General features: G+C 29.2%; 4 protein-coding genes across 20 annotated transcripts in view; 2 read left to right on the top strand and 2 right to left on the bottom strand.

Annotated features, from left to right (window-relative positions):
• Positions 1–28,537: 28,537 nt before the first annotated feature.
• On the bottom strand, positions 28,538–30,896 carry LOC123197745 (BAG family molecular chaperone regulator 1). The gene is made up of 4 exons (XM_044612117.1): positions 30,009–30,896; positions 29,653–29,909; positions 29,417–29,563; positions 28,538–29,323 (listed from the first exon to the last, which is right to left on the bottom strand). Exons 1-4 carry the CDS (start codon positions 30,247–30,249, stop codon positions 28,910–28,912), a joined length of 1,059 nt encoding a protein of 352 aa, XP_044468052.1. The 5' UTR covers positions 30,250–30,896; the 3' UTR covers positions 28,538–28,909.
• Positions 30,897–38,399: 7,503 nt separating this feature from the next.
• On the top strand, positions 38,400–41,580 carry LOC123197742 (dihydrodipicolinate reductase-like protein CRR1, chloroplastic). Of its 5 annotated transcripts, none has more exons than XR_006497919.1 (10): positions 38,400–38,713; positions 38,811–38,933; positions 39,081–39,155; positions 39,242–39,307; positions 39,445–39,551; positions 39,654–39,787; positions 40,493–40,585; positions 40,844–40,945; positions 41,018–41,121; positions 41,221–41,580. XR_006497919.1 is itself a non-coding variant. In XM_044612105.1 (10 exons), the coding sequence occupies exons 1-10, from the start codon at positions 38,603–38,605 to the stop codon at positions 41,251–41,253; spliced, it is 903 nt and encodes a 300-aa protein (XP_044468040.1). In that variant the 5' UTR covers positions 38,410–38,602; the 3' UTR covers positions 41,254–41,580. The 5 variants fall into 5 exon arrangements, 2 of the variants coding, with proteins under 2 accessions (XP_044468040.1, XP_044468042.1); XR_006497917.1 differs by having other exon boundaries at positions 38,402–38,713; positions 39,445–39,540; positions 39,671–39,787; XR_006497918.1 differs by having other exon boundaries at positions 38,403–38,713; positions 41,035–41,121.
• On the bottom strand, positions 39,183–45,125 carry LOC123197743 (protein COFACTOR ASSEMBLY OF COMPLEX C SUBUNIT B CCB2, chloroplastic). 9 transcript variants are annotated; one of them, XM_044612109.1, is made up of 10 exons: positions 44,914–45,125; positions 44,717–44,829; positions 44,560–44,631; positions 43,973–44,116; positions 43,725–43,878; positions 42,667–42,858; positions 41,205–42,469; positions 40,449–40,551; positions 39,482–39,744; positions 39,183–39,278 (listed from the first exon to the last, which is right to left on the bottom strand). In XM_044612109.1, exons 1-7 carry the CDS (start codon positions 45,068–45,070, stop codon positions 42,399–42,401), a joined length of 903 nt encoding a protein of 300 aa, XP_044468044.1. In that variant the 5' UTR covers positions 45,071–45,125; the 3' UTR covers positions 39,183–39,278; positions 39,482–39,744; positions 40,449–40,551; positions 41,205–42,398. The 9 variants fall into 9 exon arrangements, with proteins under 9 accessions (XP_044468044.1, XP_044468046.1, XP_044468051.1 ...); XM_044612111.1 differs by lacking the exon at positions 39,183–39,278 and having other exon boundaries at positions 39,288–39,744; positions 41,205–41,274; positions 41,412–42,469; XM_044612116.1 differs by lacking the exon at positions 39,183–39,278 and having other exon boundaries at positions 39,288–39,744; positions 41,205–41,274; positions 41,412–41,445.
• A 6,764-nt stretch (positions 45,126–51,889) lies between these two features.
• Positions 51,890–53,374, top strand: part of LOC123197181 (probable transcriptional regulator SLK2) — a 23,691-nt gene continuing 22,206 nt past the window's right edge. For 2 of the 5 annotated variants that reach the window (XM_044611346.1, XM_044611349.1), the window contains exons 1-2: positions 51,890–52,046; positions 52,675–53,374. The exon at positions 52,675–53,374 is cut by the window's right edge and continues 547 nt beyond it. In XM_044611346.1, coding sequence (XP_044467281.1) covers positions 53,022–53,374 — 353 coding nt within the window. In that variant the 5' untranslated portion in view covers positions 51,890–52,046; positions 52,675–53,021. The remainder of the gene's footprint in view (positions 52,047–52,674) is intronic. The other 3 variants (XM_044611350.1, XM_044611347.1, XM_044611348.1) reach the window with 3 other exon arrangements.

Genomic DNA, 53,374 nt, shown 5'->3' with positions numbered 1-53,374 from the left:
TATATAAAAATTAATGGAATTTACTCTGTCAAAGTCTAAAACTTCTTGATTTGTTATTTGACTAAGAGACATTGGAAGATTTTATTTGCTGTGGTATTTGAGTGAAGTTGAAGTGTCAAATTCCATAAAATCTTTCAACAGTCTGGAGAAGCGTTAACTCCACTCAATAATCCTTGTTTTCTGCTGTTATCATCTACTACAAAATTCCTACACCTCTCGATTTCACTGATAATTAGAGGATACAGTCTAATTAATTAACAAAGGAATCCAAATTCTAAACCAGGTTTATTATAATATGAGAACATTTGGGAATATGCTCATTTGTATATTGCATTGGTCTTTGTAAATAGATCAAAATTAAGATTTTATTACATTTAAAATACAAATGAACACAAATTGATCAGATTAACAAAACTGATAGAACATTAAAATTTTCAGAGAGAAGGTTTGGGTTTGAATAAATGTCACGCTTGTGAAAACTTAATTTGTCTGATACAATTATTGTACGTCTAATCATTATATCTTAACTTTACTCATCTAGCCAATATGAACAGGGCCTCCAGGTACTAAAAAAAATACAAATGATCACCACATCCTCCTTTTCTTTGGTCGAAATTATGTGTCTTGTAACCCTAGAGTTAGTGAATATTACAATAGTAGGCAAGTCCACAAGTAGGAAATCTCTTGCAAGCCAATTTGTGAGGCTTGCATGAGATTTTTGTAATTTTTTTCTTTCAAATGAAAAGTAAACCACAATAAATCTTGTGTTTGTGTGTGTGATTATCTCTAGTCCTTTGTTTGCTTTATTTTTTACTTTCATAGGGATTTAGGATATTTTAGCATCCGATTAAATCCTTATAACAATTGGTGTCAAAGGTTAGGATTGAGGAAGAAAGCTATGATTGGAGAAGAAGTATATGCTTTAGGGATCAACAAGTTCGATGGAACAAATTGCACTTCTTGGAAGATGCAGATTAAAGATCATTTGAATGGAGAAAATTACAACTACCTCTATTAATTAGGAAAGCAACCTGAAAAGATGTTAAATGAAGAATAGGAAATCCTCAAAAAACAAGTATTAAGAGTCATTCAATCAACATTGACCAAGAATGTTGCAAGTAATTAGGTGGAAACAACCACAAAAGGATTGATGCAGATCTTGTCTAATATGTATAAGAAACCATCTACGAATAACAAGGTACATCCTAAAAGATTATTTAATCCGAAAGTATATGAATAATTTTAATATGATCATGCATGAATCAATTGTTGTCTTTAAAAATCTATTTTGATGATGAAGTTATACCCTAATTCTTTTGGCAATCCCACCAAACAATTTGGAGCTCATGAGGGCAACAATTAGTAACTCAACTAGTATTGTGGAATTAAAATTTATTGTGGTCAAGGATAATCCTCTTGCTAAGAAGGTTCATTAGAAAGATTTGGGTGAAATGACAATAAATACTTTGAATATTGAAACAAGAGGTATCGGCACGCTACGACAAAAATTCAAACAGAGTCAAATTGAGAGAATCAAAGTCAAAGTCAATGATCGAAAGAAGCAATGGAAAAAAGATATAGTTGTGGAATTTTGATAAATACATACTCTATGCAAAGGAATTACAAAGCATCAAGAAAGAGGAGAACAACATTAATGATCCCACCAAACAATTTGGAGCTCATGAGGGCAACAATTAGTAATTCAACTAGTATTGTGGAATTAAAATTTATTGAGGTCAAGGATAATCCTCTTGCTAAGAAGGTTCATTAGAAAGATTTGGGTGAAATGATAATAAATACTTTGAATATTGAAACAAGAGGTATCGGCACGCTACGACAAAAATTCAAACAGAGTCTAATAGAGAGAATCAAAGTCAAAGTCAATGATCGAAAGAAGCAATTCTTGCTTTGGAAAAAAGATATAGTTGTGGAATTTTGATAAATACATACTATATGCAAAGGAATTACAAAGCATCAAGAAAGAGGAGAACAACATTAATGATATTACCAATATCGTAAGTGAATAAAGATAAGATTACCTAGAAAATTATTGAGTATAAAGTATTACTATATTTGATAAAAACTAGTAAGTATAAATAGTTATTGTTTTTTGTTAAATGTAATAAAATATTATTAAGATATTATTTTATTTAAATATCATTTGATATAATTATTCTAAAATATTTTTTTATATTATTTATTATATTAAATAAAGATATTTTTGTCCTAAAAAATTAATAAATAAAGATAAAAATATAACAAAATAAAGAAAATTTTGATAATCTTTTAATATTTAAAGTAGAGTTGATAATTAGATTACCTCTTATATTACATGTCACATCGTCAGTGGTAATAGAATATTATCGGAATCTTTCATTACTTACAACCAAATAAAGTAACATAAGTAATAAAAGATATATTATCAAAGTAATTTTTTTGTCCCTTAAACCAAACCTACCCTTATGTTTTAGATTCACGAGCTACATTCCATGCCACTGCACATTGTGAAATTCCACAGAGAAATCATGGAAAGGTATAACTAACAGAAGGAGAACCTTTTTACATTATAGGTATGGTGATTCTTGGTTGAAGGTAATGAACAAATCTATGTCAAAAATTCAAAAAGTAAGACATGGTTAAATGGGCACAATGCATCCTTTATGTGTGTTTCATGGAAAGTCACTAAAAGAGCCATGGTTGTTGTATGTGGAAATAGAAATGAAACTCTCTGCATGACTTCTAGGAATAGAGATCAATTCTAGTCATAAACGCAAATTTTACTTTGAGTACGTGGCATTATAGACTTGGGCATATGACATGAAAGAAATGAAAAAGCTTCAACCAAAGGAAAAACCACCAAACTTGAAGTCAATTGATCTTAGTTCGTGTGAAAGTTGCTTCTTTGGCAAATAGAAAAAAGTGAGTTTTTCCAAAGTAGTAAAGGCACACAGAGAAGTTGGAGTTGGCTCGTGTAGATGTGTGCGGACCAACCCATGTGTTATCCTATGAAATCTTAAAATACTAGGTGACATTTATTGATGGTACAAGCAAAATTGTATGGGTTTATTTAAAAAAAAAAAAACAATTATGATTTTTTCTTTTTTACACCCAAAAAGGTGGAAAGTCATGGTTGAGAATGAGAGAAACCTAAGGGTGAAGTGCTTACAATCCAATAATAGGAAAGAGTAAATTGATGAAATGTACAAAGAATATTGTACCAACAAAGGGATCGAGAAGAAGAAGACTATTTTTTTAACTATTTATAAGAATAGTATTGTTGAGAGGATGAATAAAACATTAAATAAAGGTGCAAGAAACATGTGATTGTATGTTGGAATACTACAAACATTTTGTATTGATATAATTAATATTATAGTGAAGACCTTTTTTAATACTAAATTGCAATATCCTAAAAGTTTGAAATAACAAGGAGCTAAATTATTCTTTCTTAAAAGTATTTGATTATTTAACCTATATTCACATTAGCTTTACTCTTAGAACTAAACTTGATAATAAATAATCTAAGAAATTTTTTTTACCTGTTATGCTAACGTTTGAGTTTTGATTAATGTTTTTGGGATGAGCAAAATTGTTAGATCATAAAGAATAAATATGTTATCATAAATGAAGATGTGATGTACAATAACAAATATACATAAATTTAAAAATTCAAACTTCGACATGAAAAAACAAGAGGTAGTTTGTTGAAAGATTTCGGAATGAATGAAATAATAGAAAATAACGAGAAAGATCAAGAGAATATAACTTACCAAAAAAAAAAGATAAAGAGAATATAACTATAGAAGTTGAACCACAAGCACTCATGTTCAAACCTAGAAAATTTTCATTACATTATATTTCACTAACTAGTATAGTGATCAAATAGATGCTTGTAATAACGTGGTGGAATTGCACTAATAATGAAAATGCATGCTTTAGACTAATGCACTTAATATGCTATCATTTCAATATAAGCGTATTGAACGGTGTATTTAAAAACTTAATAATGTAAATATTCAAAATTTAAGCAAATTTTAATTTTCAACTGGTTTATTATTAATTCAAATTCCATTGAAATAACAAAAGTTGACCCTCTTATTAAACTGCTAAGCAAACAAGGTTCCTGGATCAAAAAGTACAAGGAAATCACATGTACAACCTAACTTTAAAAAAGTCAAAGGTAAACAACAAGATTCCAAAATTAAGCATTCTTAATTATGCTAATTATTAATTGAAATTTCCCTAATAAAAGTGAGTGCCTATAGCCTACACACAAACAACAAAGTCTTTATATCACCTCAAATTTTGCATTGTACGAAACAAATGAACAAATTTGTCATAAAGCTAAAGCCCCTACGTAAAAGGATCTACAAGAGGACAGAGATTTGTTAATTAAATGTATTTAACTAATAATTTTAATTTGTATGTAGGTTGTTGAGGCCCTAATCAAGATGAAGTTTCGTCAATGCCGACCGCCGGCCAGGTAAAATGACCTAGTCTCCTTCTCTTTATTTCACTTTCATTAGCTCCTTAATTTAATTAATTAGTTTGAAACATGATTAATTATCCATTAATTATTAAATCAACTAATTAAGCACATAATAAAATGGGAATCGATGTGGCTATAACCAAAAGAACCTATGCAGATGCGCTTTGTCACCAAATAAATTGCAAGTGGAAACACAAGTTGCAAAGTCCATTAATGGAGGTCAAATAAATTAAAATGGTGTAATTTTGAAGACTTCTCATCTTGGAATATGAGATTTTTATCATATTCGATTCAAAGTTTTAGCGAGTTTTTATGCGATTATACCTTAAATTTTATTGGGAGAAGAATAAGAGTTGACCAAGGTTGATTTTGTTTAATGTAAAAAATTACTCATCAGTCAACCCTAGCTGGGTTTTGCTTTAAACAATTCACCTTTTGTCCTTTTTCATTTTTGTTTCTTATGTAACCATGAACAATCCCTCTACAATTTTATATAATTAACATAGGGAAGAGAGGATTAATCAATCAATGGAGCGATTTGGTTGAACTAAATATTTTTTTTATGTTTTTTTTTTATTGCAAATACGGTCGAATTATAATCCAACAACTACTATAAACAAATTTATTTTAGATATGTGCCAAAATAATAGTTTGACCTTAGGTTGAATGGAAAAGAAAAAGATGGAAACTTTTGGTTGAATCAATATATTTTGTCGTTTCCTAAAATTAATTCTATTTCTTAAAAAAATGGCCAGAGGGTAAAGACATAAAATGAGTTAAATATAAAAAGTAATGTTATATTATGTAATAAATAATGATATATCATTATATAATTAAATAATTAAAAATTAAAAATAAAATAATATCAAATCAAGTGATAACATATATTATTATTTATATATATAAATTATATATATAATTTGACTGAAATGTAAATGTGCCATTTTGAGTGCTAGAATTTGAAGAGTTCTAGTAAATTATAAAAGGCCCTGAAATTTTGACAAAGCGGGCTTTCTGTAAAACTATTTTCATCAAGGTTTGCTAAAATCATAATTTTTTATCCACCGGCTTCTTAAACTACAAACATTTAAGGCCAAAAGACTTATTCTCATCTAAGATTTAATTTATTGATAAAAATTTTCTTGGTAATTTTCAAAAATTCAAGTACTTATTGATTAGCTATTATCATTAGAAAATTTGTTAGTTATAAAAGTAATAATATCATTTAATAAATAATATTAAAAACATAAAATTTTATCTTTTCTTCTTTAATTTAGTTTTGAAAACTGACAATTATCTCTCAACTTAATGTTGAAAACTTACATTTTTCCTCTTTGCTAGGGTTTTATTTTTTTACTCATTATAGCTATCCCTTTATATTTTAGAACATTATAGTTATATCCGTACAACTACATTTTTTTTTTTTTAACGATCATTCTTTTTAGCAATTCACTTTTACATGTCATCAACCATCTTGTCAGCACCCTTTCCCTCCTCCCTGATATTTCCAACGCGTCTATCATACTCATGGATGCTTGTCACATCGGCTTTGTTCCTTCCCTCTATCGTATCTCATTCCAACCATCCTCTTTTCTAATTGGCACACAAGGACATCGGCTTGGTTCCTATATTTTTTTGTCAACTCAGTTAAACAGTTTTTTGTCCACAATATCAATTTTCTTAGTCGTTAAGATATTTTCCTTGGTTTTCTTCGTCGGCTAGAGATAAATGAAGAAATTCATCGAAGTTGGTTGTGAAAATCATGGAAGACAAGGATGAAAGGGTAATGTCTCAAAACTTTGGACGGTGACTATAAGAGGATCAATATGAATAGTATTAAACCCTAGGACGAGAGAAAAAGTCAATTTTCTGAACAATGTACTCCTTCATCAAATTTTAGTTTTCCGTATGTATGTATACATATATGTTAATAAAAGTAAATTAATAATTTATAATTAAACTAACAGATTTGAATGACCAGTGGGCATTTAGATTTTTGAAAATTAATAGATAAGATTTTGTCAATATACTAAACATTAGGTGGGAATAAGTCTTTTGGCCATTGTCTATAACATACATGTTTTTCCTCTCAAAATTAAAAAAAAAAATAAATGTATTAAAGTCAATTATAAAAATTTTTGGATTGCATCTTTTCCAATGTGATTTTAAAATAATTACATTTAAAAAATGTAATTCTTGCGATTTACTCTAAAATGTGTATTTTTATCATGAATCACACTAGATTAGTGGAAAGTCAAAGTTGTATAACGGATTATTATAATAGGGAGGGATGACTAATGGAAGCTTTATATCTAAGATTCAATAATCGACCCTGTAACTATTGAATCAATTAAGTTAAAAGTTTTATTTTAATATGTCGAAGGAGAAACTTAAACTCAAACTCTCTACTTTGAAAATTCATCCCTTTATCACTCAAGCCACTCACAGGGCTCATTTTTCGTGTTTTTCTCTGGATTGAATCTTGTTAATACATATGCCAACCTCCATATATTCCCCATAAAATTATGTAAACAAATTTTCACAAGTGTATGAAATTACAAAATTATATAAGGGATAGCCTTCATATATTAGTTGTTCAACATACCTCAATAATTAAAGATTGATTAAAATATATTTAAATACAAATTTACATGCAAGCTCATACTTACAAATTTAGATGGCTTAAAATAAAATGAGCACAAATAGAAAAACAACTTTAATAAATGATATGAATAATGATACATATTATAATTGTTGTTTTGCATAGTTTGTCTGTATAACTTTTTTTTTTTCCGATTTACACTATTCTTATTTCTAGTATTTTTTAAAAGGAAAGTAAAATCTTATAATGGATAAAAAGTAATATAAAGAAATATTTAAAAATATAGAGCGAGAATGTTGATCAATAGAAGTTTTCGATTCATTAGCTTTTAATTTACGATTAAATGCTAGTGGAAAATGGTAATTAAAAAATGGAATTAGCTAATTAAGAAATTCTAGTATAATTAATTTATAGCCAAAAGACTTATTCTCACCTAAGGTTTATTGTATTTTTTAACTTTTATTTATAAAATTTTGAAAACTGAAATATACATTTATCTGTTAAATTTTGTAGTTAGTGTCAAGAATAAAAACGTCATTTAATGATTTTATTTAAAAAAAAAAAATTATCTCATTTTCATATTTTAGTTTGAAAATTAACAATTTCTTTTTAACTTAATTTTAAAAAATTACTTTTTCACCTCCATCATCTAATGTTTTCATATTTAAAGGTTAACATCTGTTTCTTTAAAGTTCAAAATATTGTACTTACACCTAAAAAAAAATATTTTTTTCTTTCAGTGACCATTCTTCTTAACGATTCACTCTAATACATTGTCAACCCCACCATCAGCAATCTCTTCCTCTCCAGTGGTTTTTTTATGCGAAAACCACCTATCGTGTGGCCACCAAACCTTGGGTGGGAATAAATCTTTTGGGCTAATTTACACTAATGGACTGCCGGTGACCTAATATTCTTAAACAAAGTGACAAGGACACAAGTGATAGTACTGTGCGGTCGACCACATTGCTATTTACATTATTTTATTTTCAACGACTTAAAATTTTATTTTCAAAAAATTGTCAAATAAATGATGAAGGATAAGAGATTCTACCATTTTTATTCCTGATGTTGTTGAGAAACTTGCAGCGCCATTCATGGATCAAGATGGTTGATTCTTTTTTTTAAGAGATCAAGATTCAAAAATAAACTCCCAAAGTTGATCTACGCCATCTGATCCTTCTGCAATATTAAATAATAAAAAAAATAAAAAAATGAAATGCTAGATCTTGTAATCTAAACTTGGGCGTTTGAGAGAGGAATAAAATTTTTAGCTGTTTATATATCATGATACGCTGTTTATATATTGAGAGAAAATAGAATAAATAAATAATTAAAAAGTACTTGCATTATTAAAACAACGGCCGGGTGAATTAATGAATATGTTCTGAGGGTAAATTCACTCCTTAAAAATTTTATCTTGGAAAACATCAGTCGGAGCTAGCAGTTCTTTGATGTGCACCTAACAGTGTGTACATAACTCATAGTTTATGCACATAGACTTATATAATATAGATACATATTCTCACTCTGGTGTAGCAAGAAGAGTCAATCCTCTATGAGAAAGAAGATGTTCAAAAAATTCAAACATGACCACATATTCACCATTAAGCAATGTGTTCAAATTGTCAGAATATACAATTACGTATAATCATCATCTTATTAATCAAGTTAGTTGTATCATATTTAATATAAAGGAAATATACTTTCTTAGATACTCATCAAGAGGAGATATTTCCCCCTTTTGTGATGTTCTCATATCCCCTTCTCCTAGGGTTTGTCCTATGGGTAAAGGTTTGGTTTTGGCCTTGTTCTCTTGTTGCCCTTTTGAAATGTTTAGAATTGAGCTTAGGTTGTCTTCCTATCTTGATTAAGTCCTTTTTATTAATATTTATGCTTACTTAAAAAAAAAAGAAATGTATCAGTCTAACAACACATTAAATGTAAAGTAACTCTACTGATTAGACAATACGCATAACGCAAAATGACTCTATCATTAGATAATATGTATGATATTAAATGAAAAGTTGTGATGCTATATCTAGCCTACTTAAACTTGCAATGACACTAATGATACATGTTATTTCTTAATCAAAGCACCACATGCACCTGGATAACAACATTCTCTTCTTTCCATAATGTTTATAATCCTTCTAAGCCAAAACAAAAATCATCCTCTGAATTTTCTTTAGAAGTATCATTCTTTTTAATTATTTCTAAAGAAAACACAAAAAAAAAAAAAGTTACAACACCATAACAAACATAGATTTTACTCAAAAAATTAAATCATTTAACAAAACATCTTTTATTATTTTATTTCTTTTGTTAATTAGACAAGCACTTTCGTTATATTCAAATCGCAACTCTCATGTAATATCTTGAATAGCTAAATTTCTGGCCTCAACAATATATTTTTACAACAAAAGGCTTATTAAAAAATATTTTAATTTAAAAAAAAAAAAGATATATTGATCCCCTTATAATCCTATAAGAATCCCAATAAATAAAATAACTTTACAATTATCAAGACATTTCTCCCTCCTTTGATGAGACATACATATAAGAATAATTTATTTGAGAAACTTTAATGTATTCCTTGACGTTAATCAATCGAATTAGCCTCTTTGAGGCATTGAAGAGAGCAAAATATTAAAAAAACTACTAATTTAAATAAAATTATATAAAATTAATATTTGATGTAATGCATTGAATCGTAATTAATAATTTTTCATGGACAATGTAACCCTAATGCTTTAATTAGGGCTCTTTTACCATACCTCTTTAAAATGGCGAAGCATCAAAAGAAAAAGACACAAATGCATTAATTAATTTTATATATAAATCCACAAATCTCAAGTCTTATATATTAATAATTTTGGGAAGAAAAACTAAAGTGGGTGTCATAGCGTCATAGGCCAATAACATTTGTCTGGTTCAAAAATATTACTGGAAAATGCAAAAAAATGATCATTTTCTTTGACCTCAATTGTTCAAAGCTGAGATTCGTCTTCAAAACATAAATAATTTGATTAAGGTCCCATTAGAAAGGGATTTGAATGAGAAAGATATAGACATTTACACTTAAATTATAAGCACCATTGAAGGAACTCACCTCTTTTGAAATGGGAAGAGACAATGAGACTTTAGAGTATAAAATTTATAAAGATTTTGGCTCTACAAAGAGGTAAAAGTGAAAAAGAGATGGATAAAACTAATAAAATATTAAAATTTCTAAGAAAAAAATCATAATTCCAACCTTTTGATATATTTGTAAAACTTTCAAATTAATTACTTAAAAAAATGAATCAACAATTAATGTCTTAATTAGGATTTAAGACTAATAATCGCAATTAAGGTATGATCTTTCTACTTAACTTAAATCTAGCAATGAAGGGTTATGTATTATTTCCCCCATTGATCTTCAAAGTAGGTGGAATAATTAATTTGTAATTCAATTATGGCTTAAATTAAGCAATGGGCATGAGAAAATTAAGCTAATTATTTATATATGGAGCGTTTTGCACCTGTGAAAATTGTATTTTGATAAAAATTAAAGATTCAAAGATGTACTGAGCGAAAAGCTTACGTTAATAATCACATGCAGTCAATAATGTTAAATTAATCGTATAGTTTGGTTGATGATTTAATATTAATTAAATAATTTGCTAAACCGATCATTATTTATTAATCAAGCGTTGTACCATTTGCTTAGCACCTAATTAATTTTTAAATGGCCAAAGCACATGTTCCCACCCAAGGTTTAGTTTACTATCAATTTCCACCCGCTAAATTTTGAAAACTCAAATATCTACCTATCAGTTGTTAAAATTAATAAAATTCGTTAAATTTAAGGGTATAATTATCATTTAACTAGTAATATTTAAAAAATTGTTATCTTTTTTTCCACCTTAATTTTAAAAACTCATAATTTTCTCTTAACCTAATTTTAAAAAATTACATTTTTCCCATAAGGTTTGCATTTGTTTCATTGCTTCTTTGATGACCAAAGCTGACCTTTCCACCCATGTTCTTCTCCCACTTGGGAGACGTTTTGATTTTTCCCACTTCGTTAAGAATTTGATCTTGAAATATCATTAAAAGATATTTAAACTCGTGCTCTTTCATATATGAAATCTCCTATTTTGTTACTCAAACTATCCTTTAGAGGTAAAGAGATTAATACTTTTATTTTATATTTATTTTTTTATAAATTAAAATATTTTGTAATAAGCCCTCTGCATGTAAAAATATAAGTGAACCAATATAATAAAGTAACTATCTTGAGATATTATATAAAAGTTGTAATTTGAAAGTAAAAAGAGTGTTTGGCAAAAGTAATAAAACAGTAAAAGATTTTTATTAAGTGGTTGGATTATTTAAGCAAAACTTATATCTTTATAGTGTTATTATTCCTTCTTACACCGTGCTCTCTATGAACAATTAAAAAGAATAATCAGAGGATGCCCTTCCTTCTTTAATTCATCTTTGATTTATCATGTCTCAGTCCAAACTTTAATTCACCTCCATCCAGGAGGCAAGAGGGAGCACTGACAGAGAAGAAGGTTTGAGAAGTCAGTCGGAGAATAATCGCCAAAGAAAAAAAGAAAGAATAAAATCTTAAGAGGGAAAAAATAATTTTTCAAACTTTTGAGTAAGAAAAATTATTAGTTTTTTTAACTAAAAGGGAAATGAGATAAAATGTTAGTTTTTTATGTTATTGGTTAAATAGTGTTTTCACTTTTGTAACTAATGACAAATTTTAACCGAAATTAGATAATAGGTGGATATTTGAATTTTCAAAATATAGCAGGTGAGAGTTTGGAAATAGACCAATCCTTGGGTGGGAATAATCTTTTGGCCTTTTTAAATTTGACAAATTAATTCAAAAAACAGCACATCACGCAACATGTATGATTGTTACATTTGAACAATAATTAGCTAATTAAGCATGCATCAGGTTGGCTTCTTTCTTCAATCTATCTGTGATGAAGATGCTAAGCACATGCGTACAAAGGCATGCATAAGCTTGTATGCTCTAATAATACAGATTATCCCTAATTAAATACGATTAAAACCTTAATAATTATATTTAATGTTTGTATATTCTTAGTCCAGCTATATATCAAGAATAGAAACCGTTTACCAGTCATGTATGAGATCAACAGAAAGACAAAATCATGCTTTATGCCTTTTCTCTTAAAATATATATCTATGAACATCGATTTTAAACAAATAATTAAACACAAGGTCAAAATATGTAAAAATAATATGAATAATTTGCGTAAATTAGATAAATTATCTATCTAATAAAGATGGATGATGAGATTAGTCGGTAACGATTACATGCTGATTAAACGTAATTAGCAGCCATGATGAAGACCCTTCCAGCTAGTATGATGCCCTTAACAATGCATGTAGCAGTTTGTTAATGTCATCTTTTAGCATTCTTCATCACAACCTTACATAAAATTGGCATTTCAAATCTTCTTCTAATTAACACGAATTATGCCTAATGTTAACAAAAATTTTTATGCGAGTTAACAATAATTATAATTTTGATTTAATAAAATGAATAATTGAATAGTTAAATGATAGTTAGTATATAGACTTAAGTGTTTAATAAATATAAGTTTTATATACTTAAATGTTATAATATAAGTAGACAGTACAAGTGTAGATTTTTTAATTTATTGGATTTTTGATAAGAGGGTTCAATGACCTATTTTATATTGACTAGATCCCATCTCTGAAAATCATACAATATAGTTTTATCTATCAAAAATTATCTTTTGAAAAGGTTTCAAAAGTGAAAAACCAATCATTCTGATGTAGGTAATCTCAAGCAAATAATATTGATAATAATCTTGATAGCGTTATCAATTCATATTGCATAGAGATCAAAGTATTCATATAATTCTAAACACTTTAATTCAGTATTTTATATTTTATACATAGATCCTAAAATTAGAATTGAATGATAAAAATTTTGACAATTCATGTATGCTAAATCCTACATACTTATCATCAATTACCATAATTACTATATTTGAACAAGTGAAGAAGGGATATGATTTTAAAGGAAATGATCAAGGAAGTCTGTGATCGAAAGATTATAACCACAGAATGAAGAAACTAAAGGGATGGTATGAAATCATGCAACAATTCAAGTGAGCAAATTGGAAGGTCACAAACACCTCAATTTGGAAGAGCCACAAGGGCCAAGAACATGATAGTTAGGGCACTTAAATCATTTAGTTAGTCAAATTGAAAAGCCAAATTTTCAAATTGTTGTAAATTAAAAAAGGCCTTTCAACATAAATGAAAAGACAAGAATCAATCAAATTGTTTTATAAAGGGCAGTACATAGTAAGCATTAATTTCTAAAACCTTGAAATCGCAAGTTTTCGCATTTGCAATGTAAACCTTGTTTAACTCACGTTGGCAGAAAAGAAACGCCAAATAATGATAATCAATGTACGGAAACGGTCGGCTAAACCCTAAGTTGTAAATTGAAGTACAAACTAATATGATATATAGTAAAGTTTAGGGTTTAAAATTTAAGTTAAGATAACTAATAACATCGATTTAATAGAGCTTTTGATACTAACTTTCAATAAACAATCCTTCATTAGCTATTCATGACGGATGTAATTTCGATTGAACATGACCGGACTGAGTTCTCTTAAAAATTCCACTAGCATTTCTCAGTTTATCGTTTAACTCTGCATATTTCAACTGAGCAATTATTTGAGCAACAAAGGTGGTCAAGAAATTTTCAAGAAAATGAGGAATGTGTTGCTAAGGAGAAATGAAAAACTGAGACCACAACTTGAAATAGTTGACTTGCTTTTAGATAATTAGATCGATGTATATATTTGTGGCTCTTAATTTGTTTGGCCTCACATTACAAGACATCTCGCAGACCCTGAAGCTTACTCACCTGTCACAGAATGAAGAGGATTACATCAACATTATACTAGAGTTATGGAATATTTCTCCACTATTGAAGTTGACATATTTTGTCATCTTTTCTTCCTAGACTGATCGCAAAACAATTCTACTTAACCTTTATTGTGAGTGTATATAAGGCAATAAGCCTAGCTTCCATGCTTATTACTACCCATTTGCGTATGTAAATACAAATGACAATTTTGGTCAAAATTTAAGATTCCTGACTATCTCCAACTCTAACGGAGAGAAAATTCTCTAATAAAATGGGGATGGGAACGGAAACAAAAAATATCCCCAAAATCATGGTTGGGATGCATGTGTCTCGTATCTACCCTTTTATATTAATATATTTATTTAAAACATTAATATATCTTTATAGTTTTATATTATTTATGTTTTTCAAATTTATTTATATTTTTTGTTATACATATTAAAGTTGTTAGCACATATTATTTATGACATTTAAAATAGTGAATTAGTTTTAGTTTTAGTTAATTTTATTGTTTAATATGTTTATATTGTATTTAAATGATACAACAAGAGGATTTTTCTCGTGGGTACAATACAATAAGAGAATTTTTTTCTACGGGTAAGAAACAAGGAATCATTATCATCCTTGTAATGGGGACAGGGACAGAAAATAAGGTATTCAACCCTGTCTCTCTCCATTATCATCCCTATTTGTAAGAATATTTTCAATTGTATGGAAATATAAATTAAATAATAAATTATGAGTTAAAATATTATTAATCAATATAGAAGGGCTTATATAGCGTAGTACACTATGATAGGATGTACTTAATGTTTTCCTGGTGGCTACATAAGGTTGCTCTTCTCTCTGCGCATTCTCACCCTCAGTTACATCCGCAATTAACATCAACAGGGAAAGAGATAAAATAACTGGCCTCTGCACTCCAACAACTAAGCTAAAATGTTTGATTAAATTATCAATTGAGTGAGTTATGTTTTAATTCAATTAACATGTGATAATTATGTGTTCAAATTTCTTAGGAATGGAGTTGGGAAAAATTCAAGATAAGTAGAAAATTTAGAGATTTATATTGATTTGATACATATTAAGAAAATGAGAATATTTTACGTCTTTTTATGAATCTATATATATATATATATATATATATATATATATATATATATATATATATATATATAAATGGTTATTAAATTGCATTATTTGGTATTAGTGTGATTGATTACTTGCCTTTAATTTTGATAATATAAACTTACATGGTCAAGTTTGAAGATTGAACTCACAGGGTTTGGCTTAGTGAAAGTCGCCATCTATCAACTAGACTCTCACATGATCCTAGCAAAACACCACATGCTATGCAACTGGCTTTGGACCAATTCCACCATTGTCACTTTCATCCTTTCTGTCTACCTTAGCCGTAGTTTAAGCAGTAAAATCAGCTTCTTCCATTAAACAATCAAATTTATAAGAAATTAAACTCGGTGATTGAACATAGTATGTCTAGCTGATTGATTGGCAATACCGTAACATGAGGGAAACCCTACTTTTTATACTATATTGTTTTCTTCTTGTTATGATCACTGATCAACCTTTGACCCTTTTTTTAAGGCCAGATGACCATATCCCACCCATGGTTAGATGAAATGACAAATTTTCACTCATTACGTTTGAAAATCTATTTTCTCACCCCATCTTTTCAAAATCAGTGCTTAGTTTTAAATTTTCACTTACATCTTTGACGATTAATATTGTTAGTGATAATTGATTTTAAATTTTTTTTTACTATTTTCATTTCAAAATTAGTATAAATTATGTATAAAAATATATTTAATAAAATTTTATAGACAAAATGTTATTTAGCTCAACAGTTTTTTCATCTTTTCAACAATTTTATTTAAAAAATAACAAATTTTTTTAACAAATTTAATAGATGGATGAAAAAATAAATTTTTTAACCTTAGAGAGTGAAAATATGTTGTTTCCTTAAACATTGGGTGGGAAATAATCATTTGACCTATTTTCAATTGGTACAATAGAATAAGAGCATCCAATATGTCTTTACCATATCTTCCGTGATACTCTTAAATCTTTTTCAAAGAATCACAATGAATTTTAATTTTCCATATTTATTTATCATTCTAGCTGGAAATGTTAGACTTATCCAAAATTAATTGTGTATAATCATAGTATTTTATATTGATTCCAGTTCCTTAGAAAGGAACCGAAACTTTAGTTGGAACCTATCAATTACACTTAAATTGGAACCTAAACCTATTTGAAGTCTTTTGGATCTAGGTAAGAATAGGAATTGACAATTGGATATCCAAGAATTTCCATCTCAATTGGATAATTTGCTCACCCCTAGCTTTATGTATAATTGGATTAAGATAACCAAGACAAACTTTATTAGGCCATTACAGCTCATTAATAATATTAAGTCTGGCTTAAAATTACATGTTTTGGCCGATTCAAAATAATCTTTAATAATATAAGTTTATTAAAATATCACACTTGAATCCAAAATCAATTCAATTGGATAAAAAAACAAAAAAAGAAACAAAACATCTGCCACTGATGTTAGTAAAGGTGTTGGCTCGGGATGTGTTAACTCTAGCATGACCTGTCATGGTGCTGGGCGAAGTTGTGCCTAGCAAGTCAGGTCAACCTGCTAGCAGATAAAGGCTCATAACATGGCCTAAGGCCTTCTAAGTCATATCGTGTTGGCCCTTCTTGGGTTATGTCATGCCGGTCCTTAATGAGTCGAACTTCAATTGTTGGTTTACTAGAAGACTTGTTGAGGAGCTTAGTGCAAGGGAGACCAAGCAAGTGGGGATAAGTTCTTCCAACTTCAGCGTTTGCCATCGACCTATGTTAAGTAAGGGGAAAGTAACCATTCGAAATGGTGTATGGTAAGAGGACTAATAATAAAAGCGAAGCACAACGATTAAAGTTTTGGCTAGGGCCCACTTAGTTTAAACAAAAGAAAAGATTTTTCTAGCAATTCAGTTCCTAGAAGGTTCCAAACCTAGCCTTCCAATATGCAAGCAAGACAAGCCAAAACCCATCTAATGAAGGAAGTGACATCTACTATGATCAATATCCGAACAACACCTTAACTTTTCATCTAGATGGGGGTCCCCCCTTTTCCCGCATGATTTGATCTCTCCCATTTATCGAGTCAAGCTATCCCCCCAATTAGAATAGATATACACAACCTTCTCTACTCTAGTCAATTTTCTATCTCTTTCTCTAACATTCGATGATCCTCTTGCAGGCAAATCATTGAAGTCAAGAAGAAAAGTGATGGGTGCAATCTTCCAATATTGATCTTTGATCCATAAGCTAGCTCTTGGTTAAAAAACTTTTGAATATGCTGACCTAAGTGCAATAAACGAACAATTATTTTCTTTCCTCCCTTATATAGTTGATCATCATTAGGTGGTGATTTGATTGTGATTTGATCATCATTAGGTGGTCCCTAACCAAAATGGGCCCTAGCAAAAGCTTTGATCATTATATTATACTTCCCGCTTATTATTAATCCTCTTACTATACACCATTTCGAATGATTACTTCCCCCTTACTTAACATAGGTCGATTCGTATCGTTTCTATAAACAAACTCTAAAGTTGGAAGAACTTATTCCTACTTGCTCGGTCTCCCTTGCACTAAGCTCCTCAGCAAGTCTTCTAGTAAACCGACGACTAGAGTCTGGTCGTCCTGAGTGATAAGCACTGCTAAACCTCAGTTTAGTGTCTAATTTCTTCTGTAGCACCACCCTCTATTAGAGAGCAGATTGGTGTCTTGATCGGATGTAATGCTCCCCTTCCATTATAAGGCGTGGTTTCTCATCACCTAATGATGATTAAATCACGACCATGTGGTAAACCAGTACCCACTAGCTTTTAGTAGGCCAACTTAACTCTGATTAATAAATATATTTTTTAATATATAATTAAATTAAAATAATTTATATTCACTTTTAAATTAATGCAAACGAGAATAATATTTTAAAAATTTTATTGAAAAATCCTCATTTATGATAGAGAAATATTGTAGTTATATGATAGAACAATAAAAAAATCAAAAATAATGAAAATAAATTTAATTATAAAATATATAGGTTCTAATTCTTATTTATATTTTTTTTTACTCATCTTTAACGTCCAAGTTATTGAATTTTTAAAAAATATCTTCTGTTACCTGATTTACAACTTGAATACTACAATCACCTAATATTTCACATACATTATCTTCTTGACTATATTTAAATGTAAGTTAGATCATTGTCATCTAACATGGATCCACTTGCACTAAGAGTTGATTCGTATGCTACAATTGATATTGAAGATGTTAGTAAATCACATACCATGGCAGAAAACACAAGATATGTGCTTTGATGTCTTTTTCACCATGTCAGACCATTAAAATAGTTACCTTCTTGATTCATAATTTCAAAATAATGATCAATATTAATAAAATTATAAAACTCACTATAATTAAAACTTTGACTTACTTGTTGCTTACTTTTACATAGAATCAACCATATATACAATTACCTTTAGATAAATCACCTTAGCTTACCTATCGTTTGAAATTTTGTAATATCTTTCCATATTTAATTTCATAAACATTATACATTTCAAATAAAAATTCATTAATATCATCTACTTTATAAGTTAAATGTTCTATCATATTTTTAGTTATAACTTCAAATAAATTTTGTACTTCTAATAATTTTATCTTAAAATCTAAAACGGTAGTTACAACAAATAGTAAAGGTGTTTCTTTTCTATAATTTTTAAATTTCTCCTCAATTTCTCTGGTAATGTCTCTAGAAACATTATGAAACCTATATAATTTTAAAATGAAACTAATGGCCACCATAGAATATAAATTAAACAAGTGGTAAAATAATAAACACTTTAGCATTAACTAATGATCATTTTAAGGGGCTTCAATTTGTTCATTAAAGCATTGATCATGTTTTAATCATACTCAGTCAAAAAATTTGGATTTTCAAGATCTTTGGTTGTGTATTAAAAATTGTGTTACAGTAGTTTTCATATCATTCACATGATTGCAACATTTGATATATTGAATTCCACCTAGTTTTGATTATATTAATTTCATATACTTCACATGGTTCCACATTAGTTATTAATTTTTTATAAATTAAGCCCATTTGTTTACATATCTCATGGTATGATTGCTTGTGTGTTGGAGTTAGAGAAATGTAAATAATGGCATGTATGATTGTACTTATATGACCTTTTACCAAACTCATATCATTTTGTGTTATTAAATTTATCATGTGACATACACACCTCACATGCCACTAATCGATAGATTTAAATAATTCATCGTTAACTTGACTATATCATTATTTTTGACATAATCAAATATAATTAAAAAATAGAGTTATTTATTTTATATTTATTAAAAATGTTTGTTAATGTTCAATAAATTGTGACATCAAAATGAGAATATTTCATTGTCATAAATGCAATAATTTTTTGCACAATTATTAATCAAAATTAATATAATAAGCAGTTGCATAAATGTATCATAAGCCATGATTAGTAGTTGTTTATAAATCCAAAATAATATAAATAACCCCATCAAAATTAAGTAGTTCTTTTATAATTTTTAATTTCATCAAGTTATAATGTCATATCTAATTGTAGACTTAAGAATTCTTGTAAATATTGGTTTAATACTATTTTGCATTATTCATTCTAATTTTTCATCCTCGACATAAATAAATGGTTGATTAGAAATGACAACATACTTGGTCATATAGTATGCATTTTTTGTTGGATATATGTAAAGTTTGTTATTTCTCCCACGCCTAAACTGCATGGATTACCTATAGTAAATTCATCAACTAATCATGATCCTGTAAAGACAATTTATTGTTGTTTTCTCAAATGGTGTGGTATTTGTTTGCAATATTTATTGATATAACAACGAAGATGATTGGTGTTACCCAAACTAACGCATGTTAAATATGAACCGTAATATTTGCACATTGCCCATCAAATTAATTTACCGATAATGGTTTCCTCGTTTAGTCAAAGTGCTCTCACACTATCGATTTCTTTTTTCTTTTTTTTTTTTTATTGTCAATGGTGTTACACCTTCATGTGCTTATGTTCGAGCTTTTTCATCAACAATATATTGAGTTTCTTCATTATCAAAGTATTCAAAAGGACTAAACTCATATGAACTTTGTTGGGTCTCTAGGTGTTTTGATTATATCAAAACTAAATTTAAAGTTGCTAATTCATATTTATTGAGCTAATTAAGTTCATGACATAAAATTTTTATGACTGAAAGACAGGTGAAATTTATGTTTCTCATCTTTTCAGACACAGGACTCTCGTCCCCAAATGTGTAACATCGATTCTTTTGCTCGTCTCATGTCGTCCTTGCAAGTTTAGAGCTCTCATAATTTTTTTCCAAATGAACAGGGACACTCATTCCCAGATTAGGGACATCCATCCCCATGACTATGACAGCAATTCCCTTGCTTAGGATGCCTATTCCTTTTTCAGTCCTTATTTGTCCCTTCATGTTTAGAGCATTCCGGAATTAAATTTTGAAGGTGTAAAGAAGGATGCCCATCCTTCGAGTGGTGCATGTCAAAAATTTGATAGTTGAACATCTTATTAAAAGCCTTCAAAGTCAAAATGCGTAAGAAAACGCCTATCACCCAAAATAAGATGTCTGTTCCATCGTGTTTTCAAGGTCAAAACATTATTATTGAAACTTAACGAATACATTATCCTAACCAATGGTCATTTGCGCTATTTCAACCATCCAAAACTATAAATAGAAAACTCTTTGATGGGAAATAGGTTAGAGACTATAATGTAAAAAGCTTAAACTCATTTCTTCTCTAATTTCTCTCACAAGCCCATAACTCAAATTCTTGAGAGATGTATTTGTGCTTATTTTCTTGTATTAGTCTTTTAGAGACATTCACAAATATTATTTTCTATATTCAAACACTTGGACGAAATCCTAAATAATTATTATGATGGGTGAAATTTTGGATAATTATTAAGTTGGACGTAATCCTGAATCAACTAGTGAATATAGACGAAATTTTAAAGAACTATTATAAAAAGATGATTCTTTATTAATGGAACTTCAAGTGGATTGTTTGAAAAAGTTCACTTAAGAGACTTGAAAAAGAAAACTCCAAACCACTCTAAATTATTGAACACTTTACTCTTTTTACTTTATGTTTACATATATATATATTGCATGTTTTGATTAATTTCTTAATATAGTTTGTTTTTAATTGTTTGGATATATTATTTAGTTTATTTGCTCGTTGGTATTTGATTATAAATTTGTTTAAATGATTTTATTTGGTTAAAAATTTTTAAATAATCTTATTCATTTTCTCTAAAATTATTAGTCATTGGGGGGTTTTACAAACTTAGATCCATTTGTATTGAATGAAAAAATAATAATTAACAAAATTGATAGAGAAAGTTTGAAATTGAGATTGAGAGAGTTGATAAAAGTTGAGAATGAAAGGCAATGAGGAATGTTGGGGGGGTTTCATAGAAAAAGAAAATTGAAATTAAAAAAAAAACAAATTTAGTGGTTGTCAGTCTAACGAGTACTAGTTTGGTAGGTTTTAGGTGTAGAATGACAGTAACACATCGTATCGGGCCTATCTACGAGTCTGGTTTCAGGTCTGGGCACAATCTGCCCAACCCAGATGTCTGACATGGCCAACAATTTGGTGGGTTGTACCACCTGCGGGCCAGGCTAAAAAGGGGATCAAATCCCGTTGCTGCCTCTAGATCTTAGCCCAGGAGATTTCCAGCTGGCGCCTCACGGTGGCACTGAAAGGGCAGGGGGCATAAAATCAAATGAATCTCCGTTGATTTCACTGCTAAGATAGAGATGGAGAAGCCGGCCCACTCACACCAACGTCACATTCTTTATCTTCTAAGTCACGGCTGATTTTATTTACAAGATTATTCGTACTATTCCTTCTACCTGCTTATCCATATCCTGTCAACTTATGCTTTTCAAGTTGAACATCTGAAATATTTAAAAAAAAAAAAAAAAAAAAAGAAAGAAAAAAGAAAAAATGTGTGAAAATAAAAATATTAAACACGTGCAGACTTAATGAAGGAAGAATATACGAGGGTGGGGGCTCGGTGAAGAGTGTGGAAGTACAGGGCAAAAGTGTGCATGAACAAGGACAATCCCTTCCAATTTTCGAAGTTAGGGAACGAAGGAGGACAGTTCATACTTTGATTTTATTCACAAAGATCTAATTCATCCACCGAATTTGTGTCAGGCCGTTCCCTTTCCAAAGAGAGGGATTCTCCAATTGGGATAAAGGTGATCTCTACAGTCAAAAACAAGAAGAAAAAATATCTCAATTTTTTTTTTTTTCGTTTCTTTATCTCTATTATTTATTTTCTAAACACTTACCTAATAAAATTTTTTAAAAATTTTAAATTATTATAAATATATTCTGATACATAATAAATATTTTATTATTTTTAAAAAAATAAAAAAAATATGAGTAAATATTTATGTAGGAATAAAGAGAAAAATATTTTCAACAAAGAAGAAATGAGGATTCCTTGTTATCTTGCACTGGAAACAAGTAAAGGTTTCTTCTATAGAGACAAAAATTGAGGTGTTCAGCACTTATCCGACCTGTGCCATTTCTGATGGTTTCACTAAAGCATCTGTCTGTTTGAATTAAGAAAAGTAATAAACCAATATGTGCCCCGCTGTACATTGATGTTGAGATCCTGTAGAAATCGTTATGTTGCCTCAAAACTCTAGACAAATAGTGATAATAGAAAGTCATCAAACTCTGAGGAATAGATGAGATCATGTTTCATCAAGTCTGTAACGTGGGAAATGAAAGATATTATTAAAATCTGTGATCATCTTCATCTCTAGAAGTGATAAATACGAATCCTGCAACCCAATTTTATCGCGGCTGGTTGCCCAGAAGCACAGTTGAGATTCTCGATGCTTTAAAGATAAATGCAAATCCAGTAAGCTAAAGAAGAATATAAAATAAAAAAGTGTAGAGATTTGATGGGAGAGTGGAGCAGTCGCCATCAAAAGATATGAAAATGGAGGTGGGATTGGGAATAGGAAGATTACCGGAATAATGGCAACAGCTGAGCTAGTGGCGCCCTGCAATGGCGACATGATGCCATCCAGAAGGGCCAGCCCAGCCAGAATGTTTTGCCAGTTGCCCACTCCCTATGGGGCGACAGCAGCCACAGCCCACGATTCCGTGTCAAACTAAAATCACGGCTAAGATTGGAAATCAACTAATTAACTTTGAAATCAAAGTCTTTACTCAAAGTGCTTCCTTTTTTTGATTCAAAATTCTTATAAATAAGCTTAATTTAAGGCTTTTTGTATTGACTAATTCCTTGTTTGTTGGTAAGAATGTTGTAAGTTTATGGCCCTTAAATACAATAAAACTATACATACACATTTTTTATATACAATTTGAGTATAACTGAATGATTTTAAATGAAATATATAATAACACTCAATCACATGATGATATATTAACTATATATTAAATTAAAAATATGTATATATAATATTACTTGATTAAATATTTTATAATGACAATTCCATTCATATTTCACTAGCCATTTATCCCAAGATGCACGCTTATATTGTCATTCTTTTTCAAACATTTTACCGAATGGTATGGAAGAACAGAAAGTCAAGCATCTAATATTTCTTTTTCATGTCTATACACACTCACCCACCACCTTCTAATGCTCAATTCACTTTTCACTAGCCTTTTGTATTTAGCAATATTCTCTGTACCTAATTTCAAGAATCTAATTAAATATCTAGATGAGATATATTATATAATTATGTATTATTTTATCTTTAATTTAAAATTATATGATTATATAATAATACATCATCTACATATATTCAAAATTGGGTATCCGTAACTTTATTGTTTTGTGTTAATTCGAATTTTATATCAAGATTCTTGTAAGCAATTACGAAGTGGGCTTTCACTTCCAAATTATAAGCCCATTTCAAAAGATAAAGTCTTAAACATATTGCAGGCTTTCTCATCCTTAAAATGTATTGTTATATAAGTCCTATTAAGCCCCAAATTAGATAATTTAAGCTCATGAAATAAAATTATATTTATACAGTAGTTTTTTGAGCAATACTATGTATATCCACTTTGGATACACAAATATATACATACTCATATATGTCATCATATGATTGGTTATTGTTTTATTCTTAATTCAAAATCATCCAATCACATGATGACACATATAAATGTGTATATATTTGTGTACCCAAAGTGGGTACACATAATTTTATTGTTGTTTTTTTATATATAATTTGAGTATATAAATAATATATTATTATGTGATTAAATTTTTTTTTGGTCAATTTAAAATCATTCAATTATATGATAATATATTATCTGTATGCCCAGATTATATACAATATATATATATATATATATATATATATATATATATATATATATATATATATATATATATATATATGTATGTATGTATAATTTTATTGTTATACAAATTATCATATTAGTCTTACCTTCAAACAAATCTATAGACTTCCAAATAAAAAGCTAATATGATTATAAGCAAAACTTCATCTCAATCCAAATCAAAATTCATTATTCTACAAATTCTGAAATAATATGGCCAATTATTTCTATTTTTAATCTCTCTCTTTTGATTTTTCTCTGCATGTTAGAATTTCCGAAATATTAAAAAATATTTCAAATCATTTTTTTTTGTAACGAGAAATTCTATCCTAACCCGACCACAATCCAAATCTTTTCTTTGGATCTATCTTATTAACAAAGTGTTTTTATTTTTATTTTTTTTCAAATGAATGCACAAAAAATTAAACAAAAAGTAATTTATTTTATCCTCTTTTTTTTTCACAAAATGTAAGAAGATTTCCAAGGTTTATTTGTAGCACCAAAAAACAAAGAATTACCCCACTTATTAATCAACGATATTAGATGTCTAAATTGATGTGAACAATTAAACTATAAGTATTCGGTTTTAAATATCTAATTGATTATTTAAATTATATATCATTATGTGATTAAGTAATTTTAAATTAAAAATAAAATAATAATTAATTACATGATAATATATCATTTAAATGTTTATTTAAATACTTAAAATTAAATATCATGACATTACTCATTATTTATTGCATTAAACAAAGTTAAGGGTGTTTTTGAAAAAAAAAATTTAATGGGTTTAGAAAGAGTCCAACTCTTTAAGAACCCAATATGATCATTCATGGGCCGTGGATTCAAATATAAAATAGACTTGTGGATCGTTCATGGGCCGTGGGCTGTAGTGCACGATTTTTCACCAATTCAAACAAATTAAAAGCATCATTCAGAACAATAAAACTAGGGGGATTATCCGATTTTGAAGTTTCGTATCATATATAAAAAATTTAATTTTTATATTATGTATTAAATATTATATCATATCATATGATATAATTTTTTATAAATAAAATAATAAAAAAATTTAATTGATCGATTATTATTTTGAAAAATATGATCAATATTTTTAAAATTTTAAAATTTATCATATACATATTTACTATATTTTTTTAAAAAAATATGTTAATCTATATTGATAATCTATATCGTATCATATAATATATTATAATAATTTAATATATCAAATTATATATATTATTTTTTACCTATATCGTATAATATTATATACCATTTGACCCTAATCACTGTGACACTGGTAAGCATGTTTCTCAAATTTACAGAGCAAGAGGGACAGACAGACAATTCATGGAGTGGGCCTGTTTCATAGCTACTGCCTGCTTTAGCCATAAAAGCACTGGACTGGGTCAGATTCTTTTACAAGGTTTATAATATTACAACATTAAATTTCTTCAAAAAGTATAGGTGATCCACTACTTTTTGTTCCTCTTGTTTCCGTTGTGAAAATCGAATTAAATGACTAAAATATTGCAGGAGTCTGATTTTCTTCATTTGTCAGTGGCAATAAGAATATCAGCACTCTCTTTGATTATCCTTTTTACTTTTAAGGGTTCCTAATCATTGATCTGTCTCCAACAAGACATAAAAATTTAGGAGATTTTGAGTCAAATTTATGTTGGCATGTTTAAGATAAGTGGGTTGTGTTTAAAATGTGTGTATTTTGTTATTTGATATTGGTTTGATTTTTATGTTTTGTTTACAGAGGCCGGCCATAACTGATCAAGTGTTTCACTTGTGTTTCATCAGAAAGTTTCCAATGTTAGAGAATATATTGCATCATATGCTGTAGAGATTCGAATCCAGACTTTCTCTCTGAAAGTTTTAATACTCTATCAGTTTTGTTGAAATTAGAATGATGCTGCCTCTCCTTGTGAGTTCAACAATGTTGTTGAGCATGTGAATTTTGACTGATTCATCTTACTCTGTCTTATATCAGATGGCTGCAGACAAATTTGGTGAAGCGTTTTAAACCTTCATTTTTCGTATTTTGGCTAAATGACAATTACCCACCCAAGGTTTGGTGAAGTGATTTTCCACCCGTTAAATTTGAAAAAGCCAATATCCCACTCATGTTAGAATTTTAAACAAATTCAGTTAACTTTTTTATAAAATTATTAAAAAGAAAAAAAAAATTCAAGCTAAATAACAATTTACTTCCAAAATTTTATTAAATAATTTAATACCCTAATTCACATTAATTTTAATTATAAAAAAATTTGTTAATATAAATATAGATAGGGGTTTCAATGACATATAATTTTTGAAAATATTTGGGGTGTTAATGAAATTCCAAGGATCTTTTTTCATTTGAAAAAAGTTTTGGGGTATTTTTAAAATTTTTTAATTTAAAATATGCCTCTCAATAGTTTGAAAATTGATAGGTAAACCCCCAAAAAACACAATAAATAAGGGATGCAAATATCATATTACAAATTATTGAGGTTATATTGTATTTTTAAAATATATAGGGTGAATATAATAATTTCTTAAATAAAACAGGGAAACATTCATTTACCCTTAATAGAATTTTAAAAAATAACATTGACACCTTCCACAATACACTTATATTTTAGTAAATGATGAAAATGACATAAATACCTTGTGACTGTTAAAATTAATAGTTGACTTTAATGGATAAATGAGAAATTAGTTTTTTAAATTTGAAGGGTGAGAAGATTGTTTCATCAAACCTTCAGTGGGAAATAGCGATTTGGCCAAATAAAAAATAAATTAAAAAACATGTGCGTTTGGCCTACCACTGATATTTGCCTCCACTCATCCTTTTCATAGTGTTGATATAGAATAGTTTAAGGTAAATTAGATGCATTTTTGAGCTATTATTTTTGTTGTGTACCTCATTGGTCATTATTGTATTTCAATGTTTCTTTTTTGTAACTTTCCTACATTCATCTCCCATTGGCTTAGAAAAAATCATCTAATCTTCTTTTTCACTTTGGAACTTTGGGATTAGGCAGCATGACTTTGGCCCTAAAATGGCAGAATAAGTATGGAGTACAAGAACAGCAATGTCTTCTTAATTCCATAGCCATGAATGCCTCTGCAAACTGATTTGAACTACAGACTAAGTTAATCAAATTTTGACAGTTCTTAATGGGCTTCCTCGAAAAGCAGCATATTTTGATTTTACTTGCCATCAATTACAGAGTTGGTATAGACAGAATTAAGTCATCCTAGTCATAAATGCCATGGCACATGGTGTTGAAGCTTCAAATGAGAGGGAAGAGACATTAGGAAGCAAGAATAATCCAATCTTACTTTTCACCACTTTTATTTATTTTTTTTTTTTGGTTTTTGGTGATGAAAAACCCCACTTGCATAGGACAATTCTTTTGAGGTTAAATCGATTATATTAAATAGATAAAACTTTAAGTCTAATGATAGATCTTATAACTATTATATCGAATAAGTCAAATATTTGATCTTAATATAATGCTAACGGATCTCAAATCCGAATCCTCTCGCTTAAAATTTTCACATTTTTTATCATTCAAACTACCCTTTTGAAAGCACCTTATTCCTCCTTCATCTCCCAATTGGGTGACGCCTATTCTATTTCATTTTCTTAAATAGGCATCATAGCCTCCAACATTTGCTACAAGCTTTGAAAAGTGGAAGGTTTTCCTTAATCGGGAAAGGTAACCAAGACAAAAAATAATCATATCATATAACACAAATTGCATATACTTAACTAGTACTTAAACTTATCCAATTTCTATCATTTTTGGCTCCACTTCTTTAATAAAGGATTCAGACTTTTTAATTTATAATAGACAGGTTAATAACTTGATTAACAAAATCAACTCTATTTTAACACCTTTTTTGTCAGTTTGTAGCCCCCAAAGGAAGAAAGGTATTGATGGTTAATCATTTTTTTCAACTAGACAACTATTAATGTCTAATAGAGAATCATTGAGCAACCTAAACCATGATTGAAACTTGTTTATTCAGAGTGAGAGAAAATGAAAGATGCTGCAACATTTTACAATTGGGATTACTGGATTCTACAAATAAAATTCTTCAGCAAGATAACTGAAACATACAAATGAATCAAAAGACATTGAAGTAAAATAAAAAAGATGATGAAACAGTGTAATATTTCTCATACTAATCACTATTGTAGTAACTAGTAACCCCATTTATTTGTGGAGAACTGAATGACAGATTAAAGGGGGGTGCTAACGGATCTAAATACAGAAAAGAATGAAGAACAGATCACAAACCAACTTGCAAGACAAACCGAAACCACATCCCCACACGAAAAACAAATATGTGGCATAGGCCTTAGTCGAAGAATTCCCACGGGAACTTAGGTTGCGCTGAATTTGTATTAATGACAGTAGTTGCTGTGGACGTTGAGGGGACTGGCAGCAATGCTGGGCTAGAATCAAAGGTCTCCCATTTCGTGGTTACGACAACTGGTCCTGATGTTGAATGCCTTGGTTGTTGATGTTGATTCTGGTGTTGCTCATTTATTAACAAATGTTCAAAAGAATGCCTAGCTTGCTGCTCTTGAATTGGCACTAGTTTCTGCCCATTCAAATGCCCAGGGGCTTGCTCTTGAATTGATGTTGATCTTTGCCCATTTGAATGCTTCTGTTGATTCGGCATTGATGTTTTAACTCCATTGCCACTTAGCATAGAGTTTTTAATCTTCAACATATCCAGAGTTTCAACATACTTCTGCACTCTTCTCACCTTCATTCACATTATCATTGAACTAATCAGTCTTCACAATTTTACACAATTCAAACACTACAAGACCAAAACATAAATGCAACCCACAGTTACCTGCATTTTTCTCTGCAATTTTACATCTCCATCAGCCATAATACCATCCAATTTAAGCAATTGATTCATCAACAACTCAATTACACCAAGAAAATCTTTTTCGGCCACTTTCCCCCCTTTAGTAATTATTGATTCAAGAGCAGACACCTACCAAATTTCAATGGAACATCAAATTCACAAACAATTTTTCATTTACAAACTCTTTGAAAGCCTAAAATTCAGTCAGATACATTCACCTGTCCCGCCAGCCGGTCGACTTCCAGACTGATTTCGGATATGGATTTAGAAGCCTTCTCCATCTTGACATTCTTTCTCATCTCAAGTAAACGTTTCTCTTGGCTAATAGGGTCTTCAACAAGCACAATTTTTGATCGGTCCTTCACACCCGCCATGTCAAGAAAGGCTTTTGAATCTCTCTCTTTGTCTTTGTATATCAGCTTTTGATCCTGATGGTGCAATCCTGTTGGTCCACTCAACATCTTCTTCAACTCCCCTGCAACCAAAGTCAATCAAAACCCCATCTCTTTACAAACAAAAACTTTCTTCATTCATTCACAACTTTTTACAAGAAGAAGAAAGATTGTGAATTTACCAAATGTAGCTTGAGAACTGATATGCATTTCATGGTAAACAGACCCGTATTTGACCCGAACTCTAATTGTCGGTGGCGGGGCAGAAGTCCGATCAGAATCCGGGTTTCGTTTCTGTACAAGCATTCCACCTGGTCTTAGTTCCCAATCATGAGCCAGAGGTTCAGGTGCTCCACCAGCTGAGCTACCATTCATCATCGGGGAAGGTGACAGCCCTGTGGTTTTAGTCTTCATCCTCATCATCTTAAAACTCAACTTTTGTATATTTTATCTTCTTCTGAGCCCGTTACAGAAATAACTTTGACTTGAAGAAAAGCCTCTTTAGATCTTCTGTAACAGTGATTCCAGGCGATCTGTGACGAAAATCATAGATACCCTGTTCAGACAAAGCTCATTAGAGTTGTAAGAACCCAGCATTACACAAGTCCAAGTCCTTGAGCCAAGCGTAGACAGACAGAGAGAAACAACCTGTCTTCTGCCTTCTTCGTGGTACCAAATGGCGTCTTCTGAAAGGAAAAAAAAAATCTTTGAATCTTATTCACCAACAGAACTCAGATGAGATCGCCTCCCCGGAACTTGCTAAAGCCAAAAACCGATCAAAAGAATACTTTAGATCTCTTCAATGAATGCAGTCAACGTAATAAAACCACAAGAAAACTGAACCATCGATTTTTGCCCAAGAGAGTAACGGAAAAATCAATGAGAAATAGAAATTAAAAAAAAAAAAAGAGAAAATCTCCAAGTATAACTTTTATTCTCCTTCCTTTCCCTCTTTCTCTTTCTTGCTTGTAGTTCTGGAAATCTAAGCAGATAACAAGAGAAGAAAAAGAAATAAATGAATATAAAACGAGTGGGCAGCCAACACAGCCTGTTGTTGAGAGCAGAGAGCTAGAAATTTATACGATTTATATAGATAAATTATTTCAACCAAATTATTTTTATATTATTATTATAATTATTAATATTTCAATACAAAAAAGAATGACAGAAGCCGCCAAAGCTTCTGCTCAAAGGTAAAAACCAGAGAGGAAATTCTCGTCTTTCGCCAAACTCGTGGCAGGATCCCGTACATGCAGTTCTATGTTAAGTGAGACGTAATGATGGAAACGGTGGCTTACACGTTCATGGATAGAGGGTTAGTTTTGGTAACAAAAAGAATCCAATCATTGTCTTGTTAATGAGGAAGGGTTATTTACGTATAATAATTCTTCAATTGACACGTGGCGTTGTGTAGTGGCGTGTACGGTGGTATCTACGTCACTTAGTGTGTAGTGTAGTTAAGGTTAGTTAAACAGTAGTTTTAGTTTGCCGGCACCTTCTTTGAGAAACCTCAAATCCGGTGACGTTTCGTTGTCCAATTACCTACACGCTTCTCTTTCGCTTCACCTCAAAGGTGGCCTTAGTTTCATTAGAAATAACTGCATTTTAACTAAATTATTGCAAGCTGAACTGAAGTACGATTCCACCCTTAGAAAATGTTTCAATTTTAGATAATATTTTATTACCAAAATTAAAAAATTATTTCGAAGATAGATTATTTAAAAAATTATTCGATATAAATTATTATTATTATATTTGATAAAATTTAATAAGTATAAATTATTATTGTGTTTGATTATATTATTTCACTTAAATACCTTTAGAGATAATTATTTTAAAATATTTTTTATATTACATATTGTATTAATTAAAAATGAGATTATTTTTATTTTAAATACTAATAAATAAAAATATAATTATAATAAAATCAAGATGATATTGATAATATTTTAATATTTAATATAAATATAATAATCAAATTATTAACTATATTAACTATCATATTATTAATAGTATTTGTCATATCACTATTGATAATAGAATATTAATGTAATATTTTATTACTGACAAATCAAATAAAATAATATAATTAATAAAAAGATAAATTATTAAAATAATTTTTATTTACCAAGAACCAAATAGCCACTTATGCCGATTAAAAATACTCTTTACATGTTTGGTATAGGTAATCTTTTATTAAAAAAAAATTATCAAAGTTTAATTGTTTAGAAGAATACTTAGTATGATTTATTATTATATTTTATAAAAATAGATAAATATAAATAATTATTATATTTTGTTAAATATGGTAATAAATATTAAATTCTTATTTTACTTAAATTTTTTAATATCATTATTTTAAAATATTTTTTATATTAATTATTATATTAAATTAACTAAAAATGAGAATATTTTTGTTTAAAAAATTAATAAAAATAATTATAATAAAATTAAATTATAAAATTATCAAAATTTTATATTACCTAACAAATTAATTAAAATAATATAAATAATATAAAATAAATTATTTAAATAATATTTAAATAACCAAAAATCCCTTAAAATCTATTTGGTGTTTACTTTATCAGTTTTGCCGTATCTAATAAAATTGAAAAGCTCGTCAACACTTACTTTTCTACGATTTTTCAAAATTGCAGTTAATCAAGGATAAAAATGTCATTTCACTTCAATAAAGGACAAGAAAATAGACTAAACACAAAAATGCGAACAGAGCCACGTCAAAGTCTCCGTTAAAACCAAGCGAAATGCACCACCCAACGTCACAACACTGTATACGCCACGTGGCATAGATCGACACCATCAAAGATGGGAAACGCAATCTAGGTCCAGTCAGAGCTTTTATGCTTTTTACTTTGTTGGCTTTCACTTCGCCACTACCAGCCACCGACACTCTCACACGTGCTAATCACACACGCGTATTTTAAAAACAAACGGCACACTGTGAGCCGTCCATCAGCGGACGCAGGTGGAGGATTGGGACGGTGCAACTGCAACCTACGCCAAGTTGTAAGGAAGGCGTGCGGTCGTTGTATTGTATTAAAAAATTAATAAATAATTGAGATTATGATTTATTAAGTAAATTTCGGGTTTAGGGAAGTCGTTTGATTGGAGACATGTTACCGACCAATTGGGTCGGGATATTGGCTTTGATTGTCTGCCACTGGTTTTATGCAATTACCATGGCACTGCCACCTGCAACTCACGTGAGCAAAAGATATTTAAAGAACTATGTAATATTCGAATTGAACAATATTATATGTCTGCCTATTTGATACAAAATTTAAATATATATATATATATATATGATATATCATCATATAATTAAGTGTTATTTTATCTTTATTTTAAAATAATTTAATCATATGACATATTATTTATATATCTAAATTATATATTAAAAATATGTATATATAATTTTATTAATTCAAACTAATTGTCGATAAATTAAGAAAATTAGTCATTATACTTGTAAGCGTAGCCTATATTAAAAAATGACTATTTTATACCCAAAATTTGACGAAATGACATATTCTCACCTATTAAATTGAAAATAACTAATTTTTCATCTATCTATCAAAATTAATTATCAATTTTAATACTCAAAAGGTATTTATGTTATTTTATTTAAATATATATTGGAGGTATATTATGGGGATGTCAATGTTATTTTTTTAAAATTTATTTAGGGTAATTGTTTATTTTCATTATTTTATTTAGAAAATTATATATTCACCTTATATATTCGAAGTATATAATATAACTTTAATAGTTTGTAATACGACATTTATATCTTTTATTTATTTTAAAAATTTATTAACATCCTAAAAATTTTTAAAAATTATAATTTACCCTCAAACATATAATTAAATGTCTTGATACTCTTATCTATATTTGTATTAATAATTTTTTTATTAGTTTTAATTGAAATTAATATAAATTTGTGTATAAAATTATTTAATAATTTTTGGAGCAAAACATTATTCAGCTTAAAAAAAAAAGTTAATAGAAGTTGTTTAAAAATTTAACAGATAGCTAAAAAATTGATTTTTTTAAATTTAACGGATAAGAATAATTATTTCATCAAACCTTGGGTGGCAATTAGTTATTTGGCCTTATATAAACCTAGTTGATGGAGGTATATGCTGGCCACATTAATAGAAGTAGTTAGAATTTATACTTGATGATTCAATTTGATCATATGAATTTAATTATGATTAAAAGTAGTTAAATAATTAGTGTCCAATTAAAAGAGTAATGGAGGGTGGGAGGTCTCTTCAAACTTGATTATCAAATTGCTTAATTAAAGTTATAAAAGGGATAATGCAACCACTGAAAATATCAAAATCAGAAAATGAAAGAATGACCAAACCAACATAAAATTTTGTATTATTTGTGTTAAATAGTATTATGTGGATAATTTTGTGCATAAAAAACGACATATCATCATATGATTCGATAAACGAAAATTACAGACAAAACAACATTCACTCACATAATAACACATCATTGTTTTTGCATATAGTTTTATTGACTTGTGTTTCTATGTACCTATTATCGGAATAATCAAGGCAATATGTTGACCACATTAGCCTTTGTGTTAATTGAGATTTAAGTAATACAGAATAACCAAACCAACACCCCAAGTGATGCAATTTCGTTGAAATCATATTTGGGATTGATAAAATCTTATCTATCGTAATGTGATTCAACAAAAATTACATCTTTGCACCCTGATAGTACATTGATTCATCGTGTTTTAAAACATATCAATCATAAAGAAAATTGATTAAGAATTTAAGAATATTAATTTCCCTTACTTAATCCCTTGACTCAATAATAAATAAAAAAACATAAGTTTTTCTATTTCTATATTGTTATTGTTAATTTGTCGTGTATAAATATAAAAGGTAGAGAGATGATCAAATTCATATTTATAAAGTTAATTATAATTTCTCATTAAAAGTTACATCCATATAAAGAATCACATTTTTTTATTATAAAGTTACATCTTTTTATCAGAAAGAGTTATTAAATTTTATCAATTATTAATTATTTTATCAAATAAATACAATTATATTTAATAAAATAAATTTTTAATATCATGTGAGTTATAAATCTTATTGTCACATATTTAAAAGAGAAATTATACGTATACATAGTTTTTTATACATAACTGATATACACAGATGATTTGTTATCATGTGATTAAATGTTACTTTATATTTAATTCAAAATCACATAATAATACATTATTTATATATTAAAATTATGTATCATAAATATGTATACATAGTTTTACTGTCTTTAAAAGCCTAGCCTTTCCAGAAACAAAATGTAGGAAATATTGATAGGGTTTACCAAATGAAAAAAGAAAGAGTAAATAAAATTAAACAAGAAAAGAAGACCCATAAAAATTGACATATTTCTATAATAAAGCAACAATTTGAGGTAGCATTTAAAGCCATGAAAAATGATGGAATGGAACAAGACGGGAAATGAATGCCATTACTTTTCTATCCATAATCAATAAAATTATACATGCACAATTTTGAATATTTAATTAAATATTTGATTAATATATTATAATGTGATTAAATAATTTTAAAATAAGAATAAATGATATCCAATCACATGATTGCAGGCTCTTAAGGTTTATCATAACTTAGGTTCCTCAAGTTAATAAAAAAATAATATATCAAATAATATAGTAATAAATTATCTAAATACCTAATTATATATTTTTAATTTAATACATATAATATTGTGTATTCACATTTTTGCACCCTCTAGAAATTTTGGTCAATTATCTAACTTAAAGCTATGTATTGAGGCTTAGATCATTCACTACTATTATTCTGCCGACTTATATGTTTTTAGAAAGCCAAAAGAGTTATTCCCACCCAAGATTTGATAAAATCTCAAACCTTCGTCTGTTAATATTAAAAAATTCAAATATTCATTATTATATTAACATTTATTGTTAGAGTTAAAGATAAAAATATAGTTTAATGCATGTAAAAAAAAATGTCATTTAACTAAAAATATTTAAAAAAAACTAAAATTTTATTACATTTCTTTCCCTTAATTTAAAAATCTAACAATTTTTTCCCTTTTAAAGTTTGAAAACCCTTCATTTCTCCTCTAGGGTTTTGAAATCGTCACCACTTTTGAGAGAACTTCGTCGTCTCTAAATGTTTTTGTCTTTAGCCTCTCTTTCTCTCTTTCTAATGAACTTACTAGTCTCTTTACCTTTCTCTTTTACCCTATTTGTCTTTAACGAAAACAAATGTTATTTACAATTTTACACCTCTAGAAATTTGACAATTATCTAACTTAAAGCTTCATATTGAGGTCCACTTCATCCACTACACTACCAACTTTATTTTTAGAATATGTTATCTAATTGAATTTTCATAATGGGATTTGTATATAAGAAGAGATGGTAGGAAACGAGAGTAGGTATACGTAAAGTATTAATTTATAGTAATTATTAGTTAATGAAATTCATTACACTAGATTTTGATATAAATAATTAATGGTAAGCTAAAGATAATCATGGGGGTATAATGTGCTGTTGGAAATGTTGTAACGGGAAATATATTGCCCACCTTAACTTCGATAAAATGGTGTTTTTCACCTTCTAAATTTAAAAAAGTGTATTTTTATTCATATGTTATATGTAAACACTTTGTGTTATCTATATTAAAGTTAATATCACTTATATCACTAATAATATAAACAAATTATATTTTCACCCTAAATATTTTATAATTTTTTCTTTTTATCTCCCCGCTTTATTCTTCTCCTTTCTCATTTCTTGGTCAACATAATACATCTAACATAGATTCAATAGGTTTGGAGGCCTATGAAGACATTGAGGTGTCCCGTAGTTAATGGAAGTGACAAAATTCAACTAAAATGAAGCTCATCAACAATAGATCTAAACAAAGAAACTGCAAATTCATCGACTACTAGTTGATGGTGGTGCATAATTGGGAACAACTAGAGAGAAATAGTATTGTCGACCTATTTTTATAATTTTTAATGTTTTATAATAATTAACTAGGGGTAAATAAAAAAATTATAACTTTTTTAGAAAGAAACTTTTACATAGGTTCAGTAAAGACACATGATTTTTTCTATTTTGCTAACTTTAATTAAAAAAATTAATAAAAAATTTAACAGACAGATTTAAAAAAAAAAACAAAAATTTCAAAATTTAAAGATATAAAATTATAATTTTATCAAAGTATAATTACATTTGGGATTTGTGGTGTGCTGTGTCTTACTGTGAGACTTGGTTTTGGCCAACTTTTTCGGCCATAAGATAAGATGGTTATTATTAGTTCCTTTTATGATTTCTCTTGATTTTTTATATAAATATATATTATAAATAAAGTGATTATCTCCAATTAAGGTTACTATTCAACACGTAGGCTTACCAGCTCATCATCAACTGGAAATTATATTAATTGGGGGGTCATCATGAATTGGGATGTTCCAGGATGTCTAGTGGCTATCAAGTCAACTCAACCAATTGGGATCTCTTTTCTACACTATTTCAATGGCTGAAATATCATCCACTGTTCTAGAGAGGCTGGCTTTTTGAGGTAATTACATAATTAGAGTAACAGGAAATAACCATTCAATTCAAATGATTGGTACAGGTTTTACTTTGATTAATTGATTATTCTTTAACCCACTCATAAATTTCAAGCATTGAATTGTCAAAATAGGCGAGATAATGGCAGCACATATAATTGTACATTTCCGTCACACACAGTTTTATTTTTTGGACCATGAGATCTTGAAATGCAAGACAGAGGTTGAATTGGAGAAAGGATGACTAAGAAATGTATATATATATATATATATATATATATATATATATATATATATATATATATATATTTTGCAACCATCTTTGATACGAGAATTTTAATTATTCTCGTTCTTGTCTACATCTTCATTTTTATTGGATTATCTCTTTCTCATTCAAAGAGGATGAGCCGAAAATTTAATTTTATGAGTTGAATTGTCATCTTATTTAATTATTAGTCTCAATCCACTAGGTATAGATTTTCAACTCATCCCTTTTCGAATGAGAAAGGGATTATCTAATAATAACAGAGATGGAGACAAAAACGAGAATAACTAAAATCCCCATAGCCGAAGACAATGCAAAAAGGGAAAAAATATATTTCTGACTCGTCCTTTCTCCGATTCATCTTTTCTTTTGCATATTTCATAAAACCTTATATAGTGAATTACTTTTAAAATTTTCACTTATTATAAATATATTATAACACCTAATAAATATTTATTATTTTTTCTAGAGGGCAGAAGGATGATAAAATGTAGGAAATTTTTGTCATGGACATATACGAGGAGAGAGAAATTTTACTAACGGGAAGGGGAGGGAGGAGAAATTTTACTCACTGGGGAGAGAAGGGATTTCTCATCATCCCTATATTGGAGATAGAATTTGACCCCTATCCATCCCATTGCTATCTCTAGCTGGGCATGACAAAAAGTTATTAACAAGTAAAATTCACACCAGTCTAAGACATATTGTTTTGCCAACCATTTCTCCTATTGCACATGCTGACACACAAATCAGTGTCACAGAACTCCCTCCAAACAAGCCCTATCGAAACACAAAACCTTATCTCCTGGAATTTAAGCAAACCTTATCAACATGGAGTACACTACCCACCAAACAATCAGAGAACTAGCAACAGTGTTTTGACTAGCAATGGCTGCCTTCAGCTCTCAATTTCATTGCACAATCTATCACATTTCGCATGATATAAAAGCCAGGCGTTTTGTTTCTTGCTCAGTGAACCCCTCACAGGGTAATATCAAGGTTAACAGTTGGATTTCTCTTCCAATCAAAACCACGCATCTTTTTTTTCCTTTCTTTTGTTTGTAAGGGAACTAATCTTTCTATTTGGGAAGTATAGGTGATTGTAAATGGAGCTGCAAAGGAAATAGGAAGAGCAGCAGTACTAGCAGTCACTAAAGCTAGAGGAATGGAGGTGGCTGGTGCTGTTGACTCACATTTTGTAGGAGAAGATATTGGGAAGGTTTTTCTTCTTTCCTTAATCAAATCAATTTTTATGTTTCAATCAGATATCATAAAATAAATAAGAAATTCTCCAAATGGTTTCTTATTTGCCTCAAACAGCCTATGCTAATTTAATATATATGTTTTGTTTCCTTTTTCCAAGTAGGTATGTGACATGGAAGAGCCTATGGAAATTCCTATAATGAATGATCTCACCATGGTATTAGGTTCCATATCTCAGGTAAAATACTCACCTTCTGGTCTCAGATTCTGAAACTGTGCTATAGCTTATATTTCTCAGATGAACTGTCCATGGAATTCTGGCAGTCGAAAGCGAGAGGAGTCGTCCTCGACTTCACGGATCCTGATACAGTTTATGACAATGTGAAACAGGTTTGATATTTCTTAAACATTTTTTTTCCAATGTTTCTAATGTTGTAGACAGACAGAGAAGTGAGAATAGTATAACTATTTGGTGGCTTTAAGCACTAGAAATCAAAGCTTTCTTTGTGCTTTCTATCAATAACTAGGCAACAGCATTTGGCATGAGAAGTGTGGTTCACGTACCACGGATAAAGCTAGAGACAGTTTCTGCATTATCTGCATTCTGTGAGAAGGCCACCATGGTGAGCACAGGGTGAGAGATTATTAACATTTCAAATCCATTTTATTTTCCTGCTACACTATTCTTGCACCATTCATCTTCAACATTTTTCAAATTACTTCTGCTTCTTCACAGTGTTGCATTCATGTCAGGGTTGCTTGATTGCACCAACTCTATCCATAGGATCCATTCTGCTCCAGCAAGCTGCCATTTCTGCTTCCTTCCACTACAAGAATGTAGAAATTGTGGAATCAAGGCCCAATCCAACAGTAAGATATTTGAGTTCTTTTATGTCAAATTTTCAATCAAGTAAATATTAATACCTCACTCAACCCCCAATGGAGTTCTTTGCAATGTGTGTGAAGCAATTTACTTAATCCAACATCCCATATAAGAGCTCTCAAGTTCCTAAAGCAAAGCCTTTAATCGTTTTATGCATTAGCTTAAAGATTATTCTCAAGCTACAACTCCATATTTTGAATTGATTTTCATCTTTTTTTTACACTAGATATCGTGATGATAGGTCATAAGCTCTCTATGCAGTCTTTGGGATTTAGAGTGAATAGAAATCTTATATTATTAATACAAGCAACTTATGTGTTTATCACACAAAGATTACAAAAGGAAGAGGAAGAATAAGCAACTTACGTTAAGGTTATACCTCAAGGGGCGTCTATTGTGTGTCTAAATGCTAAAAGAATGCAAATTTAAATCACATCATCTAGACATCCCAAATTTCACCATTTATTATTATTTTTCTGTTTATTGTATTATATTTATGTCTAGAACACGCTCCACCTAATTGCTCTGCACACTCTACAGATAAATTTTCTTGTATCAGAGTATTTAATTGGGAAACTTACATTCATATGTCTCCAATTCTCTGCTGTACTTGATGTACACATTGAACTCAAAACTTAAAAAACTGACCTCAAGCATGAAGAACTGATGATAAAATTGTCTTGGATGCACAGGATTTTCCGTCAACAGATGCCAACCAAATTGCCAACAATCTCTCAAACCTTGGTCAAATCTACAACAGAGAAGATATTTCAACAGATGTGAGGGTATGATATTACCACATTAGATCTTTCCAGGAATCAAATGAAAATCATGAATGTTTATACAAAGTTACAAAGAAAACAAGCTACTGTAATTAGACCATATTGTCAGGGAAATGATTTAACAGAAGCCAACAATTCAAAAAATCATATGTCCATTTAAAATAAAATAATGATTCGCTTCTTGTGCTTTATTTAATTTAACTCCTCACACAGCTGAGGTTAGGAAAAATAAAATGATTTCATTATTCATTGTGTATTAAGGCAAGAGGTCAAGTCCTGGGAGAAGATGGGGTTCGTGTGCATAGTATGGTCCTTCCAGGGCTTCCATCCAGTACAACTGTTTACTTCTCTCGCCCAGGAGAGGTGGTCTCTTTTCCCTTATTCTTTTTTTTAACACCTTGTTTGAATATTTTATTTTCCTTACCTTTGAACCAGAAATGATGCTGGTGCAGGTTTACTCTGTTAAGCATGATATCACAGATGTTCAGTCTCTCATGCCAGGCTTAATTATGGCTGTTAGAAAGGTTGTAAATCTTAAGGTAAATCAATCTCACCATATTTCATCTCCTTCCTGGGGCATATTATGCTTCAGTCAGTCAAAAAAAAAATATATCTAAATTACCTGTTTTATTTGGCAGAATCTGGTGTATGGTTTGGAGAAATTTTTGTAGAAACTCAAATGATTCAATCTCCTGGATTCATAACAAAAACTCAGTGTTAATTTAGTAGACAATCAACATCGTCGTGCAATTAGCAGGAGCAGTTATGGCTAGTGGAAATTTTTGCAGGAACTTAGGTGTTCTTCAATCTACTCAGTGACGATCTACACCTTCAAATTGATTAAGTTAAGGATCCACATCATCCTGTAGTCAGATAGTAGAGCAAAGAAGCTTAAGTGGAGTGAGAGAGGAAGAACATGGTCAGTCATTTTCATTCACTATGAAATGTAGTTTGATTAAATTAATGAGATTCAACGGTTGGAATTTTCACTATCATAATCAGACACAATCACATGAAGAGGGCTGTTTCCAGACATTAAAAGACCATTTACATATTCAATTAAAAAGGAATAAATGTGACTGCCAATGTTGATATATATAGCATGCAGCTCCACAAGATTGCAAAGAACCCATAACATAAGCAGAAAAACATGAGTCTCAAAACTTAGGACTCCAACCCAGCATGCATCAAGTTCTCCATTTACACACTGTCATCTTAGGAGTTAAATTTGGTTCATAATTTTATCAAAGTTATCGCTTCAGCAATCAGGAACTATCATTCACTTGCAGTTTCATAATTTAAAACATATACGTCATACTGAGATTCACATCTTGTACAATAGCCAACTCTACTTTTCCAAGCAACTATTTTCCTCTTATATTTCTTCTTAAGCAATCATATATGCATTATCTATCCTACCTAAGGATCTCCCAACTCCCCTCCCAAATAAAAAAAGCTGAGTTTATTTAGTCAACTGTATCAAAGTAATGACCCTTCATACTAAATTAACAAGGTAACTAATAATACCATTGCAAGCCCAAATCAATGAAATAAAGGAAATAGAAGTTAATGAGACATAGATTCATAACAAGAAGAACACAAATTAAAGCTAGCATTCATTTCAAATTTGCCAAACACTTGCCATCTATCAGTAATATAGACAAAAGGATCAAACTCAGCCTGAGGGCTCAAATATGCTACTAGCAACTTGTAGTCATTATGGCTGATAAACTTTTCCATGGTGCTATAAATAGTTACTAATTATCACTTGGAGAACACAAAATCCACCACTTGTCCAGTGAACCTTACAAGAAAATCATGGTTTAAATGGATCAATCGGTCTTTTAGGCATTCTTTTCATGCAAGTCCTGCAAACGTAAATCCAGGCTGATGTACAAAATAATTCAAATGAAAAAAGGGTCATGAACTTCCCGATAGTAATAAACTAGAAAAATGACACCAAATCTGTTAAAGGTTTGACCTAGTCAAAAGAGGTATAAATTGAAAAAATCACACCTAATTGCTAATTGCATACACAGCACCTGAATTCCTAAACACATTTCAAATTTATACATAGGCTTTACCTCTAAATTTGTTAGCAATTGCTCTTATCCAGGCTCTATCTTTATCGCGATATGCATAACGAATGCTAGAAGCCAGTAGGACAAAACCTTCAATCTTTTCCATCTCACCAGCACTAGGATTTGGAGTTTGTATGACTGGTTGTACAAAGAGAGAAGAAGTCTCCTTTGGAAGCATTTCCCAAATTCCAGAATCTGCAGAATTAATCAAACTTTCATATCACTACAAAATTAGAATAAAACAAATAAATGACCATGTAAGTGACAAACAGTCAACTATAAGCACTAGGCAATTAGCACCATTATTATAAGAAACTAATGTGAATATGAAAAAGACAGACATCCTGCCGAAAACATGCAAATTGATCAGAATAAGTCACTTATATTTTGCTTAAAAACAGACAAAACTAAAAAAATTGCAATTAATTAATTAGCTTAGCAAGACAGACACATATATCTCAAAAACACAAAGAAAGTTAGACGGTGACAGTGAGCCTTATTGGAGCATAACAAAGGTGAGACTCTCCGGTTTATCATTTTTCACAAGAACAGTTGCAACCAAAAATAAACACAAAATAAATTACTATATAAAAGGAATGGTCTCGAAAAATAAAGGGAATCAAAGCTAGTATCAAATATAGGCCTTTTGTTGATAGGAATTGCAGGCAATAGAACCTTTCCAACCTCAGTTTCATGCAAGCCAGAAATCAAAATAACAGAAACATAACCAAGAGACAGTATTAAATCTAAGATAGAAATTTAATAATGAAGCACTCTCCTACTTTTGGACATGGACCACAAAGTGCCTCATATTACGACTTCCCAACCTTTTGATTATTAAATCAACTAATTTTTTAATGTCAAGTGTTTTTTTAGCTAATATGCAGACAGAGAATTTTTAATCTCTGCACATTGTAAGAAGATAATTTTGTAGAATATTTTTCAAGAACCGTTCCTATTTATTACTGATGCATGAAATTTTATTTTAAAAAAAAAAAAAACAGAGAGACAATATTCCAATACATAATACTACTTTTTCTAGAGCAAAGACCAGCTTTTACCAGCACTCTGAGGAAAATAGAGGCTCTCCTTCAAATCAGATAAGCCAATCTTCTCAATCTGTCTTTCAAACCATTCAACTAGTTGAGATTTAGCTAAACCATCTGGAGTGCTCCAGTAGCCACGTATGCATAACTCACCTCGAAATGATATCAACTGAAAATTACCAATAACAAGCATATAGCTAAAGCTACAAATAAAAATGGAGCACCCAATACCATATTCCATGAAAGGTTATAGTTGAAAATACCACAGATATGGAGTTAGTATTGCGCAACAAAACATAGGTAGCCCAAGCCAAATCCTCCTTCAAAGTATCTGAGATATTTTGTGACATTACAAAAATTTGGTCGGTGCTTTCAGGAAGAATTTTCTGATCCATTGGAGTAGCACCCTGCATGGTTTCCCACATCGTTGCATTAATTGGCAAGCATTACCTTGTCCTAGTCAAATAAACTTGAAAAATAAAAACAAGGAAAAAAAAAAAGGGAAACCACATATTATTCTTTAGTCGTTTCTACTCAGCAGGTTTGGGATTAGTATTTTTAACACAACTTCAAAATTGATGATATTACGACCAGTCTATAATCACAATTTTACGGTGTTTGGTTACCAAAGCTAACCTAATTTATCAGTAATTTTACTAGCAAATGTGTTTTCGTCATTTTTAAATTTAAAAAATCTTGAAACTCACAACGTATCTGGTCTTTTGAAACTCATATCAGGCCATAGATTTTTTAGGCTAGCACAAGTAATATGTTCAAATTCATGAAAAAGAGAAAATTACAAACAAAAACAACAAAACGAAAATACATATACATAAATACGTAGAATTACCTTGAGAAATTTACCGAGGTAAGGAAGTGCAACAGAAAATGCAGCCAATGAAAGACCAAGCCCCTCTGATCTCTGCACGCAAAAATAAAAATTCCGAAAAAATTCAAATTGAAATTAAACCAGCAAGAAAAAAAACAGAGTAAGGCAGTTAGCTAACCAGCTGCGCTGAGGTAACAGAATTTGAGAATACGAAATGATTCAACACCAGAAGCGAGCCAAAGCCGTAGCCGATCCATCTCGGGAGATACGACTCGTCGAATCCGGGTATACCTGTAACCAAACAGAAGCGTCCAAATTTAGGAAATAGAAATTCAAAAAAAAAAAAATGCAAGCATGTACATTTATTTGAGTTACCAAATGTGAAGCGAAGAACGGAGAGATTGAGTTGTTGGTCTGGCTGTTGTGAACTGTCAAGGCGGGCAGATATTGATGATGATTTAATTCTGGTTTTGGCGCGAGATTTGATTGGAATTTTAAACTGAATTAACGGGCTGGATAAGTGGATGCTCATTCTTTTATTTCTCTGTTTGTGAGGGCTTCTTTCTGAGAGAGATGAATGAATTTTGGTTGTTTATTTACAATATTACTGTAGTATCCCTGCATCAGGCGTCAAAAAGCGTCATAGACTGCCGTAGCACCATAAAAAAACTTACCTATCTATAGAGCCGCAATGTGTAACCACGCGACAAGCGAGGTGGGTGGTTACTGTGATTGATTTTAAAATCCTAATAAATTATAATATTATTTTTTATCCACTAAATAATTTTAAATTAAAATAAAATAATATTTAATTATATAATAATATATTATTTATATTTAAATTATATATTAAAAATATATAAAATATTATTTTTATATTATAGTATAATTGCATAATTAAAATTTTTTAAATTACTGATAAATTAATATTTAATTAAATCCTTAAATATTAAAAAATATTTAATAAGTTGATGAAACAAACTAAAAGCGGTTTTCCAAAACAGCTATTTTCTTTCAATGATTTTCCTTTTTTTCCTGTGGGCGAATAACTGCTCTCTGATCTCCCACTGACGTTTGAAGTCCTTTTGTCAGTCCCAGTAAATGCAATTAAAATTTAAGCTAAAGCAACTATTCCCACCCACAAGTTTTCCCATTAATTTTAAAAATTTTATTCACCTATTTATAATAGTTTAAATATATTAATTTTAAAAATAAAATTATTATTTTATATTTAATATTAAAAATAAGTTTAAATTTTATTTTATTTTTTTTTTAAAACTTTAACAACTAATAATTTTTTTTAAACCTAAGTTTTTAAAATTGTATTTTTTTAAGATTTTTAAACTTTCAAATCTAATTTTTTTAGTGACGATCGATAATCTCCAAACACTGTTTCTTTCTCTCCGATACGTCTTCCTTCTGACTCCGTGAGGTGTTGTCATCGACAAAAACGTCTCACAACATCAAAAGGTACACAATCAGAAAAAAGACATACCGAAGAGAAAGAGACAATGTTTGGAGATCATTGATCATTTTCATAAAAATTGAATTTGAAAGTTTGGAAACTCTACGAGAAAAATACAGTTTTTGAAAACTTAGATTAGAAAAAAATTGTTAGTTTTTAAGGTTTAAAGAAAAAATAATATAACTAATAGATTTAATTAATTTTAACTGTTTATGAATAGATAAATAAAATTTTTAAAATTAACAAGGGTTGTGGGTAAGGAATAAGTCCCTTTGGCTTTAAAATTTAGTCAAATTATCTTAGAATTTATAAATAGGGAATAAAGTCAAGCTTTGCAACCTTTGATTTTTCAAAAGTGATCCCTCTTTAATGTTTTTTTTTTTCTCTGATTTAAAACATTTTAATCAAATATGCGGAAAATTAATACAATTTTCTGCACATATAAAAATAAAAAAATAAATTTCCAAAGTGAAATATCAACCAACATTATAAATTATACTCAAATGGGGCTAAACTCATAAATTAACATTGGAAATTAGAGTTGGTAGTTTGTATCATCAGATTATATTCGTATCGTAATATTTCGAGTTTCATATCAAAGACCCAACTTGAATTATGTTTGAGTTACTTAGCACAATCCAAGATGATTTGAAATCGTCAATTGTTTTCATTCTATTAAGTGTTTTTAGTATTTTGACTTTTTTTCTGAAATTATCCCTATCTATTATTAACAACACATGCCATAAAACTTTGTTTTCTTTGCAAATGACCAAAAAAATTGCATACCAATACCTTTTAAAATGCACAAATAATTTTAGTAATCAAATTTTATTCTCACTTCCCAAAAATAAATTAATTTTTAAATAAAAATTAAGAATGATCAAAGTAAGTACAACTACATAGAGATACATCTATATGCAATATATAAAAATTTTAACTATTACTGTATAACATCTATAGATATGTCTCAAAAATATTCTGGTAATTTAGTTGTTTTAAATAATTAATTTGAAATTTTAAGATAATGAACAATCATGTATGATTCTACTATGTCAATTTATCGATTGGAAAAAGGTAGAATTTGACATTATGAATGACCGTGTATGTAAAACAAACAAATATTTATGGGAGTCAATAATTGGATAATCATAGTTTCGAAAAGAATAGAATATGATTTAAAGAAGATGAACTCCTATGAACGATCATGCATGATAAAGACCCATTCATGACATTTTTTATTAAAAGTTATATAAGTGAAGTGTGTTATTAGGTGGAGAAATTTTACCACTTTTATTATACATTATACAAACTAAAAGGAGAGTGAAAGCAGGAGGGCTAGAAAGATAAAACAAAAAAACAAAATGTTGTCATTTGGGGATTGTACACAAGAGGATTTCATTGCCACCTAAAGAATTAAATAGGTTATCGAAGGCAAGGTAAGTAGGTATAACATCCTTCTTTGGGGACTAATTATCTAGGATGAATGTGCCCATAGAGTTAAGGCATGAGCTAAGTCGTAAATAACCAAATGGGCATCTGGGATATCAAAAAACATTTGAGGGTAAACCATATGTTATATAGGAATTCAGTTTAGTTTATAAACATTGGTTATATTTATTTTGTTAAAGATGTATGATAAGTTACCTACTTATTGAATGTTATAACACTTATGTGTTTCTTTGTTTATGATTTTGTAGGTAGGCGAGGTGAGTAACGAAACATGTGGGAAGCCAACTCAAAGAGTATATGTTTCAATTGGTGTTATTTTGTATCAAAATATAAGATATTTGGTTTTGTTTGTTTAAACACATTTTTGGATTTTAGTTATTGTTTGATGTAAACAAGATTCTTGTGTTGATTAGGTGGTTTCGACGTTATTTAGTAATTTATTTAGTTTCACACATTAAGTTTTAATATATCATGTTATGAGTTAAAATTATTTACGTTAAATGGGTTTAAATAAAAATTTTAAAATAGAAATTTTAAGTTGATGTATCTCTTTGAGTTCATATTTCTTTCAAAAGTATGTATCTAAAGAGAGATATTACAAGTTCAATGTAACGGTAGTTATGGTAAGTGTGTATAAGAGATGTCGATAGAGAAACCAAGTGTGATTTGGTGGAAAATTGAGTTTTATCAGTTCAACAACATCCGTAAATCAATTTGAGAAAATTAAGATAAGGTTAAAAAAATATATATATATATATATATATATATATATATATGCAAAATAATTAGAACAAAATGAACTTGTTTATACTATTAGTGTGATGTAACTAATATTAACCTTTTTATATATTGAATAACATGATAAAAATATTTTTTAACTGTCAAAATAATTTACATAATTTTAATAGATGGGTGAGAAAATAATTTTTTTAAACTTAAAAAGAGAAATTATCATTCCATCAAAATTTATGTAAAAAATTACCATTGGACCTACTAAAAGGACAAAAAGGAAAATGGAAAAAGGATAAAGGTGCTAGGTTTGGTCCATAAGAGACGGCTAATAATAGAGTGCAGTACAAAACCATATAAAATATAAGTAAGGTTAAATATATAATTTTTTATGTATAATTTTATCTATAAATAATAATAAATTATTATATAATTAGATAATTTAAAATTTAAAATAAAATAATATTTAATTATATAATAATATAATATTATTTATATATAAAATTATTCATAAAACTTATCTATGTAATATTATTGGTAAAATATACCGTATAATTAATTTTCCACGTACATGAGGCTGGAACGATCAAAATGACTGGTTCAAAGGACATAATAAAGTCAAATGTAATTAGTGGAGCAATTATCTGCAAGTAATAAAATTAAGACTTAAAGTTGTAATAATATATTGCTGGTACTAAAATATTCCACAAAGTGACCAATTCAATACTATATTATGGTTTGCCAAGTCAACTGTAATTAATGGGGTAATTATTATAATCAATAATAAATAATTAATGCTATATTGAAAATACTTTCTATAAAAAAAAACACTATTTTTATTATTTATTATGGGCATCTTACCCTCCTTTGGTGATAATATTATTATTATCGTATAGTTTTATATAATAATAATAATAATAATAATAATAATAATATATTATTATATAATTGTATAATTAAAAATTAAAAAATATTTAATTAGACAATTATATATTATTATTTATATATAAAATTATGTACAAAAATTATTATATATTTTTATTAATATAATAAATGGTTTATAACTACCATTAAATAGTAAATGACATTTTGTTATTAAAAATATTAATATTATACGTATATATTTTAAATATATAAATAAATACATATTTATATATATTTTATCATATAATTTAGTGTTATTTTATCTTAAATTCAAAATTATCTAATTGTATGAGTCCGCATATTAAATATATACCAATTTGTATACTTATAATAGGTACACATAGGTTTATTGTATTAAAAACTATAATTTAATTTCTTGGCATTATTTAATAATTTCATTTTAAAATGTACTATTAATATAAGATTCTCGTATTAAAAGGCGTTTGATTGAGGTAAACAAAGATTATTGTTTCATTCTTGACATTCTTTTATTACTTTAATTAAACATAATAATTATATATATATATATATTTAACCAAAATTTTCAAATATGATAATAATTGATACCAGTAATTTTATAAGTAATTTACTATTAAGGTAATATTTCAATTTTAATAATAAAACTTTACTCAAATGAAATACATCTTAATATGGTTAATGTTAATATTTTACATGAGTATCAAGTATTATTTTCTATGATCAAAAGTACATCATATAAGAATGAAACATTAAATTGAGCATATAATCATGCCACAAATTCTTCAAATGTTAGCTACTTTCTAATTAATATATCATCGAACTTATGTTCAAAATAGTATAAATTATTATAAAAAGATGTTTAATTTGAGTAATATTTTATTATAAAAATAAAAAAATTGCCTTAAAGATAAACTACTTGAAAGATTACTGAGTATAAATAATTATTATATTTGATAAAATTTTGTAAGTATAAATAATTATTATGTTTGGTTAAAGATAACAAAAGAATATTAGTAAATTATTTTACTTAAATGCCCTTAGATATAATTATTTTTAAATATTTTTATATTATTTGTTACATTAATTAAAAATAAATTTATTTTTATCAAAAAAATTAATAAATAATAATATAATTATAATAAAATCAAGATTACCTTAGTAATTTTTTAATACCTACGGTGAAAGTGGTAATCAAATTACCACTTATATTACTTGTCACATCACCATTAGTAATAAAATATTACCATAATATTTTATTATTTACAAATTAAATAAAATAATATAAATAATAAAAGATAGATTACCAAGATACCAAACGACCATTAAATACTAATAGTTAGTACTAATATCTTATACCGAGTAACTCAATAACAAACATAATAGATGTCACATTATAATTTTGTCATATTAACTTTCTAATAACTTTAAAAAATAAATTTTAACTTTAATATTGGAATACTTATCAACAACGATAAGTTTGACATTTTGTTATTGCCTACTTGTTTGCTCTTAACAAAACCTAAATCAATCCCACCACATATGATTGAGAGCTCTATTCCCTACCACATTACCTTGACCCGCAATATTAGCGTGATTGTGTTTGTCATACCACTTTCACCTTCATCACTCATCACTAGAGCGATTATGTCTGGGTTGAGTTTTGTTGATTTTGTCCTCATTGAGATGCTTGAACTTGTCTGCCATGTGAGATCAAGATCTACAATACTAGATCAACAAAATTGTGACTAGATCTTGTTAATCTTATCCACTTCAAGTGTTTAACTCTTGTTGACGTGTGAGACTGACATAAGAAGATAGTTGTTAGAGATTTCTACTACCACTAACATTAAGGCTTAAGACTAATCGTTACTCTATCTATTTGGGTACATCTAACTTCTTGACGTACACATCTCTAATCTAAAAGTAATTGCTTCCAACATTGTTGACTCTCCTTGCTCCAACGACTTCAATTGAGTGTGAGTTTTTTTAGTTATGAGGGTTGGTGTGTTAGTTTTCAAAACAGTCCATACAAATTCAATATTTTACCCAAAGCCCAGACCATCATTATTTATAAATCAGACCCAACATATAAATCAAATGTTAACCCACAGGCCATAACTTAATCAACGATGTTGACACTCATTCTCAATATATTCTTAAAATCTTGTGCGTCCAATCAAACAAAACTTTCTCTTCCTTATCTGACAGCCTGTCACTCGATCACCACTCTCTCAATTTCAAAATAACAATTCATTACTGAAAAAAATACCAACGAAAGCGAAAACTGCAAAACAGTGGTCTATAATTTAATTTTAAAACTCTTTACAGTTAATTAAAATTTAATTAAAAATTACAAAATTTAAGGATTTCTAAAATATCTATGCTTTTCACACTGGCAGCGGATTACACGAGCGCTTGTTTCTATTCTAACATGTTCTTCACACGTGGCAATGTGGTCATCAATCCCCTATCCTTTAACCCTAGACCAGTAAATTCCAAGATAAAATCATATACACAAGCATATTTTTTCAGCAAAAACGCTAGCCAATGGGGTTTATTTCAATGCCAAAATTACCCTTATTGTGTATCATGATTCCAGATGGCAAAGTGTCATGCTCTGATTAAAGAGGAGCTTAATTGTTCGACTGTACTAGATACTAACTCCCGAGACCTACCCTAGGCAATCTATAGATCAACGAATGAGATTATGTCAGAAGAATACAAACTCGCGTCGCCACCGCGCGATCAAACACCGACTACGTTATGCAATTCTGATCAGGACACGTGTCGAGCATTCACCTAATATTGCCGGTGACTTACCAGTGTTGCCGGTCACTCCCTCTCTGCAATTCCCGCTAGGTATATAAGCAGCCACCTCGAACACTCTCTTTCTACAATTCTTCAGTTTCTAAATTAAGCGATCAAAAAGTAACGTTTGCTTTTTCCAGCTCGTGATATTCAGGTTAGTGTTTTCTTATAATATTTTGTTTATTTTTTTAATGAATTTTGCTAAATTCTATGCAATAGAGCTTGTTTTTTATTTGTTTTTACATATGTTGATCGATCTCAGGAACTGTAAAAGCTAAGTTTGATTTTGAAATTAGTGTTTGCAACTTTTATTGCTTTGCTGTTTCTTGATCTCCTTGTTTAAGAGTTCAATTACGGTTAATCGGTTGATTTTACCGACCGTTGAAGTTCGGAAACTATTTCTTTATAGTAGTCTACTTGAGCTTGGTCACGGTTCGTGGTTCTCGATACACGTGATGAATTCTAGGCTTAAATTCAGTAGGAGTTTAATTTTGTAAGTTGAGGGATTGATTTACTAATACGCGTTTTTAATCCTACTAATTTCGAGTCTTAGTATCCGTTGTATTCTTTTAGCTAGCTAAGTAGAAATTAGGGTTTTCAAGAATGGTGAAAAAACTAGCTTTTTCCTTACTAAGGAGTTAATTTGGGAATAAATTATTGTCTCTTCAAAGTTTTTAGTTTTGATTAGTTTATTTAAGTGAGATGCTGTCAAATTTTGTAATTTTGCTTTCGGTTTAACTTATTTTTTTTCTATTGCTAATTCTGTTGTTTGCTTTTTCTAGTGAACATTGTTTAGATCCCTACAACAAATTTGTCGAAAGCTCAAAGATATCATAAACATTGCACACTATTTGGTTATGCAAGAGGTTGTAGATTTGTAATAATATTGAGTTAGTTGATGACACTAGTGAATCAGGGGTTCAGATTTTGTTTCCATGGTGGAGTGGGAAAACTTAAATAATTATGTTGTGTCTGTGATCTATTTTTTGGAAAATTTCTTTTATTTGCATGGTTTTTGTATTTTTATGATATTGAGAGAGTTGAGGAACATTTTTATTATTGAAAGTAATAGTCAGGCCTGGCTCTGGAAAGCTATTTAGACTCCAGCCACCAGGAGGTGGTGCCCCCCATGGCACCATCTCGGGTGACTGGAGGGTTGACCCAGTCTTCCTCAAGTTCCGGAATTTTCTTCCAAGGAGATGGGCAGTCCCAGGCTGTAGTTAACTCTCACTTGAGCTCATCATATGGGAACTCATCTAATTCAATTCCTGGGACCGGACGTCCCAATTTGGGTCCGGTTTCTGGGGATATGAATAATGCGGTGTTGAACAGTGTGGCGAACTCAGGACCAAGTGTGGGGGCAAGTTCTTTGGTCACAGATGCAAATTCGGCTCTTTCAGGGGGCCCCCATTTGCAGAGAAGTGCGAGCATCAATACGGAATCCTATATGCGCTTACCTGCATCGCCCATGTCATTTTCATC

The sequence above is a fragment of the Mangifera indica genome, chromosome 15 (assembly GCF_011075055.1).
Source record: "Mangifera indica cultivar Alphonso chromosome 15, CATAS_Mindica_2.1, whole genome shotgun sequence".
Classification (NCBI taxonomy): domain Eukaryota; kingdom Viridiplantae; phylum Streptophyta; class Magnoliopsida; order Sapindales; family Anacardiaceae; genus Mangifera; species Mangifera indica.
Note: the sequence above shows the minus strand (reverse complement) of the source record. Positions and strands in the feature narration are given on the sequence as shown.

Coding starts and splice junctions, on each gene's coding strand:
- LOC123197745 (XM_044612117.1), bottom strand. CDS start 30,249: ATGATGAGGATGAAGACTAAAACCACAGGGCTGTCACCTTCCCCGATG. Junction 29,564..29,652: donor TCGACCGGCTGGCGGGACAG/GTGAATGTATCT, acceptor GAAATTTGGTAG/GTGTCTGCTCTTGAATCAAT. Junction 29,324..29,416: donor AATTGCAGAGAAAAATGCAG/GTAACTGTGGGT, acceptor ATGTGAATGAAG/GTGAGAAGAGTGCAGAAGTA.
- LOC123197742 (XM_044612105.1), top strand. CDS start 38,603: ATGGCTGCCTTCAGCTCTCAATTTCATTGCACAATCTATCACATTTCG. Junction 39,156..39,241: donor TATTAGGTTCCATATCTCAG/GTAAAATACTCA, acceptor GAATTCTGGCAG/TCGAAAGCGAGAGGAGTCGT. Junction 39,541..39,670: donor TCTGTGAGAAGGCCACCATG/GTGAGCACAGGG, acceptor CATTCATGTCAG/GGTTGCTTGATTGCACCAAC.
- LOC123197743 (XM_044612109.1), bottom strand. CDS start 45,070: ATGAGCATCCACTTATCCAGCCCGTTAATTCAGTTTAAAATTCCAATC. Junction 44,632..44,716: donor CTGTTACCTCAGCGCAGCTG/GTTAGCTAACTG, acceptor TTTTGCGTGCAG/AGATCAGAGGGGCTTGGTCT. Junction 42,859..43,724: donor CTATTTTCCTCAGAGTGCTG/GTAAAAGCTGGT, acceptor TTAATTCTGCAG/ATTCTGGAATTTGGGAAATG.